Source organism: Liolophura sinensis, chromosome 6 (genome assembly GCF_032854445.1).
Source record: "Liolophura sinensis isolate JHLJ2023 chromosome 6, CUHK_Ljap_v2, whole genome shotgun sequence".
Lineage (NCBI taxonomy): Eukaryota > Metazoa > Mollusca > Polyplacophora > Chitonida > Chitonidae > Liolophura > Liolophura sinensis.
In genome coordinates, this window is record NC_088300.1 from 13662536 (window position 1) to 13723483 (window position 60948).

Sequence of the window (60948 nt, forward strand, 5' to 3'; positions counted from 1 at the left end):
TCCGATATCAGCCTTTCTTGAACTTAGGGACTTTCTGTCCACCATATAACTTTCAATATTTAGCACATCCCACAAAATTGAATGTAATAATTAATGTCTTGTCCATAATGACCAGGGAATTGTGACCTGTCTCACATTTTGTGTTACTTGAATTTTTTATTATACACGATGGTTTAATTTCGGACATGAGGTGGAATTACTCGTGGATGAAAAGCGGATATACATGAACTCTTTGCTGGGGCTTCAAAAACACCACGGCATAGCAAATCACTCACAAATGTGCAACAATCGTTCGTGGAGACTGTCGAAGACACCGTGCAAGTTTAAACGGACAACTTTCACTGATTGAATGTCTTCGAACAACTGTCAAATTTGCATAACAGGCCAAGAAATTGCGTCACCGGAAGTCAGCCCAGTGAGGCGAAGGGATCGTCTACTTCTTTAAATCTGAGCAAAGACCTTTCCCGCCGATCGCGTGCGTGTTCTGTGAGATCAGACCGAGAGCTAAATACGTATTGGTCCAATACCATTAACGTTATTTGATTCGTTTATCCCGACAAAGCCGTGTTCCGTTCCAAAGTCTGGCTTGTCTCTAACTCGAATGCAGCTTAGCCGAGTGTTCTTTTAAGTTGACAAGCGATAAAACTTGTCCCAAGTTGCTAATTTCCTGTGAATGTTTTAGTACACACTCATAATGTAATGGCTTAAAAACACGTCGACGCAGCTTAAGATCAGCGCGACCGTTGCGCCATTGGCGAATTTGTGATATCTAAACCATATGTGCCTCCTGCTAATACCTTAACTGCCCTCCATCTCCAAAAGAGTTCCCCAGAGACACTCTGACGACGACAATTAAATAACATCCAACGTCAGTGACTCGCGTGTTCCACGCAAAGCGTTTCCTCACTTTCCGATCGCTTGACAAATGAAGGGGTGGCTTTGTAATGACATCGTCGGGATATACTCCGCCACGGGAAGCCAACTGCACTTTGAAGGAATTTTGTTTTCAGCAGAAATAGTGCCTTATGATTGAGCAGCAAGTCTCGGGGGACTTCGGCCAAATGGCCCTGCCAATGAAATCAAAAGTCCTACCGAGCCAGAATGAATATATTTACATCAACAAAGTATCCTTACTGATAGGAATATGTTGGCTGATAAACGCCAATAAAATACCCCAAATCAGTCTATCATCACTGGGAAACGTCTTATATGTCTATGAATTTACTTCCAAATTGTGCAAATCGGATGAAGGCGTGGATAGGACTGACTTTCTGATAATCACACATCCTTTGGTTTTCACGTTTGGGACAACGAGTTTGGAGTTTTTGAACTGCTGTGATTATCATTAGCACTATATTTTTGATAGCATTTGCATGCCGGCGATAATATCGAAAGGGTGCTCTATAAATGACTTTAGAATAAATAATAAAAGTGACGCCTGATATGAATTCCGATTCCAAAACAAAAGTACATAGTATGTAATGAGTGTTGCAAGTTTTCTTTGATGTCATATAAAGATGCATTATGGGCCTTGAAACAATACATTTCCGGTCTCAAATATTTCGAAACAAATATATCCTGTTTGTCTTCTACGTTCGAATTTCCATATGAACATTTTGACGATCAAGGCAATGTATTGGATGATATATATATACACCAGGATAAAACATAACTTTGATGCAGTTAGTAAAACAGCGCTCATTCTATGATTTTTTAAACAGTAATATGGTATTAGTTTTACAATTTAACAGATGTAGGTAGAAGGATGGTTTAAAGCCATCACCTGTATCTTACAAAGAACTCGGATGTTTCAAAGCGCTGGCTCAGATGGTTACAGCTCTGTATGGCTAAGATGGTTTAAAGCTCTGTAAAACTCGGATGTCTCAGGTGGTTAAAACGCTGGCTCAGATGCTAAAAGCGCTGCATGGCTCAGATAGCTAAAGCGCTGGCCTTGAGTGTGAGTCTTCGTAAATTGCTGTTTCAGAAGGGAGGAAATATGATGGCAAGCTTAAAGGTGTGGTCTGCTCTCGAGACGTCCTAAATAAATGACCACATGACTTTTTAAGCCATATATGAGGAGCTCATCACTCCGTAGATGTGATATTTCGTTAGCTTCTTACTTCCGCTAGTCAGACGTGTTTTAATTTCTACCTCAAATTCGGCATAATTTTAATTTACATCAGTATTCTCTCAACTTATTCACAAATCGATATTCCTTGCCGTTATATATACTAGGTCCAATTAATTGTTGGAAATCCAAGTCCGAATGGAGGATGTCGTAATTTTGTGACTTAAATCAACAAGTCGATCTTCAACCACAACTGAGCAACTAAAATATAAAAATAAATAAGTCGTTTTAAGAAAATAGATAAGATGCTGACACTTCGTCGAAAACTGAAAATCTTGAGATATTTCTCACTGAAGAAAAATAAAACCACTAAACGCTTTACTCTATAGATAATGATTTGAGCTCAGTAAAATGGATCGATATCACTTCTCCTACAAGCTTACATTCAACTACCGCTTGAAGTACTTTTCACAGTTGTTGGTGGCCACATGTGGAGTAACTGTTCCAGGAAAGTTAAAGTCTGACAAGTGGAAACCCGCTATAGCTTGAGAAAACCGACGGGGCCTTTGGTATAGCGGAGAGGACCCAGGTCCATCCGTAATAGGTTTCGATCATCCCAGTCTGCTTTGTCCCATCGCCCCAAGGAGGCAATCCATTGAATAAACTCCGAGCGGCTCTTCTCTCTGGTAGTTCCCTAAAGAGGTTTAACAATTTCGGTAAAGATGTCCGTAAACCGTCCATTTCTCAGCATATTAATTATAGTCCCTACACTAAAACCCATGCCAGCTCATAAAAAAGAAAATCGCTCGAGGCTAAATGACCAATCAAGCGCCGGTTTTCGAAGCTTTGAATATGTGGTTAGCGAGTTGGCCGTAATGGGAGTTTTCCGTTGCCAATTTCGTAGCGGTAATATGGGTACACAGCGTTTCGTTGTTTTCGCCTCTTCAATTGACCGTTGAATGATGTCTGCAAATAGCGTTTAGGAGCGTTACGGACACAAACTCAATCCACCACAATTCTGAGATAAAGCCCTTTCCTGGACCGAGGTATTTCGCCTAACCTCTTGCCGCCAACAAAGTGGCTTCATTGACCGATGCTAGAGAAACGGCTTGGATTTGGAGGAAGTTTCCATGCACGCCTCTGTTCCTGCAAGTCCTTCAGCTGGTAGTCTTTGAACCATAGCTATTTTGTTAAGCAAACCATTCTGGTCACATCTTTTTCAGAAGATTAAACTTCAGGGTTTCAAAGATCTTCATAAAAGCTTCTTTGATGTAAGGACGTTGAACCAAATTAAAACCAATGTAATTAACCTGGGCGTTGATTGGTCAAAGACGAAGTTAAGGACACTGACTTCTTGACTACAAAGACAAGAGTTTTTCTTTTACAAATTTCTCTGAATTGCCTTGCATCCAAGCGTGCTTTTTGATTAATGATTTCTATTTTGCTCCTGTCGTTATTGAAAGTAGAATAATTATTGATTCCACACTTCTATTACCAAACATTATCCACAACCACAGCATGCTTTCTTCAAAACACTTCCACTATTATTGTCATTTGACAGCGAAGTAATCTGAGAATAAAAATTCTGTTAAGATCTTTTGATGTTCACGTCTTTTCCAATGTCTACATGCAGCTGCATAATTTTTGTGACGTAAAATATATATGATTCATTGCGAACATTTTCATGTATATACATATCGATTGTCTTTGGTAGGATCTTGGCTACATGAAATAGAGCGTATGCATAGGGGCGGACTATTGTGTAGATATTTCTGCATATGTAAAAGCGTGTTTAGCAGAAACATTGCAAAATAACAGACAGCATTCGACAAGAAAAGGATCATTCCAAAATAACTCCTTTCAATGTGGAATGCTGTCTTTTATTTTGCAACATTTCTGCTAAAATATTTTTACATATATGGAAATATCTACACTATAATTTAGACATCTCTAGCAATGCCGTGACACTGACCGAGCCGTATCAAAGTAGGACTGGCTTATAGCGTCTGTGATAGTGGGTTCGAATCTCGTTCCCGTCAGTGTGGATGGTGCTTGAGGTCAGACGCTTCTTGCCCCACACATAAACCTCACTATTGTTATGTAAGTGAAATATTCTGTGTGTTGAAAACTCAATCATTGGTTGGAATAGCCCTGCAAGTGTTGGCGAGGGGAGAGTAAAGGTATGTGAAGGCTTAACCCTGAATAATTCAGGTCTGGAATTAGAACAAATTGTTTCATTCGACGCGTTCACACGGTTTGTCTAATTCTACACAGTCTATTGAGTACTTTATTTTCTTATCATCGAATTCGACAAGTCGACACGACAAATCGCACCGTGTGATTCCCGGCTCAACCTACGTAACGCGTTTTAAATACCTCTCACTTCCAGCGTCATGTGACCGGACACCCGCTGATATATTTCACAGGTAATACTTCGCCATTTTAGTTAAAGAGAGGCTGACGAATTGCATACCTTTATTTAATACACAATTTTCTCTCCATAAATGTACGTTATTTTATCTTTTGCACTTTGACCATACAAATAAAAAGTTATACGTTATATTCAAGTTGTACATAAGCTTAGGCGTACAACTGCTTTGGCAGTTCTTCGCTCAGGAAGCGGCAGAAGTCTCGTGCATTTCAATAGCAAAATAAACCTATTACAAGTAGTGCATTTAAAGCAAAAAACAAGGTATATGTATTTTGTTAGTTTCAGTTTTCATAACATAATGTCCTTTTCATATTAAAAAAAAACGACGTCACATTAAGTAAGTTAGCAAGTGTAAGACATTTGAAACAAAAAGATAAAAAAGAAGATAATAAGACTTCCATTTTCGAATTAAAATCTTACGATGTTACGAAATCAAGTATAGGCCTAAGGTCCAGTGACGTCATCTCTTAACAGCACGGAGGAGAAAATGTCTTTTCAAGTGACGTCATCCTGAGTTTGCTAACTGGATGTGTAATTCTGTAGATTGGCGAGTGTGTGATATAGGTCATTTTATAAGAAGTCACAAATAAATATTAAAAACAAATGATTTAAAACGCGTTAATCCTTGTTCATGGGGTGTCATTTAGCAAAAGAGTGACATTATGAGCTGAAATGTGTTAAAAAGTGACAATTATACGAGACAAGTGTTGAACCTGACATTTCCGTTGGTAACCCGAGCCGCGTGATTACCGTGGTATGCGAGACCTTGTCTGCGTGGCGCACATGTCTGTCTCAACTCAGCTATCACAGGCGATCACCACTGACAGGCTTCAATGTCAGGCCGCTTCTCCAACTGTCAATTTACCGGCAGAAAACAAGCGCATCTGACCCACATGCAAACAGCAGTGATGCCAGTGAGTAAGAACGGTGAAGATTCGAAGGCAGACGTTCAGGCGAAAATTCTCCTAAAAGCCATTTAGCCCTTCTGACAGCTCGTCAAAACTGCAGTCTAATATTGAAGGCGAACATCCGATGAGAAGACAACGAAGTCCGTTTCACGACGTCAAGAGTCAAGAATTACGAAAACCTGTCGGAGTTAATAGGCTTCAGAAATTTTGGGGAAAAGCCTATAGGGGTGAGATGAATTGCCACGAGGTATATACGTGTACCAACATAATCATTCTCTGAGAACATACACTTAATTACCACTTCGTGTTCCGTTATACATAACCTACTGGCATTGGCGAATCCATTCCAGAAAACTTATCATCACCATCTGTCCGAAATGCGGCACATCCCTCCACTCATCCGAGGGCGCTGTAATATACATACGTCTGATCGACAACAGCTGAGATAATCATGACCACCTATACCGGATATCAAGGCATCCTGTGTAAGTGAACAAACTGAACGCAGAATTTCAAGTATTGATAGCTCACCTATATACAGACTTAATATTTGTAGTCTTTCACTATATAGTTTTAGCAACAATTTACCGAATATACAGTTTCTACTATACGTGGAAAGACTCCTATACAAAATCGATGAAGTCATGATTGGTTGGAACAGATTGGTTGAGTACGAAAATTATGCTTGTTGGTGCATGTATAAATTCCAATGTTTTCAATACCTGCTTCTGCTTGACTATAGATTTGGTAGTTATGTAGTAGGTATAAGCATGTAGAGTGCACTCATTCGGATCTCAAGAGGGGAAAGCTTCCTGCTTCACATATTTATCGCTGTGCTTCCTTTAAATCTGACTACATATGTGGCGAGAGAACAAGCCAAATTCAAAGCGAATTTCTAACAACAGATCCTCTATGTGTCTGTATGTTTAGATTTATACCAATCCATCAAATCCATTTGGAATTTGATGATTTGAACTTCAGAGAGCCATGATTTTCTGATAAAACTCTACATGGCGACTTTACCTATTAGGGGAAACAATTTAGCCATTGAAAATGTTACGATAACAGTCTCATCGAAAGCTTTGGAGTCGAAATTTAGCCTTACACGTCTTTTAGATTTGCAACAAGATGTAATTTGAACCAAAGCGGCTCCATGTTTGTATTAAGAAAGAATTTTTTGTAGTAAGGCTACCTCCTCCATGGGACAAATATAAAACATTTGCTCAGATTACTTTAATCGTGTTATGTACAGCCTTACTTGGTTACCGTAAACACGTACCGTGTATGAAGTATTCACATGTAATGGCACAGAAAACATGCGTGGTTTTAAAAGTCGGGTATTGTTGATGAAGACTGTACACATTTGTTTTTTTTGTGTGGACACGTATCAAAGAGGCACTTCTCAGTAAACATGTTATCATGCAGATACATGTAAGCCTACATATATAGTTAATGAAAAATGACATTTTTTTTGCTGTTTTTTCTGCTATGCCTATAAGACTACGACCTATACAAATTTCAAAGCATAGGCGCTTATATAACTTAGTATCTCCAAAGTACATCCAGTTTTCACCAACAAGCATAATTCGAGCAACAAAACCGTATAAATGTCAAACATGGAAATTGTAACTGAAATAATATGAAATGTTTAATAAAACAGACTAATAAGAATACATTATACATGTAGTTAACTGGCGACATAATATGAACACAGACATTATATTCGTCCAAAGTAATTAACCTTTGGCATATATATTATCCATTTGATGAACACAGTTTAATCGCTCGCACAATATTCAAAACAATCCCTTAGTGTTTCCATAACTAATGACCAAAGAAAAGTCCGGAAATTCGTCAAACGGTAGTTCACTTGAGAAAGTTTCCGGCAAAAGTCTTGATTGTTTTTCGTCGGATGGAAGGCGGCAGATAATCGTGTGAGGATTGGACACGGTATTCTCTGAACGAACGGCTCACAGTCCGCTCCGGAAATCAAGCTTGAATCATGTTTTTATCGCTACTTAGATAAGCGCCATTAAGATATTGACCGAGCCACGTTTTTAATAAACATTAACAGAGAGCGTGCTCCTTTTTGTTTGCCAATAATCGGTTTATTTGATGCTCACCAAAGGTAAAGTGTCGAGACCCGAACTTAAACAAGACGTCTTGTGCACGGAGCAACACGACAACAACTTTGTGGCTTGAAAAGCCCGGAGCCAAAGCTCAACGAAACAGATCCATGGTTGGCAGACAAGACACGGTGAGAGTGAGCTGGAATCCGACTGGTCACGCGACTGTGCATGTGTCACAGGATGGTTAGCCCTGGCGTCATCATCAACATTAAACCCTACATTCATAACTGTTAGGCTAATGAAACTCACATTGTTTCATGGGTGCGAAAGCCACATTTGTAACATATTATGAATGAGATTATAGCGCCAATAAAAGGTTTTACAATGTTTAGCCAAAGCCACTTTTACAGAATTTAGTACGGAGCTTTTCCGTCGTTCAAATGACGTCTTGTAATGCTATACAGACCATACGTGTATGTCGAAATCATACCTATAATACCATGAAGATTGGCCTTATATAGTTGATATGGGTTATATTTGGTTAGAGAGGTGTAGGGTTTTAGTCCATAAATCAAGAGATATATCCCATTCTTCTCTACCAATAAGACTTTTTAAAAAACCGTCTTGACCATATACGATATGGCTAGCAGGTGCAGTTTCCCATGGGTATGATATGTCTCACCCTTATAGCAGCGGAAACTCTTAAAAGCTGCCTCCTGTCCACTTTCAGAAGCACATCGAATTAATCCATGACATACTTAATGATTCTGTCCTGTGAACTACAGTTTTCTAATCCCCTATAAACTTTTTTTATTAATATTTTTTGTGTATGGCAAGACAGAGCCATAGAATTTCAGCAGAAGGCAATTCACTCATTAGAGTACAATTCCTCGAGGGCCCAGTTCAAGGGTGTGTTTTTTTACACGTCGGTCTCTAACGGAAACCTACAAAATGACCCATTGTCCAGTCGTATCCGCTTTCTATTTGGTTCGTAAAGTTTTTAGCATCTTCTTGTCGAGAGCCTAAGCTTGAGAATGAGGCTGCCCGAGGGTGCCGGAGAAGTGGCCTGGGCTAAAGATGTTAGCAATGAAGATCAGGTCAACTCTATTCTCCTCGCCTGACCCTTCCAGGTCCCATACGGTCGCTGATATTCACCAAAGACATGGAAACTTGAGAATTCATAACTAAGGTTTGCTCAAGAAGAAAATTCGATTCCAATTTACCGAGAGATTCCTGGTGGGATGAGATGATGTTGGTTTGGAATATAGCCGAACATGAGCCTTGTTGTAGCAAGGCACTATTTGTCCTCTCTGCTGGATAATTCAATCAACTAAATCGAACAGCGATCGACCTTTGCCCACTTCCACGCCAAACAGAAAGAAATGTAATATTTCGCCTTAAAAATTAGAACGATGATTTTCCAAAGAATTCTTTGCCGGTTGATAGCTGCCGGCAGCTGGCGTTAAACACATGATTGTTCAAAGTCCTGTCCACATTTGCTTCCGAATCAACCACAATCTTGCTAATGACATCAAGTCGACATATTATCTCCCGAGTTGCCCATGTAACAAGGTCCGATGCGGCTCGCTTTTGGCCGTGCTCATTGCCCGGTCTGTATTTACCGACACGGCCTCGGGCACCGATCGTCTGCAAATTGATAGTATAATATTTAACTTCAGAGCTTTTCTGTAGCCAAATATTGCAAATTAGTGCACGGGATGAAATAACGTTGGAGAGTCGCGAGACATGTGGATATCGTGCAGCAGCCGGCCTGTATACAAAGGCAGCAGAGCGTCTTCATGATGATTCTTGATTTGGACATTGTCTGGACGTTATATAAACCTGTACGTAAACAGAAAATAGCAACGTTTTGCGGCTGTTGAACTAGTGTACTTGTTCGTTTATCGTGTACAATATTTTCACGACATGAATTTCTCATGAAGTGACTGTGTCGAAAGGATACTGACACAGTTATTACCAAATTTATTAGTTGGATTGATACGCAGCAAGAATTTGAACAATTAAAGTACAAAACACTATTCGCATTTGGCCATTTTTTCATTCAGATTTTGATGAAAAGCTTGAGAGATTTGTCCAAGTTGGTGAAGGGGTGTAATTAATTCAAGCATTTTGGAGGTTGAGGCTGTCCATTCTGGTTAATTATGATGAAGCGTATATGGATGAGGTGATAGAGTATAAGCTTTTATCCTGGTCAATGCTACATCGGGGGATTACCTGCTTCCAGATTTACATACACATGGGTGTATATTCACTCACTCAAACAGATATTGGTTGAGCCTATTTTGGGGTAAAAAAGTATCTAGATTGCGGAAAATTAAGATCAACCTATAACGTTTACATATATACAAGCTGGAGATGGGAATATCACGTTGACAAAATGAGTCATCGTACAACACTATAAAAATATACATTTTCTGACTACAAATGAAGTTTAATCCGCTGAGAAACGGTTTTGTACCCTGCATGGAGCTTTCACGGCCTATACTATATAGCATAGTTCCGGGCCGGTCCCAGCGATTAGTCGAAGGCCTATATATCGTCAGTGTGGAGTAATATGTCGTAGAACAACATAAATCTTTCGGACAAGATCCGAAACATGTAGGCCTATAGGCATTCAACTGATTGTGGCTATATTTATGGTGAATTTCGTTAAGGTTAATCATACACCATTTTGCTGATGGGACACAGAGGGAATTACTAGTATTTGTTAATGCATGCCTTTTATATATGCTCAGTGTTAAAATGTTGCATGCATGGTTATATAGTCGCAATTTAAAGGTAGCCCATGCAGCCTGACAGGTCTCTTGCTTGTACGTACTAAGTGATTATCAGTATAGCACGACTCGAAGGATTGTTCAAAAGCCAACAATATTTGACTACTAGATTTTACTCGAAGACTAAAGTTCTTTAACTGCTGTGGTTTTGAATAGCCAGGGTTTGATAATTACCCGGAGAAATGTAGTGCTTCCGGCTCTAGGCGATTTTCCGTTCCAAAAACCATGAGTAAGTTGTTAAATGCGAATTTTTTTGTGTGTGTTATTTTTTGGGGGAAAATCATGAGAAATCGAAGAGAACAGTTGGATATGCAAACTTAATAGACAGTCCGATCCTCTTTCGATTAATTTAAGAGTACGGCGTAAATACGGCATAAATTAATTTTCGCCATGCGTTTCTCGGTGGCTTTATCCTCAACGCATATAGGGCTTACGTGTGGGAAATCAAGCGACCATAGTATTTCAAGCCGGCTAATACTAGATTTCAAACCGGTAATTTCCTCCATAGTTACACTGTCTCCTGGTTTACACGTTCTCGCCAAGTACATTTTGTTGGGAATAATATTTCCTAGAGGGGTCTCCGTGGCCAGGGTGATAAGCGGCGCAATAACCCATCAGGATCATCTCACCAATGCGGTCGCTGTGAGATCAAGTCCAACTCATGCTGGCTTCCTCTCCGGCCATACGTGGGGAGATCTCTCAGCAACCTGCGGATGATCGTGGTTTTCCCCGGGTTTCGCCCAGTTTCCTCCCACCATAATGCTGGCCAAGCATTAAGTTAAATACTCAAGTGAAATACTCTTGATTACGGCGTAAACACTAATCAAATAGAAAAATAAAACTTTCCTAGATGTTTTTTTTACAGTGGACGATGTCTTCCTCATTGCCTTGAAACATGAAACCTCCAATTTGGCAATACCTGTATAAAAAGACCCTTTTAAATAAACAAAGGCAAAAGATGTCAAAGTTTCAAATAAAAAATTACATAAACTAGCGCCCTTTGTATGAAGTCGGACTTCACAGTGTTGGCTAATCACTTGGCTTTTTAATATCATCATGTCAGATTAAGTAGTGTATTTGGTTATGCGTTACCATTATACTATTATTAGTAATTTACCATATTGAGGATTTTTATAATTATACATTTGAAACATTTGTCATTCTCTTTGTGGGATGTCTTCATAACCATATATAATAACTGAGTTTTTACCAGAACAGAGCGGAGAAATGTAAGACCAAGGGGAGATAACTCGATAAATGAAACGTGTAAAGATCGAGAAAAAGTTATGTCCCCTATTCAATACAAAGTATAAATGTACCTCTATTCGTGGATTTCAGTCATCGGTTTAAACGATTTCAAATGAATATCATATCCAATGTGCTGATGGTAGTTTAGTTTCTTTGGGCTGTTCCCTGTTTCATAAGGAAATAAATAAATAAAAAGAAACGAAACAAAGCACAAACTACATGTACATCCTTGCATAACATATTTTATGATTAACCATTCAAAGGTAAGATTGTTGAACGTTAAAGTTAGACAACTGTACAAAATATGCATGTAAGGAATGTGGTATATCCATGATATGATACATAGTCATCCAATACTGACAGAATCATTTCAAGGACTGTACACAAACAAACAAACAAAAAGGTCAAATTGCAATAACCCCATCAACAGATTAACAAAGTGTCAAAATATATGTGTATTTGTTTAGCAATGAAAATCACACAGCAGAAACTTGTAGGCTTATACCACACTAGCATATAGTTTAATGCATCATGTGGTAAATTTGAGGAAATACCTGAAAGGTGAAAAATTACTAATTAACTTTATTCTAAAGAATAATGTTATTCTGAAAGGCATCATCATTCTACAGTACAAAATAAACAACAAACATTTCCATACTGATACAAATAACATTATTAACAGTCTCCCAAAAAAAATTAAAAGGAGCCTAACACATATATGTTCACAAACATGACTAACCCATGAAACACAGCTTTAACACATATGATAAACTACATATATTAAATCTTTCACTTAAACTTGCTCAAGCTGGCCAGTCACAACAATATGGACATAATAGAATGCTATTAAATACAGGCTACCCCAGAGCTGTATTTTAAGGTCTTCTATTTTTATGTCATTTTTGGTACAATTCACAGCAATATCAAATCAGAAAATTAGTTTTGACAATATGATCAAAGGCCTCATTATGACTGTTGACTTCTGCAATTCTTCTGTACTGGCTGCATTACCATTATCTGTCATCCATAATCATATGTAATAATACAACATCAGGTAGACATTATCATATATTTAATAATTTGCTTTACTATGATAATATTTCTTATGCAAAGGCATCTAAAGTTATTCTTCCACTGCCCACAATGGGACTGAAAAGTCCTGTGCTGAACATGAGTCAATTGGTCTGTCGACTTCATCATAACCATCTGATAGAATGTCAGAGTCTAAATCAAAGAGGCAGGAGGGGAGAGAACTTATGCTCTCTGACCCCTCTGTTAATGTTGAGTGGGGAGAATTAGGTATTCGGTGACTATAAACTGGTATGTCTGACTGAGAAACAAGGCCAAACTCCTCCTCATCTGATGAGATGAGGTAGGAATGTGGACAACAAAAGCTTGCGTCTTCAGTAATGAACTGGTAGTTATCTGCTGAGTTCATGACAGTATTTGGGTGATCCCCATCGCTGTCACTGTAACCATCACATAATGGTACTACCTGCAGCAAATCATCATCAGATAATGGGCAGGTAGAGATGTATGGCACTACTTGATCCCAGCTTTCTGTTTCCACAGTAATGAACTGTGACGGTCTTGGAACATGCTTTGTTGGAATACCCAGCAGCAAGTTCTCCTCGTCAATGAAACCTTCTGCTTCATACTGTGAACTCAAGTCAAAGCAGTCACAAGCATAAGCTTTGTTTTCTGATCCCTCACCATCTTCTGGACTGTACCACACCGCATCTTGGATTAGTTTCGTCACGTTCTCAGTTTCACAAACAGAGGACTTGGGGGTACACAGACCTCCATATACAGCAGTTACGGGAACATTTACTGGTGCTTCTAAATCACTTTGATGCCAATCCTTCAGTTCACGGCTCAAAATCCAGGGTGAGAACTGCTTGTGCACATTACTATCCTTTGCATACATTCCGTGTGCGCAGTGATCATCACATGAGCTGTAATTCTCATCTATGTATAACATTTGATGTTCCAAATCTACATCTGGGTCGGTCTTTGTAATTGAATGACAAGACATAAATCCGTCGTACATGTGCTCAATTTGGGTATCCATTCTAAAGTCTTGTGTTCTTCAAAGGGTCTATGTTGGCACAGATATGCACAGAGCTTCACCAAAGGGCAAAAACAATCTTTTATCCCAAGCCAATAGCCACAATGAAAAAGTTTTGCTCATGATCAGAACTCACTTTAAGGACAGGAGCACCAGGGACTCTTTCAGATTTCAATGCTGAAAACACATTTGAACATGAGATATTATATTGAATTTTGTGTACATATATATTTGGTGAAATAAACTCATCCATGAATGACCTCCCCAGAAAATGCGAATCTTTAACCACTTCAAAAAATGTCTTGACTAGAAAAGTTAACAAGTAAAATCTCACTTAAAGACAATTTTCACCAAACAAAACTATACCAAAATGAAAGCACTTTCTTTCCACTTAAAGTGGCAATATTTAAGGCCTAATTAACATCTCAGGTGACTGACTCTTCACAATTAAATCACAACTTCTTAAGCTTTCACTTAAAAGTAAGATTCCAAAACTTTGAAAGACAGAATGAATTGCCCACATTCGAGGGTCTATGAAGAATATGGTAGTCTGAAAATATCATAGTTGCAGAATGTAACTCTGAAATCGAGCAACACAGTGTTGGGAGATTTATTGGGGATAATGTGTCGGATCCACGGTAAACCACATTTACTGCATCTCCACATGGGCATTAAATCTTCCCTAGCATAAATCTATGTCAACCAAGTGGTCCCCATTATCAACTAACCTGTTCTGAATCTCGCTGAAGCAAAAATGACCCATGACAACGGCACAAATACACAAAATAAATACATACACCCACTGTTGAAATAGGCCGTCTGTCACCATTTTAATCACTTGCAAGAATGAACGAGGCTATTGCAATTATGGCCATCTGACAACAGTGAGGAGTGAACCTGCCAAATGGACGACTAGACTTGCCTACTGTTACTTTGATTACCATAAGTATTATATCCCTGCAACAACCTTATTTTTTTCTGTGCTTACATTGATCAAGAGACTAGTATGTACAACTATCGGGATGAGATAGCGACCACAGTGGGTGTAGTGTGTAAAAATGTATTGTGAAGATGCGGTAAATGTGGCTTACCATTGAGCCAACACATTTGAAGCAGTTATTCCCCATAACTCTTCCGAAACTGCGTGTTAATCGATTTACATTCCGCAACTAAAAGTACCACTGTAGAACGAACTGTAGAACCAATTTACACAAACGGTCTCGTGCGGTATGTCAAATTATATTTCATCAATGGGTGGATGTATATTTACTTACTACACTTATTAAGATCTGAAAGCTACCTATGGTTAATACATGTACGTAAACTTGCATTTTGCATACTGTTAAACGTCTGTCCGATCATGTAGGTAGAGTACATCCATGATTAGGTGAACTGACATGGTTTGCATTATCGTGCGCAAAAACTTTTTGCAAGGTAGCGCAAACTATTTTTCCTCCATGACAGTGTTAATAATAAAGTGTTCCGAATTTAAAATACATATCAGAATATACATACCTTTATGTTAAGGCTGTTATGTCATAATTCATAACTTCTGACATCGATTTTTTGTAAGTCACCGCCAGACGCAGCTAGCAGAAGACAGGCACTGCCCTCCCAGCGTTCATCGCGAGATATTTGTCTAGGGACCAAACCAAAGTGTAAAAATATGTTAATGTTTTTTGTACTTAAACAAAACTTTCACTTTGATTCTTATATGTGTTAAATCATTTTAAAACTTTCAATAAAATAAAAACAGCAAACCGAAGAAAAAGGCAATGTATATTTGTTGGTATTTTTCAGGAAAGACGTAAAGTGAAGATTATCCCTTACAAACCGCCAGTGTCCATGTTCTCGAAACAGTGGTGTTCTGACAGCTCACGAAATACACAGAAGACCGCTGTGCGGAGAGTAAACTTGCTTTTGCAAATGGCGGAAAGGCCAACTCGGCAACGAAAGTAAGCACGTGAAAACTCCGATATGAGCGTGATGTCTGCGTTGTTTTTACTAAAACGCAGTAAATACACGCCATCCATTCCTATGAATTTATGTATAGGTAACAGACGTATATCAGTAACGAGACTACAAGTTTGTTGGTCAGTTGATTCTGTGAATTTGGTCGCATGTAGAAAGCAAGATTGCTCAATGACCAAATTTCGATACCGTCTGGCGGCCTTCGTTATTTCACCAAGAAACACTCATTTAAAAATAATGTTATTTTGGTGTGAGTAGTAGTTGTAAAGACTAGGATTATATTTTCTTCTAGATTAAAGTTCCATCACAAATTCACTTAAATGTCTAATGATGTTTACTCATTTCCCACTTTCAGCCCTCAGCATTAAACCTGTGTTTTGAAGACAGGGAAATCCTTCCTGCTGGAAAGATCATTTTTTTCTCAACTAGATTTTGTACTTGAAACATGGCGACTATGTGGCATGAAGCACGGAAGCAGGAGAGGCGTATCCGCGGGCTCATGGTTGACTACAAGAAAAGAGCAGAGAGGCGTCGAGAATTCTATGAAAAAATTGTAAGATATACATAGAAACATTGCATAGATGACAGATGAAATCAAGCTTCTGTGTTAACATTATTGTTGTTTTAATAGAGAACTGTTCACAAACAAAATATCACTAAAAGTACTTACTGTATCTCCTGTCACTGAGATTTTATGTCTTTCATGTAAATGGATATTTTTTATGTTTTCCTTGAATGGTTGAATAATTAAGCAGTGTAAGTGATCTGTTTTCTGTAAAGTTTCAGTGTTTTCATCTGAAGCAACAAGTGTATCCATTCATATCATCATAATTAAGTTTCATATGTAACTGCTACATATGCTCTAATTAAATAATTTTTGTATCTTTCTGATGACAGATGTTAATTTAAAATATTTGTTGGTATGGCCATGATTAAAATAATTTAATGTCTTCATCACAGAAACTTGATCCAACACAATTTTTACGTCTGCATGGAAGACCCCTGAAAATACATCTGGACCATGCTGTTGCCATGGCAGCAGAAAGCCCACAAAGCATGTATGTATTATGAGTTTCTCTCATATGACTGGTTGTACTGTCACGGCGAAATGTATACAGCTAGAGATTCATCGGCTGTCATAGCATTGTACATGGTTTAATTCCGTTACCTAGCCACGATACATCCACACATTACTGAGGCTCTTACCAATAAACTGAGTTATTATGTATTGAACATGGATAGTGTCTTAGCGTCCATTCATTTTCCTGCTATGATGCAGTGATTTACTTATTCAGTTAAAAACAAGGATTAAAACAGTATGTGGAAGTGACATCCTAGATGCCACTGTGTGTAGTTGTCCGCCCACATGTTTAGTCAGTTAGTGATAAGATCTAGTTGTGTTACATAGGCTTAATATTGTCAAAATGTAAAATTAGCAGAATTGTAAGAAATTCCATTCAGATCTGAATTTACAAGTTTATTCAGTTGGGAAGAAAAAAGTAAGGCAAGAAATCTATTGAAGGGAAGATCGTATTACACAGTTCTACTATTTTGTCTGTCAAATAAACAGCCCCACCTTGAAGGAAGCGTAAAAATAAATGTAATGTGACTGAATCTCAAAATTGGTAAAAAATAAATATGTAACTGAGAAGGTTAAGCTTAATGGAGCAGATAAAGTGTATTTAGGAGAAAACTGCAGTATGAAGTAAACCATATGAAAGATGAAAAAAAAATTCCCAAATACAAAATATTATTTGTATGCTATGTGTCTGCATAAATCAGAGAAAGTAAAGACATTATTTTCTTAAGAATAAGTTGCTATACTAATTGTATTTACATGTACTACATTTCAGGCTGTTAAAAGGATGTTACCAGAAATATATCGATAATGGCACAATAAGCCAAATCAGCGTTTCAGGGGTCTCACAAGCTCACAAAGAAATTTGAGAGTGTCTGGGGATGGTCGTGGATTTCCTCCAGGTTCTGCCTGGTTTCCTCCTACCATAGTACTGGCCGCCGTCGTAGAAGTGAAATATTCTTGAGTACGGCGTAAAACACCAATCAAATAATCAAATAAATAATATTGGATAAACAGGTGGGAGCTCTTGCAAACTACCGGAGATAAAAGGCATGATTTTACATTAGGTGCCAATAGCACCATCAGGTTGACAGATATGTATTCAATCTTGCAACTGCCGTTAAATAACGTCTTTTTATCTACGTTATTTTGCGAGAGCCCCCACCTGCCGATATCTGATGTGAACTCACGAGACCCATGAAATACCATTTGGGCTTATACAACATAAATTTTGCTTTTTGTATAATTGAACTTAATCACTTTGGTCAGTAAATGTGTTTTTTAACTCAGTTCATTTCATTTTTGCTTTGTAAATTTTGTGTCCCAGGCCTTGTTTAAATAAATATAATCTAGATAGAACTACAAACAGGTTTTTGAATAAATGTGTTCAGTGAAAACCACCTCTAAATATACACATTATCATTTATTTGATTCAAGATCTACTTTTAAGTTCTTTTTTTATTCTTGCCAAACCTGTAAATGTGCCTACTGTCATTTTTTATCAGAGAAAGTCATTTTTGTTCTTCTCTAAACCAGTTATCAAGTGAAAAATATAGAAGAATATTTATAGAAATTTACAGATAATGACACAATACAACATAAAATTTGCCTAGGGTTTGTAAGTAAGATTTTTATTAACGCAATTCAGATTCCACGTTGGTCGGTAAAAACTTTTTAACTGGATGTAGCCCCTGCCAAAAACTTAATTTCTGTTTGTAAAATGTTGACCTCTATGAATTCCTGACATCATGCAGTAAACAGTCACCATTGTTTTAAGGTTTTATCACAGGTATGTAAAAATCGAAACTTCATTATTTCATACCATACCATTATTTGACTTAAGTAACCAAGTTTCAGACTCTTGTTCATCTTTGAAATGAGATAGAAACCAAATAGTTTGACTGCTGCTATTCAAGGAGGCTTAGAAACATTCTCAGGGAAACAGTCACAATCCATCAACGTATTTTTTGCTGTCATATTGGAGTGACCGCTTCAGTGGTTAATGGTTAGAGCGTCTGCGTTGAAGCCGGCAGACCTGCAATCAAACTCGGGTCAGGTCATACCAAAGACTTTAAAAATTGTTCTTGTTGCTACCTCCTTGGCGCTCAGCAGTGAGAGGTTAGAGCAAGGACTCAGGACTGGTTGTCCCGGTGTCAGTGTAATATGACTGGGTGGGGTGTCATGTCTGGTTTCTTTGGCATGATACTTCAGTGGCAGGAGCACTTTAGCGGCATGGACTTGCCATGCCACAAGACGACACAGTAGATGTGACGTATAACCTCAAGCATTCATTTATGTTGGAGTGACATAGGTGGAAATTTGCCTCCTGGATTCATTAGATTTACTTCTTTTATTGCATGTCTTTTTGTTTTGTTTTGTTTGGGTTTTTTTGGCTGAAATGGGTAAGTTGTTTTGGAAATAAGGGATTGTCAATGCCACTAAGAGGTCAAGGAAACAAGACTGGTTTGACCGGTGTCACTATAAATGTGACTGGGTGGGGTGTCATGTCAGGTGTCTTTGGCATGATACTTCTACCAAAAGAAGATGCAGTATACATGTGTGTACACACTCTTTGTTGGTTGACTGAAAAATGTTTAAATATGACGTAAAACCCCAGCAAATATACATAACATACTAATTATCTCTCTTTTGTTTTTTACAGGATGCCATGGCGAGGGAACCCTAACAACATGATAGATAGGTTTGATGTGCGGGCAAACCTGGACATAATCCCAGAGACTGTGAAAAACTCCCCTATAATGTATGTGAAGTTTGACTCTATACTCCCCAACACAGACTTCTGTACCAGCCCCATATGCTGGCGGGGCGCTCCAGATAGTCAACCAAGCACAGGAAAGCAGAGTCATCAGCCAAAATTTTAAACCCATTCTACATATACTTAGATAGTTTAATGTTTAAATTTAAAATAATACACCTAGGTGCTATAGAAAGAAGTTCACCATTCCTACCCCCCCCCCCCCCCCCCAAGTTTTCTCATGCAGAAGGTAGGAGTGATTAGAACCATATATCTTAGACAGATTACATTATCTGTTTTAAGCAAAATTAGATCGTGTTTCAAAGATATGTGTATAATAATGCCAGCTGTGCCATACTAACCTTAAGACAATTCTATTGATTGTGATGTTTTATTAAGCATATCATGCAATACATTTTGTATCTGCAGATTAAAACATACTGAATGCAGCACTCAGAGACCTCCGTCTGTACACATTGTAACCTACATGAACACATGTTATTATCTTAAAATGTAACAACAAAAAATGTTTGTTTGTTTTTTGTACCACAGATTGTCTGAGGCTCAGGAGCGAGAAGAAAGGATGTGTTGCTATGAGAGTTACAGGACCTTGGTAGAGAATGAAGCCGCAGGCTGTAAGTCACGCGTAACGATCAACGCTCAGTGGACTAACATGTTCTGATCTGTCATTTTTCAAATCATGTTTCAGTGTTACATATACAGACAAGTTCAAATACATGTATAGAACAATGCTGGGTAGACTCTTCAAGTGCATGAGTCCATGGTTGGCAGGGATACTAACTAAAAAAAAAAAAATTGTGTACCGTATTTCACTTAGTTTTGTAAGTGAAACATTTTACTTGACACATCCACAGTATAGAGCCGTAGTGATTTTTGGTGAAGTTGGATTAATTTATGTACTTCTGAAGGTGCCTTTTTTCATACCAGACTTGTTAGGACTAGCCAAACCAGTTCAAACCAGTGCATTTGAATATTATTTGTCATGATCGATTTCACATGGAGTATGTTGGTCCTCTCAGCTCGAGAAGGACCATAAATGAACTTTTGTAGCATTTTACAAATCTACATGTATATAGTATACCAAAGGGTGTTCCTGTTTCCACTCATTTAAAAATCAAAGTGGAATATTCCAGAGTGTGGCAGCAAGCAAATAAATAAATGTAATGATCATAAGCTGGATGACACTTAATATAAGTTATGTTTCTAATATTGTAATGATTTTTTTTTTTTCAGTGTCAGAGGAACAATGCCTGTACCAGATTTATGTAGATGAACAATTTGGGCCAGTTACAAAACTTGGCTCAACAGAAGAGGAAAAGAAAAAGTATGTTGAAAGCAACAGAGTATATTATCTGGCACTCCACTGTAATCCATAGGATTGCAAAAAAAAATGTTGCCGCCTCATTGCATACATTGTATTTTAAGGAACTAATTCTGCTTTTTTGTGATGTATATTTTAAAAGATTACATGCTCTGTCCTAAAGATGCTGTATCAGTTGGTATTATGAAATGGTATCTGTCCCATAAAGGAGGGACATGTTTTGTTTTCCTGGATAGATGAAGATAGGTTAAGTTAATGGTAGAAAACAGAAAATTTTACACCAGCGTGTGACTAAAAACAGGGCCTGTAACGTTAAAAGAAAAGACAGCACCAGATCGAATGTGTCTACCTGTATATGCATCAATAAATTACACTGGTCCCTCGAATTTAAGCAGAATGTTTAAGCAAATATGCCTCTCTGCATCACAGTTTGCCAGGGAGATTTGAGGAACAAACGTGATTTTAACTGAATTGCTTCCCTTCATGTTTGTTGGATGCTATGAAAGCCTTCCACACATGATTCTCTTGTTGCCTCCAAGTTGTTTATTTTTATTTCTAAAGCATAAAGTTTGATGAAATTCAACAGTTGCACACTTGTTATCCGGTCCATGAACATTCTGCGCATAATTTTGAATTCTTCATATGGTGCATTTAGTTTACAGTACATTTACCAAAACACTGAATGGTGGAGAGTTAGTCAGCAGAGAAGAAAACTCCAAATCTTCTCACAGGTTTCGTTCAAATCACCATGGCTTACCTGCACAAGCGGTGGGAATTTGGTTGAAAAACATCTGTTCAGCTGATATGTACATATGAATGGAAATATATGTATTTTGGAGCTACCTTTGCTCCACCTATGATGACTTGACAAGAATCCTCCTATGTGTTTATTTTAAGCGATGTAACAATGTGTTGCCGCTATCTTTGTTTTCTTGCACATTGTCAAGTTGTTATGGATTAAGGTTTGTTCTCTTAAAAATACATTATTCTATTAAAAAATTTTTCAAAATTCATGATATACTTTTGTCATACAGGTCTAAAAGTCACCTTTCTCAAAGATAACAGATTCTCAACGCGCATTCTCAAGTCAGTCACGTTCAGATTTCTGCTTATTCCAGCCATTACATGTTGTCCGGATTCAATCTTCGGTAGATTCGATTATAACACGGTATAAATCTTTTTGCAAAATCATGCTCATTGAGAAAATCAAAAGCACCACCATATTATCAGTTGTAACTTATCAGGCACAAGTTATTTCTGTAACCCAAGAACACAACCATTTCTGGATTTTCCTGCTGTTACTCCTTACAGCACATTTGTTCTCTACATTCACTTTGCATCACAGCCGCTACTAGCAAATTTTGCACAGAAATCTTGAACAATGCCAAGGTCACTAGGGTCATGGTGATGAGGCAGGAGGTGATACCAGATACCACTAAAATTCTGTCTCCATCTTTGTTTCTGATAATACTTTATACATTTGCATTATTTTTGTATGCACAACATGATTCTAACCAACACCTGAAACAAGTTTATTGATGAATGCTGACTAAATAATTCTGCTTGAGAAGAGACTAAGCCTATACAAGACCACGTCCGTCTCTCGAGCTCTAAAGGTCAAGCTTGTCAAGTAGTAAGTGTGATGTAGAGCGAGCGTAGACTGTCACATGCGCTGTAAGGAGCATAGCTTACTGTGATGTAGAGCAAGCATAGAGTGTCACGTGCTGTAAGTAGTATGGCTTACTGTGATGTAAAACGAGTGTAGAGTGTCACGTGCTGTAAGTAGTATGGCTTACTGTTATGTAAAGCGAGCGTAGTGTGTCACGTGCTGTAAGTAGTATGGCTTACTGTAATGTAAAGCGAGCGTAGCGTGTCACGTGCTGTAAGTAGTATGGCTTGCTGTTATGTAAAGTGAGCGTAGTATGTCACGTGCTGTAAGTAGTATGGCTTACTGTTACGTAAAGCGAGCGTAGTGTGTCTCGTGCTGTAAGTAGTATGGCTTACTGTTATGTAAAGCGAGCGTAGTGTGTCTCATGCTGTAAGTAGTATGGCTTACTGTTATGTAAAGCGAGCGTAGTGTGTCTCGTGCTGTAAGTAGTATGGCTTACTGTTATGTAAAGCGAGCGTAGAGTGTCACGTGCTGTAAGTAGTATGGCTTACTGTGATGTAAAACGAGCGTAGAGTGTCACGTGCTGTAAGTAGTATGGCTTACTGTTATGTAAAGCGAGCGTAGTGTGTCACGTGCTGTAAGTAGTATGGCTTGCTGTAATGTAAAGCGAGCGTAGCGTGTCACGTGCTGTAAGTAGTATGGCTTGCTGTTATGTAAAGCGAGCGTAGTATGTCACGTGCTGTAAGTAGTATGGCTTACTGTTATGTAAAGCGAGCGTAGTGTGTCTCGTGCTGTAAGTAGTATGGCTTACTGTTATGTAAAGCGAGCGTAGTGTGTCTCGTGCTGTAAGTAGTATGGCTTACTGTTATGTAAAGCGAGCGTAGTGTGTCTCGTGCTGTAAGTAGTATGGCTTACTGTTATGTAAAGCGAGCGTAGAGTGTCACGTGCTGTAAGTAGTATGGCTTACTGTGATGTAAAGCGAGCGTAGTGTGTCACGTGCTGTAAGTAGTATGGCTTACTGTTATGTAAAGCGAGCGTAGTGTGTCACGTGCTGTAAGTAGTATGGCTTACTGTGATGTAAAGCGAGCGTAGCGTGTCTCGTGCTGTAAGTAGTATGGCTTACTGTTATGTAAAGCGAGCGTAGCGTGTCTCGTGCTGTAAGTAGTATGGCTTACTGTTATGTAAAGCGAGCGTAGCGTGTCTCGTGCTGTAAGTAGTATGGCTTACTGTTATGTAAAGCGAGCGTAGCGTGTCACGTGCTGTAAGTAGTATGGCTTACTGTGATGTAAAGCGAGCGTAGCGTGTCACGTGCTGTAAGTAGTATGGCTTACTGTTATGTAAAGCGAGCGTAGTGTGTCACGTGCTGTAAGTAGTATGGCTTACTGTTATGTAAAGCGAGCGTAGCGTGTCTCGTGCTGTAAGTAGTATGGCTTACTGTTATGTAAAGCGAGCGTAGCGTGTCTCGTGCTGTAAGTAGTATGGCTTACTGTTATGTAAAGCGAGCGTAGCGTGTCTCGTGCTGTAAGTAGTATGGCTTACTGTGATGTAGAGCGAGCGTAGTGTCACACTGCGCTGTAAGGAGTATGGCTTAAAAGCTGATTTATATATTTACCAAGCACAAAAATGTCATATATTATGTATTGTGTTTTGTGTCATAGGTCTTCTTCCTGCAGATGCACTACACATATTCATAAAGTACAATGTCATAATGCTAAAGCAAAAGTAAATAATACAAAATTTTTGTTGGCCAGATTATCGGAGAAGAAAGCAGCTATTGCTTTCTCGTATGACGAGAATACCCCTGGTGAGGAGAAGGAAGGAGACAGTGATGCGGAGAGCAGTGATACAGACGTGGAGACTGCAGACTTAGGTAGGCCATTCCCATGCCATTTGTCAGATTTGTATGTAGTTACCTTATTATCATATTATCTGTAATTGATGACGTACATGTGTGTCATTTGAGTAGTGCACTTGTAGTGGCACGTGTAAATGTTATTATCTCTATAGGTGTGTCGAATTGATATTATGAGTTATCTCATTCTCATTCTCATTCTGTTATCAGTTAGCTGTAGGTTTGTCATTTTGTTATTAGTTCAATTGAGTTCATTTCATGTGGTTATCAGTTAGCTGTAGATATGTCATTTTGTTATCAGCTCTAGGTTTGTCACTTGGTTATCAGCTGTAGGTTTTGTCATTTGGTTATCAGCTGTAGGTTTGTCATTTTGCTATCAGTTAGCTGTAGATGAGTCATTTTGTTATCAGTTAGCTGTAGGTTTGTCATTTTGTTATTAGTTAACTGAGTGCATGTCATTTGGTTATCATTTAGCTTTACCTTTTAGCTATTTAGATATGTGGCTTTGGTGTCATTTATTGGATAGATGGAAAGTCAGAATTTATTGCCGTAACCTTTACACATGAACTGTCTGGTGTTTCAGATGTAACACTAGATGTGGACACCTTAACACCAGAGCAGATCACACTGTTAAACCAGTGTGCCCATCAGTTCGGGATGAGTGAGGATGACTACATCAGGTGAGAAGGCGCAGGATTGCTTTGACTTACTTCCATGTACGATTATAATTTCCTCAGCAGAAATATACACACTTAGGCACGTGACTCTGAGCTGGCACACACATGTTCACAGTGTACACAAAGAAGGTCATGTGGCCCAGTGGTGAGTGTGCTGGAGCAGCGCATTGACCCAGAGGCTGAGTTCATGCCCAGCTCATGCTGGCTTCCTCCCCGATCTTATGTGACGCTCTTCCAGCAACCTGTTGATGGTCATGGGTTTCCCCGGCAACTATGCCCAACTTCCTGCCAACAGCATGCTGGCCACCAATCATATAAGTGAAATATTCATGCTGGACAGCGTAAAATACTAGTCCAAAAAATAAATCAATCTTTCAAGATGAGGAGTGGCAAAAAATGCAGAAATAACTTACATGTACAGATTCACATAATAAATTATAAATGTATCAGATTTAAAATTCATGATGTAGATTTTGCAGCATATTATGTGCAAAGTTTATAGAATAACTTTGTCTTCTTCAGCCTGTAATATGTACTATGTAAAATGTGTTGTTTTTTTCAAGGTTGCTGACAAAAGACAAAGAAGAGATGGAAACTCTGAGACAGGCCAAACTGCTGGAAGAGGAAAAGGCTCAGTTCTCAGTAAGTAGCAGCATGGTATTGGGCAACCTCAGATGTGCTGGGGACCATAACCATGGCAGAAATTGTAAATATGACATTGTAGCTCTGAATAAAAGGCATGTCGTTACAACTCTGATAAAAGGTATATATTGGTTGGGTGGTAACTTTTGATGACTAAATGTAAATTTATTCCTTGTTATTTAAGAGGTAGGAACAGCTGCTTCATAAGCATGTTACCCTAGTATAGTGAGGGTTGGGTCATTCTGAAGACTGCTGACAGTGTTGGTACTCCATACTTGGGTTTATCTCCTGCAAAACTTACTGAGGAGTCCTGTCTGATGTCCAGTGAGGCAGCACTATGTGTGACCAACTGTGGTATCCTGATGTTCAGTGAAGTAGCAATATGTGTGACCAACTGTGGTGTCATGTCTGATGTCTAATGAGGCAGCAATATGTGTGACAAACTGTGGTGTCATGTTTTATGTCCAGTGAAGCTGCAATATGTGTGGCCAACTGTTGTGTCATGTCAAGATCCATTGAGGCAGACTGTGTGTGACCAGCTGTGGTGTCATGTCTGAGGTCCATCAAGGCAGCACTATGTGTGACAAGCTGTGGTGTCATGTCTGAGGCCCATAGAAGTAGAACTTTGTGTGACCAGCTGTGGAGCCCTGTCTAGTATCCATTGAAGCAGCACAATTTGTGACCAGTTATGGTGTCATGTTTGATGTCCAGTGAGGCAGCACAATGTGTGACCAACTCTGGTGTCATGTCTGAAGTCCATTGAGCCAACACTATGTGACTGACTCTGATGTTGTATCTGATATCCATTGAGGCAGCACAATGTGTGACCAGCTATGGTATCATATCTGATATCCAGTCAGGCTGCATTTTATCATATGTGACCAACTGTGGCGTCATGTCTGATATCCAGTAAAACAGCACTATGTCATGTATGTGTGACCAGTTGTGTTTTCATGTCTGATGCCCGGTGAGGAAACACTGTGTAAGTCATGGGACCCTTTATGCTATATGCACATCAGGACGTTGTCAGGACAATGATAAAAATAATGTTCAAATTGACAAATATACTTCAGGTGCATTGTCGGTTGTTTTTATCAGATATGCATGTTTTGTATCTACCTTTGCATGTAAGCACCATTTAAAGGTAGATTTTTGTTATAGTGTTTATATTTTGGTTACCTTTTTTTTTTATTTGTTCCACACGAAAATACGTATCAACTAGGATGATGAACTACTACATTTACATTTCGCCTGAAATGGATTTTGCAAAATCTGCAAAAGTTCTTGTCAATCTTCTGTGGTGATTTTGTAGATAAACATGAGTGGGAAATTTCTATTCTGCTTCTGTTGGTCTGACATGTTAAACTTGCATGTCAATAGCCTGTGATCAGGTTGTTCAGCTCCCCATCTCATACCATCTGATTCTCCACAGGCTTCTTTCTGGTATCATAGTGTTGGTATTAAATATTAAATTTCTTCAGGGACGGAAATCCAGAAGGGAAAGAAGAGCCTTTAAGGAAAAGAAAATGGCTGGAAGGAAAATCAGTCCTCCAAGGTAGGTGACTAAAACAGAAATGGCTACAACATGCATTACAGATAATGAGTCTGTCTGAAAGGATATTGCATAATCATAACATCCATAGCTCATATTTTGAGATATGGATGTCTTGTTTAACCATCAAGCTATCTCTCAGAAATATTATTTTAAATGAATAAAGCCATATTCATGAAGGGAAATTGAATCTTTGAAACTGTGATCTCTTGTAATTTGTATGGTCGTGGGTTTTGCCAAGTTTCCTCCCTCCATAATGCTGACAGTTGTCGTATAAGTGAAATATTCGTGAGTAAGGCATAAAATGCCAATCAAAGAAATAAATAAATAAATTATGTATTAGTGTGAGGCTGTTTCTTCAACTTAATAATTAAGCTTAGTGCCCTTCTTAAGTATTAGTTATTTCATTTTCAGTTATGCAGCAAGAGAGAGTCCAAAATATACACCATATAAAAAGTAAGTTATTTAATTATTTTGTGCTTCAGACTGTACTCCAAGACTATTTTATGTAAGTTAAATGAACAAAAGTTTCACAGAGATTTACCTACTATATCCCAAGATCCTTACATATGATTGTCTATGGTCACTGTGAGAGAGCAGCAGGGGGTGATAAGGATAATGTGAATGGTTGACAAACTCAATAAACAAAATAATTTGGAACTTGACAGATATACGTCAACCAAAACCAGCACATCTTGAATTTATAGTCGCTGTTTATGAAAATGGGACTTAAAACTGTCTGGAGATCATTTGTCTTAACCTTGCCACAAGTGGAGTGGAATGTCAGATATTCGCTTTAAGTGCAGAGCATGTTTGTAAAGGCTGTAAAACAAAGTTTAAAATACACTTATAAAAGAATTCGAAACAAATTTACCAGTGTACAGACATGGCAATTGGCTGTATCAGACACCTTTTTCTACCGCTGTATTCCATTAACTCCGATCAAAGGAAAGAGTATTTTTTAATTTTTTTTTTAAGGCTCAATTACATGTACTGTTTAACGGTTAAACAGTTAAAATTAAAGTCACTTCATATTTCATATTAATTATATCCAACTTAACAGTGCATATGGTTGAAATTTTTTTTATCAAAAAAGTTATATGAAGTAAAAAAAATGAACATCTTGTTTTGTATTGGTTTTTACAGATCATCATCCTCATCAAGATCAAGGTCACGGTCACCTGAGCCAGCCACTAAAGTGCTGTTCATCACTAGTTTTGGTGGGGAGAGTGACGAGGAGGGTGGGGTGGTGCATGGACCAGCTCTACCCACACAGGCTAGCAAGGCCAAGTCAGAGGCCAACCACAACACATGGTCTGTTTTCTCTCTCTTCACATTTTTCTTAGCTTCAAGCAATGTGATTCTGTGTACAGAGTTGTCTCCCTTCGATGCGGCAGCCCATGGTCAATTTTTGGCCACTGATTACAGGCGGAATTTTTTACATTTACAAGCATGAAATTTTTCCTCCCTTGAAAGGAATTTGTGGATGTTAAATTCTAAAATTTCTTTTTTTCAAGTTAGTGAAGCTAAACATACTAAAACATCCATCCACTCAGGAATTCTAACAGAAGAAAAACATATATATCTTGTCATAACATCATAGTCTCCTCGTACCCTGAGTTAAAGTGAATTGTTAATGTTGTAGGAATAGCAGTCAAAAACAGCCTGAGCGTGGGAAGTCTCGGTCATCCCAAGGGGATAAATCCCGATCGAGATCACCAAATCGTAGGAGGCGAATTCGAAGCAGGTCGTCTTCAGGGTCACCTCGAGGTCGCCGTTACTCGGACAGACGTAGAACTAGATCCCGCTCCCCTCTTTACTCTGCTCGCTCACCCCTTCGCTCTGTTCGATCACCAGCCAAAGGGTATCGCAGGAATTCTGGGTATTCTGGAAGTGGGCGGAGAAGGTCCCGAACACGGTCACGTTCCCCGAGCAGGGACAAGGGCAGGTACAGTAGCCGACGATCTCGATCACGATCATCTAGGAGCAGATCAAGGAGCCGGTCACGCAGCCGATCCTCTTCTAGGTCAAGGTCATCTAGTTACAGTTCTTCATCAAGGTCAAGGACATCAAGGTCAAGATCCAAATCTAGGTGAGTATTGCATTATTTGTCTCATCATATATAAATCAATGTATTTGGATTATTTTGTCTTGTGCAGAAATATATATATGTCAGTTTTAAAAACTGTTCTTCCTAGAGGCCCACCAATAAGACAGTATAACACATATAAAGCATGTAGCTGTAAGTGAAATTAAGAGTGTATGTGCTTAACACTTTTTACATTGGCAGAAATCAAGAGTACTATCACGGGCCTTTGTGGCCTCATGGTTAATGTGCTAACACAGCATAACAACCTAGTAGCATTTCAATAATGCGATCACTATGAGTTAAATCCAGCTTATGCTGGCTTCCTCTCAGTTCATACATTGGAAAGCCTGCCAGCGACCTGTTTTCCTTGCACTATAATGTTGGCCACTGTCGTATAAGTGAAATGTTTTGCAGTATGCTGTGAAACTCCAAATAAATGAATAAATTAATTTCCAGTCAGTCAAGCAAATCCATTGTCAGAAACAGGTCACCATGAGAGACACCAAATACACTGTTGTATATTTCAACAGGTCTGATATTTTCTATGGTGTTTTGTGTATGGAGCCTTGGCAGTAATTGGGAACTTATGTCTATAATGTACTAAAACAAGACCAGACATTGAAAATTCATCACTGGACTGACATAGGTTTTAGTGAAGGTGCAGAATGAGAGATAATTGATCTGAAAATTCAGATCATTATTGCTTAGTTATTGGTGCTATTGGTGATTTCAGGCCGCGTTCCAAGTCAAAGAGCCCCAATGGCATGACAAAGCCAGTGATCAAGCGGTACCGACGCCCCAGTCTGTCTTCTAACCAAGACAGTGATTCGGATTCCAAGGAGATTGAAATAAAACCAAAGGGGTGAGGAAAACAAAAGTATTACAGTGTGTATGTTATGTTTTATGCCATCTCAATATGTTTTTTTTTTTGCCTACATGTATAGTGTCATAACTCAGTTGGGACCATTAATTACTTGACCAGTGATGTAGGCTGTAGCCTTAAGTCAGACAGTTTTTTGTATACTTGGCACCGTAAAATATAAACTCTTTCACACCGATTTGATGTAAAACTACCATTAGACTACCCTGACGCGAACATTATTTCTTAATTCATGCCTCTTTCATTCACACAAAAGTCTGAATGTAGAAACTAAAGAGAATATTACACCAGTCAGGAAGGTGAGACACATTAATTCTTCACCTCCTCCCAGTTAAGCAGTATTTGTGTTATTCCAGTTTCACTGTGTATTGTTATTAGAAATTGTTAATTTCCAGGTAGAAAAAATATTGTAGATAGAAACCATTTGAAATGCCATGGATACCAAAAGAACACATCTGATGAAAAGTAAAACAAGGAGAATGCGAAAATATTATTTTTGCTTTGAATTGGCCTCTTGGATTTATTTTGATCGCAAAATGCGACTTTGACCTGAGTAAATAATCGCCATTATGTTAGGCCTTGGTCTGTCCAACTTGTGACATTACAAGCAGTATGGTTGGATTGAAAACACAAATTGAGATTTATGGATTTAGACTTACCTAATTCTTTCAACCTTTTCAAGGACCTCTGCAGCCAGTGTTTTGAAACCTTTTGAAAGAATAATAGGGTGTAGAGAAAAAATGTGCACAGTTTTGAAAAGCTTGGACCATAGATAAGCCTATATATACACCTGCTTTCTACCAACTTACCTATTATATAAGTATAGTATAGTGATTTTCGAGTTGTAACTGTTTTGATTCGTTTTTATCTGGGGCTAAACATGTGCTACCATTTTTGTTTAATTTTGGATGTTTTCATGACCATATTGAAAGACATTCACGGCCTTGTGTTTTCAGCTTGTTCTTGCCATGATATGGGTTCAATATTACGGATGTGGCATTGAGCACTAATCATTCATTCATTCATTCATTCATGACCGAAACAAATCATTTTGGCATTATTGTCATGGTAATTATATGCCTAACTACCACTGAAAGAAGAGCTTTCATGGTTGAAAAGGTTGAAGATTTACAGTAACTATTAAGGACAAATGTAGTCTATGTCTATCTGTATTTTATGTGAGGCAAAGAGGTTAACAATAAAGCCACCCAAAATATCATAACTCATTAGAATACTTTACACACCATAGCAACTATTCATAGCACCTGTATGGTTATTGTAGGGTTAAGCTGAGTGTGGTTGAAGATGTATTTGCATACAGCTAATGCAATCCATATTAGGGCACCTGATGGCACCCAAAATCTTACCTGTGATTCTTTGTCATTGCAGGTTTGTGCCTTCCCTTCCTTCTGGTAAAGGTTTACCAGTTTTACAAGTCAGTAAGAACCTATTGTTTCTACCTTTAGTGTAATATTTCTCCTCAGATATTCAAATATTATATTTGTTTTTTTTGGTGGGGGGGGGGGGGAGGGGGTTGTGTTTTTTATCTCTTTTTTTTTTTGATGGATGGCTGGACGGTGGGACTTAAATCTTTAAGTAGCAAGAAATGATGTTCTAAACAGAAAATGCCACTTTTGTAAGGGCAGCTGGATCTGATCTGATAATTTGGAGTTAATCGCACATATTCTACACTGTTTCAAATAAAGCAGCATGCTTTTGAATTTTTTGAAGTACATGTGAATTGTAAAATTACACTTGCACCCACTTCCATGCATGCCAAAACATATGGTCTGAACTTTGCTAAGCAGGAAACTAATTGATAGTGCCATGGAACCTTTCACCTGTTAATATCAGTTTTCTGAGTGCCATCACTTCCACCCCCCTGAAGCCCGGAAAAGTGTTTGAATTTTTTGTTATAGTTGGATTACAAAAATACACAAAAATACATATACTGCAATGCCTGACTTCATTAGTCTTGTTGACTAATTGGGATTGTGGACTCCCACAGATTCTGGGTTCAATTCCACATTTCTGACTTAAGTCAAAATTTAAAACATTGTCACAATGCTTAGTTTTTGGTTTGAGAAGTAGAAATTTTCACATATTCATCTGAACATTGATGAAGTAGTCAACGTTTTAAAGGAGAAGAAAACTTAAATATTAAACAAATACCATTGAGTAAGAGTATACATTTCTGCTCAGGTGCTTGCCATAAAAAAAATTCCAATACGTACCTCAAGTTGATAAATTATGAATAAAGTCAGCGCCAAAATCCGCTGTTGGTGACTCCATTTTGCCTAAGAACTAGTCCTGAAGTCTTCTGTGTTGGGAGGAGAATTTCCGTCGGAAAAAAACGCCGAAGTGCAGTGCGTACATTTCTGGTAGAACTTTTCTTCCCAGAAGGTAGCAAACAGTACAGTTCGTTTTCTGTTTGACGATTGGGAAACCGGGATGTTGGACATAGGTTCTGAGTTCACACGAACAAGCGGGCAGTTTTAACGACTCTCATTGGCTGAGGCAACACACCCCCAGCATAAATCACAGGATTTTAAAGATGGAGGACATCATGGACTCAGCGATTTATACCATCTTTGATGTTTTCAGGCTTTACATGTATGACGAGGAAAAATCGCAAAATTATGCAGCAGGCACCACCAGATAGAAAAAAATGTGCTCTTTTCAGCCTATTTTTTTTATTTTTTTATTTTCTTCTCCTTTAATTTACAGGGCTTGATAATAAGCTCTGATATCACACTTGAGTATTTTGGCTGAAGTCAAAAGTGGCTTTGTGGAATCGGTCCGCGATTCTTTTTGACAGGAAGTGTTTAATGATAATAATATGCTGCACAGCTTCTTGTTCATTAAAGCCCACTTGTCTTCCACCAATATGATTTACACATGTGAGTCACCAACTGATGGCCATTATATAAGTGAGAAATTCTTTAGTACAGTGTTCATAAATAATCAGATAAATAAATCCTTACCACCAGAGTAGAAGCATATTGAAAACCTGTCACATTGCTTGAAATTAACATGTTAAATGTATGCGCCTTTTGTTTGGAATATTGTTTTTTCATTTCGTCACACTAATAAAAGAGCTGCATACATTTAAGAGTATCAAATAGGACGATGCTGTGTATTTGGATGAACAACTTGCCTGATGACAATGTCCGTTATCCATTCTGCTATGACTTGCACACTGTACATTAAAATTCTTAAACTACCACACAAGGTGTCATATACCTCAAGACTTGGTGATCGGTAAGCCAGCAATGATCTAATAATTTCTAAAGACTTAAGGAGGATAGAATGATATTCAAGAAAAAAAATCCCTGTTATTTATTTATTTATTTTTTTTGGATATGTGTAAAATAAATTCTTACTTTCGTTTGACAGAAAAGTTCTTTAACCAGACCACAGGAGCGTCTGAGGAAGAAGATGCAAGCTGCTCTGAACAGACAGTGTGAGTACCATTAGAACATACAGTGGAATTGGCATGGCTTGTTGCTGACATGAACTATGACAAGCTGTCATGGATTACTTCCCCTTTGGGATCTGCTCAACGGCTCAAAGGATACTACACATAACAGCACTTGCACAGCTCTCTGAACTTACATTACATCACAGCCACTACTAGCAATTTTTTTGACAGAAATATTTCATGCCAGGCCCATCGTCAGAAAAACACTAAAACTCTTCTTAACCTTTGTTTCCACTAACACTTGACACGTATGCTTTCACTTTTAACAGAAGTAGATGCAGGGCCGTATCTGAACCCAAACTTTATCGGTGAGATTATGACCTTGCAGATTTCATGAAATGCATCTCCAAATGTGCATTCTGGGAGGTTTTTAAACCTGTGAATGACGGACATTTTTATGAAAACTAAACAATGTTATTTTTGTTCAATGTACTTGTTAGTTTTAATACAGCTTTATTAGTTTGCACACCCAACAATTTGGGAGCTGAAATGTATTCCATGACTAAAATTGCTGTAGAAAATGGCCCTAAATCACGTGCATAGCATGATTTCAGCATACACAAAAGGCAGTTTTAAGATAGATGTTGAGTATAGGTCCTGTAAGATCATTAGTGGCGGGGTTACAAACATTTAACCTTAACAAACCTACATGCACGTGTACGGGGTGGAAGTGCTAAACTAGTTTAGTTGCGGCAGGGATGTAAAGCAAGCATTGCATGTGCTGTCGTGTTAAACATGAGCTTAAAGTGCAGTAGTGTAACCATAGATACCCACATCAGTACAATTCCTTCCTGCAGATACACATTTTCTGTCCTCAACAGTTGCAGCTGCCTGATGCGGTTTACGTATAAGAAAGTATATAATCTTCATGCATCTATTTCAAGACATTAATGCTCACACTTTATTTAGATTTCAACTTGATTTTCCATGATACAAGAATTGTACATATGAAGCCAGCATCATGCTATATGTCAGTCATCTTGGCTTTACACTGGTTAAATGTTGACAAATGTTGACATACTCATCAACAATCATGTCAACATTGGCATTCTGTTGTACTGTAAAGGGGACTTCCATGACCAGTGAGTCCAGCTCATGCTGGCTACCTCTCCAGTTGTACATGCTAAGGTCTTGCAGCAACCTGCAGATGGTCGTGGGTTTCCTGCAGGCGCTCCCGTTTTCCTCCCACAAAAAGCTGACCTCCATCATATAAGTGAAATGTTCTTAAGGACAGCATAAGGTTGTCTCAGTTTGATTTTACACTATTATAAGTATGCTGCTAGTGAGGCTACTTTCAGTTACATTTTATAACGGTGTGAAATAATCAAATAAACTAAGAAACGGCGTGCATGTAAGCATGCTCAGCAGTCTTTCTGATTCTAGCCAATTAAATGCCATTTACTTATTTAAGCAAAAACACCTAGACATGGCCAACACTTCCTGCTTCCCACTCTCCACTCATTGGTGCGCTACATAGCAGTACATCTAGTACCATTAGTAAGATTTTATGCAAATGAGTCAAACCAGTATTAGATTTAGTGACAGCTCCCTGTACTGACCTATCCTAGATCTGTAGAAACACAAATCCATGGTGCGTTCACTGACCATTCTTTGGGTGCAGTCCTCAGTGTTGAAGAGATCTTTTGTTTTGTTTTTCTACAAATCAAACTTGTTGTATCAATTCACAGATGAGTTGAAAAGCAGTATTCACTTCCCAGATTATGAAAGCAAGATTTTGACTGGACGACTGGACGATTTGATATTTCTTCACACCTACATGCTATTGGAGAGGAGGTAGCATTTCAAATGTTCACATGTTAAGAAATCTGAGGAGTTCACCTCCAGTGTGTGTTAGATGTTACGCAATAATGGATTTTATGTGATAATTATGAAATGTTTTTCCTCTGACCACAGACAAAGCAGACAAAAAGGCTGAACACGTGAGGACGGCAAAAATGGAACAGGAAAGAATGGTACGTAGAACTCATAGATTTGGTCAACACATTCTCAAGAATATTTCCTCACGCTTTGGTTTTTTGTTGACTTCAGAAAATATTTTCAAAATGGACTTACTTCACATCAAGGCATGAAAAAGTAGTTTGAGCTTTGACATAAAATCTTTCTAGACACGAGCCTTTTGCCTTCCAAAGGGAGAACACAGTAAGAGTAGCTTCACATAAGTTAGTAAGAGTTGTCTCCCCTCATTCATGTTCTTCTTGCGGTATGCTTCTTGTACAGTACAAATTCTGTGGTCCTGGAATATTCACCATGGCCCTGGAATAATGTTTCAGATTGTGAATTTTTTCCTTAAAATTGCAGATATATTTGGACAGTAGATATTTAGTTCATCAGCAACCCATATATTTTTCATCCAGACTGTGTCACACTAGCTCTTTGATGATTGAGCATTATAAATAGTACTAAATTGTTGTATTACATCTTTTGGTGAAAATTACCAATAAAAGTATATACAAGTATATGTGAGTGTTTGCGTGTTCACATTTCATAGAAGGTATGGTAAATTTTGGTTCATGACTAAATATTTCATTGCACTGTGAAGAGGTGTTTCAAGGTTTATTTGTAAGTTAGGATCATATCCTACCAGAGCAATGTCATTTACTGGTATTTATTTTGTTGATCGAAAAGCAATTTTAATGTCATTTGTTGTTTTGAACTGAGTGACTATGTCACATGACACTGTGTGGATCAGTTCGTCCATCAACTTCACGGACAGGGAATTTGTAAATTCACCCCTTCTCATTGCTTGTGGCGCTGTGGTGAGGTGCACAATTAAAACCTCAAAGCACATGAGCCGCAGGGTCAAGTCTGACATTTGAGAATTTTTAGATTTCTCTGAATTTCTTGTTTTTTTGGGTTTTATTCAAGTTTCTTGCTTTCATGAAACATTTATTTGGCCCGGTTTTGACAAATAGAGTGCTTAAAACTACCTGTGGGAAAGTTTTTTTCAGTTTTTGTGCAGATGGAGGATACATTTCTATTTTGTTGATTTTGTGATTTTTAAGGACAGAGAAGAAGAATTAAGAACACGCATGCTGGAGATCCGCAGGAAGGAGCGTGAGCGTCGACATCTTGAGAGAGAACGCGACCGTGCATCTGGAAACATGCGCCAGCGACACAGTAGTGACAGTGACAGCTCAGATAGCTCCTCCCAGGAGGATAGGAGGAAAGTTAAGGGTCGATCGCCATCACCCAAATACAAACGAAGGTAAACCGTATATGTTTCTTTTACGTGTACACTCTGCTTGATGGTTTCTCAGTCAGTATGCTACGTGTATGTCTAGGCGTGTATGTATGGCTTTTTTTTTCACAGTGCTTGGAAGGTTAAAAGAAAAAAAAAAAGGTTAAGTTTCAGGGTAAGGAGAAATTCATGTGTTACCGTACAAGGGTCAGCACAACTACTGTACTCAGACACTGCATCGCCAAAACTCATCCAAGACCAGTGAAATGTTCCTAAAATTTTGATAGTGCTACAGCTTTGATTTAATTTATTTGCCCAGTTTTCCAGAGTTTGATCACAGTGTCAGAGAACATGGGAGTGATTGTAAGGTGAACGTTTGTAGTCTTTAGGGCACCTGTTGATAATTAAGCATGTGCAAAATAAGACAGATGGCTGTTTCCAGAGGTGCCGCTGTACGCATATTCGTCACTTGTTATGTGGGATAACCAAAAGTACATGATCATGTACGCCTATGGTACAACATTACAGTCTTCGGCGATAGCGCAGAATTCAATTCCAATCCAATTTCTTAAAATGTATTTTTCTAAATTTTCCACTTGAATTTGTCGCTGAATCTCTAAGTCTCTAATGTCTCAACAAGTGAAATAAAATACACAGATTTTGCTGAACTATCTGTAACTGCCAAGGATCATAATACTTGCAAAGGGTCACATAGATTTGTTTGTCCTGCAGCGATGAAATTTTGATCATGCACACTGGACACAGCTATCCAGCTTATGAGGTTGCTATCTTTTGCTATAGCTTTTGTCGGGTTGTATCCACCGCTGTGTTTTGTAGTGGGAATTACTCCACTACCTCAAGGACTCTGATTGTGATATTTCATATGTGATGTATAAACCTGAGGAATTTGTTTCATGCTGGTCATACTGAGTTCAAAGATCAGGGTGACTCACATGCTAAAACTTTTGTGGCCATGTTTCCGAGTAAACCCATATCGAATTTCATGAACATGGTTTACATCATCAAGTACAAGTAAGTTTGCGACCTAATGTTATGGGTGTCTATATGGTGTGAACTTTCAGTGGACTTTCTTGATGTTAGGGTAAAGCCTTGTTGAAAGGTGTAGAGAGCTGAGGGGAGAATCCAGGAAATACTATCCAGTCATGGGTTTGTTGAAACTTGTAGAGAGCTGAAGGGAGAATCCAGGAAATATTATCCAGTCATGGGTTTGTTGAAACTTGTAGAGAGCTGAAGGGAGAATCCAGGAAATATTATCCAGTCATTGGTTTGTTGAAACTTGTAGAGAGCTGAAAGGAGAATCCAGGAAATATTATCTAGTCATGGCCTTGTTGAAACTTGTAGGGAGAATCCAGGAAATACTATCCAGTCATGGGTTTGTTGAAACTTGTAGAGAGCTGAAGGGAGAATCCAGGAAATATTATCCAGTCATGGGTTTGTTGAAACTTGTAGAGAGCTGAAGGGAGAATCCAGGAAATATTATCCAGTCATGGGTTTGTTGAAACTTGTAGAGAGCTGAAGGGAGAATCCAGGAAATATTATCCAGTCATGGCCTTGTTGAAACTTGTAGGGAGAATCCAGGAAATACTATCCAGTCATGGGTTTGTTGAAACTTGTAGAGAGCTGAAGGGAGAATCCAGGAAATATTATCCAGTTATGGGTTTGTTGAAACTTGTAGAGAGCTGAAAGGAGAATCCAGGAAATATTATCTAGTCGTGGGCTTGTTGAAACTTGTAGAGAGCTGAAAGGAGAATCGTCATGGGCTTGAATTTTTTATTGTGTGAACAAAAATAAATATTTATTAAAAGTAATTATAAAAAAGTAGGTGTACATGATTTGTATTGAAGCCTATGCTTAATTTCTCCACTATTCAGTATATGTGGAGAGTGTATCTGGTATTTTTTTTTTTCCATTGGTCAAGACTGTCGGAAGTTTCACGCCTTCATCCTACACTTAATATAACTTGTCGCCGTCATATAAGTGAAATATTCTTGAGTATGGCGTAAAACACCAATCAAATAAATAAATAAATAAATAATATAACTTGTAATAGTTAATGCGATTGTTATGGGATACCTTCCATCATGGTATATCTTAGCTCATGTTAAATTCTACATCCTCAGCACTCCATGTCATAAAGGAGCCATTTACATGTACACATTGCATGTTACAAGTACATGTAGATTTCATGCTTCAATGTTTTCTGGTATTATTGCAACATGCCAACCATGTTTTGCAGGGACCATTTGTTCACAGCACAGTCTACCAGCAGTAGTGTCTGTTTTCTGATACACATGTAAAACTTGAACCATATACACCCTGTACTAAGATTTTGCAAGGTACCTATGTTAGCAATGCATCCCATCATTTAACTTCATTTTTTCTTGTTCTAATTCTGTAACTCTTTAAAATGTAGCTGGCTTTTGCAGGGGACTGTTGTGTTAAATGGTGCATCAGACAACTTTCTTATGTCCAAGATTTGGAGTTTGGGATCCTTGAAGTCTATATTAACATTGTACCAGCCGACTGTATTATCATTGTATGAGTACAGGTAGCTGGTCTACATTTATTTATGTTCAAATCAGCCCATTAAGTGTGACCTCATATTCTGTGTTGCAATGTTCAGCGGCGAACCTGTGCCAAGCAGTCATTGAGAAGGTGTGAATTATACAGCAGCCTTTGAAAATGGGAGAATGACCAAGGCTGACCTGGCTATTTTTGTTCTTTATTTCTTCTGCAGTGCTATCATACTAACCTTGTAAAGGTGTGAGGACTCCCACATACTGGAAAAGTGCTGTCCACAAACATGTTGTAGTTTTGTAGGAAGAAAACTAGTACTAGTACTGACTTCTTACTGGCCTTCATTCACAGAGATTCCATTGTTTCTGTTACTAGTGACTTATAAAGTAACGAAATACAGGTACAGCATGAATGATACTCAGGAGAAAAGGAAATACCAGAGATCATGTTTTACACAGTTGTTATTGTCCACAAGGGGACATTAACTGGAAATTTATGTATGATAATGTCATTACTTTTCTTTTTTATCTTGCTAAATGTCATCACAATGAGGAAAAGTTTTTGCTGTTAACGAACTTCGCCTTTAATATGGCAGCTATCAGAACTGAGATGTGAGTATAACATTAAGTAAAACCACGTAAGTAGTGTGTTTTATTGCAGTTAGAATCGTCATTATCCACCCTATACATGTGACTGCTTACCATATCGCAGCAAGTTAAAGTGAAAATTATGTACACAAGCTCAGTCTAATTGTTATGCATTTTTCATTTTCAGTTAATTTCGCTGATAACATTATGATCATATTACATAGGTCACATCACATACATGTACATGTAATTCTATTAAATGTTAATACAACATTGTAATAACCAAAAAGCCTCACATCTGTGCGGTCGCTGTGAGTTCAAGTCCAGCTCAAGCTGGCTTCCTCCTCGGCGGACGCGAGATCTGCTCGCAACCTGCGGATGGTCGTGGGTTTCCCCTGGGCTATGCCCGGTTTCCTTCCTCCATAATGCTGGCTGCCGTCGTAAAAGCGAAATATCCCTGAGTACAGCGTAAAACAACAATCAAATAAATAAATAAATTAATCAAATCAGAAGGCTCTAAGGACTCCCTCGTCGTCATATGACTGAAAAATGTTTAAATAGGACGTTAAACCCTAAGCACTTACTGACTCACTCAGATCAGAAGGTTTGTCACATACCTGCCAAAGGGCCACGGTTTAGTCCTCTCGCGCCAGTTTGCCTCAACCATAAACCAGCAGTTACATGTAAGCATCAATTAAACAATTAAAATCAAAAATTCTAAATGTAGGCAAAGTTGTTGTTGCACATGTTTGAAGACAGATTCTAATTTAAAACAACTAAGTGAATAAAATTTTCGAATTAATATCTTGTTTGCTCTATACAGGTATAGCTATGCATTTACCTAAGCCACCTCACTTGGCGCTCAGCACTGAGAGGCTAGAGCTAAAAAGCAGGATTGCTTGGCTTGGTGTTAGTATAATGTGACTGGGTACGGTGTCATATCTAGTGTCTTTGGCATGATACTTCAGTGGTGGTAGCACTCGTCCTGCCACAAGAAAAGACAGTGTAATATGTGCACGCACACACACCTAATGATGACTCATCATCATGTGACTGAAAAAATTGTCAGAAAAAAAACTGGAAAAGTTAGTTCAAGTTCAGCTCATGCCGGCTTCCTCTCCGTTTGACGTGGGAAGGTCTGTCAGCAAAATGCGGATGGTCGTGGGTTTCCCCTGGGCTCTGCCCGGTTTCCTCCCACCATAATGTTGGCCGCCGTCATACAAGTGAAATATTCTTGAGGACGGTGTAAAACACCAATCAAATAAATAAATAAATAAATAAAATTAGACCTGTTCTTTAATAATACCTGGAAACACTAACAAATAGGAATGTTTTGGTTTGATTATCTTGCTTAGAGGTATGCTAGTTGTTTCTGCATCTTAGATCAACACTTTCTCCAGGAATGTGCACGCCATTGCTGAAGCATGGATTCAAACATATGTGGGCAGATTATGGTAACTGATTTGGACAGCTTTGCTTCCTTACAGGACTTTTGACAGATCAACTGTTTCTGTGCTGGCTAAAAGGGAATGACAGAATGGCCTTGAAATGATGCTAATTTGATGCTAACACTTAGGTTTTTTTCTGATTGGAAATTAGTTAACCAGAAAACTCTAAGTGGCCTATTTAGGTGGATGAATTTGTCAGAATCCAGCAAATTGTGTCACTTGGAAAGTGCTAAAAATAGAAAGAAAGTAACTCTGAATGTTATTGAAGTCATGTTATTAGTCCATATTTCGGTCACTATGTGGGTGCCATTATCAGGAAATTTATTTATTTATTTATTTATTTGATTGGTGTTTTACGCCGTACTCAAGAATATTTCACTTATACGACGACAGCCAGCATTATGGTGGGAGGAAAGCGGGCAGAGCCCCGGGGAAACGCACAATCATGCGCAGGTTGCTGAAAGACCTTACCACGTATGGCCAGAGAGGAAGTCAGCATAAGTTGGACTTGAACTCACAGCGACCGCATTGGTGAGAGGCTCCTGGTTTATTACGCATCTAGTGCGCTAACCAAGTGAGTCATGGAGGCCCCACACAGGAAATATGTACAGTAAAGAATACATAGGCTTATATACATGTAGCTGCAAAACAATGCAGGTGTCCAATGCATACAGCTATAAAGACTATAGTATTAGGCAAAACACAGCTGTGAGACCACTGCAGTTTAAAGTGCTAAACTTCAGGTGAAATACTCAACTTTGTATGCGAAAACATTTCTTTGTAGCCAATTTCATAAATTTTAACTAATTTTGCAGCATTACTTTGAAGTAAAACAGGTATCTCCATTATAAAATGATTGTCAGAATACCGTCTTTTCCCCAATAGCATTTCATTAATTGACAAATTAGACATATCAAAAACGTTATTAAAGTGTCCATATGTGTTAGTCTTAATACGAGGTATTTCACTGCATTTGCACAATAACTTTCTGACTCATAGAATATTTGTTTCAAGTAAACTTTTGATCATTGAAGATTTGGTCGTCACTCATGTATGATTTGTAAGTCTCTTACCTTCATTTGAAATGCATGCAGCTGTCATCTGGACTTTAATGTCTTGTGTGATGAATGCAGCTTCAGTGCTATTGACAGGATTTTTGTGTGTGTGTTGTGGTTTTTATATACCACTAGATTGACTGAAGAGTTAAAACCCCTCCATTTCATGTGGTTCATTTACGTCCAGACGATTTAACCGTAATTGTATTTACCACAATCAGTTAGTCAACCTCTCCATGAATTTATTATCAACATTTTGAAGAACATGTGAATTGTGAAGTTTAAAGAGCCAAGAGCTGTTTTTTAGGTAAAGATTTCATATGCGAATTCATGTACCGGGGGACTGTAAAGTAGACCTGGGGAGGCCAGGCTGGAAGAAGTGTAATGAAAAATGCATAAGCTGGCAGTGTTACGTAGAAGATTAGGCAAGTGGGGAAGATACAAAAAAAAAGACCAGGAGGGAAAAAAAACAGCAGCAACTGGTGATGTGCTTAGGCTGGGTTTGGCTGACCTGTAGCCAGAAGGGCTAGGCAGACAACTACAGGGCTGTACGCGCACAGACAGCCTGGCGAACTGTGGTGAAAATCACTCAGTGGAAATAGACATGTAATAGACGTGGCACTGATGACTTGCACTGGCTGGAGGAGGCCGGGTGTTTTTATCCTGTACATTTCACCTAGCTGCAGTATAGTGCAGCTGTGCTGTGTTGTTAGACTGCGTGGCTGGAGACGCATGGATACTCGGGGCTCTGATAGGGGATTAAATGATAGCATGTATATAGCACGTGGAACTGACCATTGTTAGGAATAGTCCTCACATTGTATTAGAAAGTGTCCACTCATTTGAATATTAAGTATGACCAGAAATGCCACTCAAATAAATAAATGCATTCACATGTATGATTGATAATGTTCTTTTTTTTTTCACCTCTGAATAACATGCTTCATTCGTGGGTTGAGCAGTAGGGAATTCATATGTGTTTCCCTATGGACAAAATAAAGCCTGATGGTGCAAGTTTAAATCCATCTTCTTCCCTATAGTTACATCTTGAAGTAGACCCCATGTTTATCCAGATCGCTGACATTTTCAAATGTACATCTCTTAATCACATGTTTCAAAGTGTTTCTGTACTTCTCATGAAATTTTGTAATAGGGGCCAAACAGCCCAAATTTCATAAAGTGGGTTCGCAGTGTGCTTGTAGTTTACATGAACAATCACTGTACTGTGAGTACCCCAAATGACCTAAAATTTCGCCCACAAAAGTGCATTTTTAGAGGCATATAAATGTCAAAAATATTATTTTTGGTGCTGAAACTTACAATTTCCATTAGAATATCATCCCATGTTCCCAGCAAACCTGAAAACACCTTTCTAAAATCAATAGAACTCTCACAATCAGGAAAAGTGGGAAAGTTAGTCATAGACGAAATTTAGGGTATGTCATAGTTCTGACATCTCTTCGCCCACAATATGTATGACATACTATGTTTAACATTGTGGCATTTAACTCTAATCATTCACGTTTTCATATTCACAGTCATGATGAATAATTATGTAGACAAAGCATTACCAGTGGGTAAAGGGTTATCTGTGATGCTGTGAGGGAGAAGTCACACCTAATGTTATTGTCGGGGAAGAAAGTCCCCCGCTTAAGCCCCTGACCCCAGTTGTGTAACTAGTTACGTCTGTGTACAATCTGCTGCAGTCCATCACTCTGTGACTACTGAAGCAGAGGCCATTTTAAGGGAGGGGTTGGGTTAATTCTGTTAAATCTACTTCCTCGTTTGGACACGTAACACAGTACTGACAAGACATCTGCACAGAAGAGGGAAGACAGGAAATACATTGTACCTAATTGTTTTACTGGGAATGAGTTTTTTTTTCCATTCGTCGTCTTGCATTTGGCAGCCGCAAAACTTGACCTTTACAGTAACAGACTCCCCTGTCCTTTGAGAATCTTGTGTCGTTTTCTTCCCACTCTTTTTCCTTGTGTTTGCGCAAGAGTGTGTGTGTGTGCGTGTTTTTTCTGTCTTGTTCTAATCACTATTTAAGGATGTCAAACAATAGGGTGGGAGGGAAAAGAACATGCGTCAAGATCCTCCTGAAATTTGGCTAATAATAACTATCATTAGAGAAAATTAATGCTTCAAGGGGCAGATTCCTATGTACATGGCAAGACTAGCAGCATACTTCCGTGCTTCAAAATATTTCTATCCACCCCGAGCAAACTCTCGTGTTGGTTAGAGGCCCTGCTAATAAAATCATATTTATGTATAGCAGCATTTCTCAGGATTGTGACCACTCTTCAGGTTTCAGGGGTTTTCTATCATTTTCATTCATCTTAGACAGATGGCTTCAGGGTTGTTTAGAAGATAGGATATTATCCTATTGGAAAATGTGAGTTTCAGCACCAAAACTGATGTTTTATTACCTTTGCTTTCCTTTAAAATGCACTTCTCAGGGGTGAGGTTTATAGGTCAAAATGCAGTAGATCAATGTAATGAGATGTGATAAGTATGTTTGACAGTATTAATCCTTCCTTCCTGCCACAAGTCCATACCAGTGCCCCTCTTCATCACTGTGCACCATGTGTTTGCTGCATAAAGCCTTTGTCATTGTCTAAATGCAGGGGGCTGTTCAAAGTGTTTGACACTTTCAGCTGATTAGCTCTTCGCTTAGGCGTATTAATTTAGCTGAATCACTTAGCATCTAGCACCGTTGGCATACCCTTGCTTCCCATGTCTCCTGATATGGCGTACACATGTTCATGTTTCTCCTCAGCCGTGTCCATTATGGCCTTTTGGTCCAATTTTGTGCTTCGTTTGAACACATTAATCATTTAGCAAACACCAAGGCTGTCACTATTGCAGTGGAAGTCATCTCTGATATAGTGTAAACAGAAATCCAACTACAAGTGAAAAAAAATTAAGGCAACGTATTTTCAGGAAAATTCAGGAAAAGTAGCCTTAGTTAAAGTGGCGGACATGTTGATTTTGAGGAGTATAGATTTAAAGATATTTAGCCACGATGTTTAATTCTGTGGTGGATTCTTGGAATTAATTTTTGTACCAATCTGTTGTAAGGAAATCCAGTTTGTGGTTGATTTGACCGATACAGGCTGAAACAATCATGCCTGAAGTTGGGTACTAAGAGGAAGTGTGGTTGCCCTAAATGACCATAAATGTTGTCCATGACTTGCCCATTTTTCCTGATTCTGAGAGTCCTATTGATTTTAATAAGGTGTTTGGAGGTTTGTTTGGAACATAGTATGATATTTTACCTGAAATTGTAAGTTTCAGCAGCAGAAATCAAATTTTGTGACATGTCATTTAGGGTATGTCGTCCATATTTAGGGACTCGCCACAATATGATTGAAATATTGCCGATGTGGTGCAAGGCCATAATCAGTCAGTCAGTCATTCATTCATTCCATATTTAGGAGCTGTGTCATGTGAGTTAAGGTTATTCTTGTCTCTGGCACTTTTTCTGCCCACAGTGACTATCTTGATGCTTCATTGCACACTTCATGCACAGTCGGATTCAAAAACATGTATATGACTACACATATGACAAAACAGGTTGGTAAGATCATTTGGAATGTAAATGAGAAAGTTATCTCCCTTTACCCATTTCAAGGTAAATTTTTAGCATTTAGCATTTTATATAGTGTGTGTAGGAATCCTGTGACACAGTGTTCAAAAGAGTGCCTCAAAAAAGGATAGCAGTTCCCTAGTTTGTATTTTTTTTTTTTTTTTGTTTCATAATTTACAGTGCTACATGTAAATGATGTACACCAGTCAAGTGAATGGTATTGTGGGTTGGATTTGATGGTGAACTAGTTTGTTGACCATGTATTTGTGATCTGGATCTATACATTTAGTACTGGCACAGAAAGTACGGACATGAACAGCCTCTGCTCTCATTCACCTCCTAAGCATATAAATTCCCTTGATGTGGGTCAGGGCGGTGTATCGACGTAAATCACTAGACTGTGACAGATGGGGGCTTTGGGAAGTTACATATTATCGCTCTGATGCCTGCAGTCCAGAATTTAAACATGCTCCAGTCCATAATGGACACATTGCATTATAAATTCTTTGTTGACTCATACTCTTTTTTGTAAACACAAAAGGCCTCTGTAAACATCAGCCTATATATAAGTTTATTCTTGTACCTGCTAGAAATTTTTACAAAATGTATAAAACATCACATAAAGGTTCAGTTGCTCCTGATAACATTAACCTATAACTAAGTAAATCATTGACTACATTTTTATGTACATTTTTAATGAGTGGTAAATTATGCGTGTATGCCAGAAATTATGGCTGTGTGAAAATCTGAAAAATGAATTGCCATTTGATATATCTTTGGTTTCAGTATTGTTGCCTCGGATGGTCAAGTTCTTTTGATTAGTTTACATGTAATTGGGTACAGAATAGCGGTAACTCATTCGGTTTACAATGAAACTGTTTTTCACAAATTTCGTGAATTTGAATAGTTAAATTTCAGGGCTGAACAGTTTTTCACAAATTTCGAGAATTTGAATATCAAATTTTACCAGTGACTCCTGGTTGAGATCAGGTGATGTTATATAGCCAATGGACTTGAAAAAAAGAAAACTTTCTCATTGAATTTTCAGGAGTGTCTGTGTCACTGATGTTCAAAAACCTGTGCAAAAAGTATGACGCTGTAAAGGCTCCAAACAAATGTACAGAACTTTCTCATGTAAGTCAAAGGAAAATTCTTTATGACTGGTTGAGCCATCCCATTTCTGTACATCAAAGTTTTATAGAAAGCTGTTCAGAATAAATTTAGTAAGAATCTGGTTACCAGTGTAAAAGTGTGGTAGTGTAATGTTTATACATGAGTAGTAAGGTGTGAAGTGCTTTACAAGTAGCATGTTCATTTGCTATCTTAGTGACCCTTATTAGATGTACATGTAGCTGAAGAGAACATTCAGCATACCTTGAATATTGATAGATTAGCAAGAACGAGTTGACAGATATGTTTTAAAAAGTGTATGTATGTGATCTGTATTAAATCACTAAATCTAGAAGTGGATGCCTCAGGGTAGTTGTTGCTGACCTACATATACAGCTTGTCACAAATTTTTGCATATGTTTATGCCCATCTTTTCTCCATGTGATGATATGTTAGTTAATTTGTGTCATAGCTTTCTAGGTTTTTCTGGTTTCTGGAACACCCTGTACCCTTACTAAAGCAGACATTTCTGGGTCTGTGCCCTCTGTACAACCTGACTAGCAGACATTTCTGGGTCTCTAGTCTTTGTACAACCTGTCTAGAGCAGACATTTCACTGCCTACTCTCTGTACAACCTGACCACAGCAGACATTTCTGGACCTGTCTTCCCTGTATAAGCTGACTACAGCAGACATGACTGACATGCCATCTGTACAAGCTGACTACAGAAGATATTTTTGGGTCTGTCCTCTCTGTACAAGCTGACTACAGCAGACATGACTGGGTATGCCTTCTGTACAAATTGACTACAGCAGACATTTCTGGATCTGTCCTGTCTGTACAAGCTGACCACAGCAGACATGACTGGGTCTGTGTTCTCTGTACAAGCTGACTACAGCAGACATGCCTGGGTCTGTCCTCTCTCTACAAGCTGACCACAGCAGACATGACTGGGTATGCCTTCTGTTCAAGCTGACTACAGCAGACATGACTGGGTCTGTGTTCTCTTTACAAGCTGACTACAGCAGACATGACTGGGTATGCCTTCTGTACAAGCTCACTGCAGAAGATATTTCTGGGTCTGTCCTCTCTCTACAAGCTGACTACAACAGACATTTCTGGGCCTGTCCTCTCTGTACAAGCTGACTACAGCAGACATGACTGGGTATTCCTTCTGTACAAGCTGACTACAGCAGACATGACTGGGTATGCCTTCTGTACAAGCTGACTACAGAAGGTATTTCTGGGTCTTTCCTCTCTCTATAAGCTGACTACAGCAGACATGACTGGTATGCCTTCTGTACAAATTGACTACAGCAGACATTTCTGGATCTGTCCCTGTCTGTACAAGCTGACTACAGCAGACATTTTCTGGGTCTGTCCTCTCTGTACAAGCTGACTACAGCAGACATGACTGGGTATTCCTTCTGTACAAGCTGACTACAGAAGGTATTTCTGGGTCTTTCCTCTCTCTATAAGCTGACTACAGCAGACATGACTGGGTATGCCTTCTGTACAAATTGGACTACAGCAGACATTTCTGGATCTGTCCTGTCTGTACAAGCTGACCACAGCAGACATGACTGGGTCTGTGTTCTCTGTACAAGCTGACTACAGCAGACATGACTGGGTATGTCCTTCTATACAAGCTGACAATAGAAGATATTTCAGGATCTGTCCTCCCTGTAAAAGCTGACTACAGCAGCAGTGACTGGGTATGCCTTCTGTACAAGCTGACTACAGCAGACATGCCTGGGTATACCTTCTCTGTCCTCTCTAAAAAAGCTGTCCACGGCAAGCATTTCTGGAGCCATTACAAATTGTTTTCTCTTCAGAAATGTCCTGTAATTAAGAAAGTGTTGTGACATGTAGTCACTTGTGATACTATCGTGACAAGTTCTCTCTTGTCACTCTGTGTCAGTACATGCCCTGTGCAAAAATCATTCCCCAGATGACTCATCTTGACCTGCCATATTGTACAATGTGATCAGCCTTAAATATGACATGAAAATGTCATGTATGTCTCGGTTTGATTATAATGTGAGAAAAGGGTCAGAAATATAACTAATCAAATAGACTGTCACTTAATGACTCTAATACAGGGTAGTGCTAGTGTATCCAGGACACAAACCACAAAGGAAGTAATATTCATTATATTCAAAGTACAGGATACAGACATTTAAATACATACCTTCTGAATCATAGCCTTATTCCTTTAGCTGATTACAAGTATAAAACAAAATTAGCTGTCTATAATAGTGTGAAAGTCGACAGTTTACTCTCTAATTTTGTGAGGCACATAGCAGTATTTTGTCCTCGTCTGTTACGACTCATTTTGTTTTACAACAAATTGACTTTGCTTGGGAGAATGTGTCTGTCAGTGTACTTTTGCAGAAGGAGAGAGCAATAAATCTGTCAAACAGGGGAAATAGTACCTAGTGGCCTGTGTAGTAGGAAAAGTGTGAACAGTCCGTAATAGCAGTGGTCGAAGGGGAATTTACATAAAGGCGGCTGCTTCGCGCAATAGCGTAATATGTCTGCCCGCCAGACATATTCACCTCGTATTGATCGGTAGGAGAGAAATTATGCATAATATTAAGGACTTTGTTGAGTTTGGACCAGGTCATTGAATGATAACAATACACCAACAGCCACATACACTGAAATGAAGGGCGTTGCTAAGGGCGGACGAGGAAGAAGGTCACTGAGTACTATCGACAAACTTGCTCCACTTCTAGACTGGCTAGACTGGACAAGGAAATCTCTATGGGTATCCACTTACATTTAACTTTTCTCTACAAACAAGCGAAAACCCTAGATGTTTTGTAGTTAATATGTCTGCCTGACACCTCCTCTGTGAGCTGCAGACAGTTTTTGTTCAGATCTTTCTGTGTCTATTCTGCTCTGTTTTGTGGAGAAGCATTGGCCAGGCAAGTCCTGTGTAATACCCTGAGGTTATTCAGTCCACTCAAGAATTGTAGTGTGAAATATTACCTAATCAATTAATTAATCTATGGCGGTCAGATTAATTCAGTTGGCTTGTGGGGTTTTTTTTTTTCTCTTTTCTGCCTCCTGTGAATGTTCTTTGAATAGCAACTCCTGGCTACATTGTATCTGGCCTTTCTGGGTTGGTAATCAATGCTCGGCTTGTGGATTAGTCTTGCTCATTTCTTGACTATACTGTGTCTACTGTAGCCTCTTACTTCCTACTTATATGTAGAGTACATGTAACTAGTACATTGTGTAATCGGTCATACTCTGTATCTTAGTCTTATCTAATGGAACAGTACAGTTGTTAACATTCTTACTACTAGTTGTGAGTTCGAATTACTCACAATTGAATTGAAAAGATTTTGCCAATGGGCAATTAATATTTTCCCAATGAACTTTTTTTATAAAAGTATTGGAAACCTCATACTTTGTATTGTTACTCAACTCATGTGGGTGTTACATGTAGTTTGTAACTATAACTCGGGTTACTAATTTGTGCATGTTCTTGAAAAAATGTATAAAAGACAAGCGGGTATTACATGTAATACAAAATCAGTGATCAAGTATGAAAGCCTAGCCAATAGTGAGTTGATCAAAATTTCAAATGTACCATATATGTATATACAGACCTGCAACTTTAGCTGTAATGGGATTTCAGCATACCCACATCAACTGATCAGAATAACATGTTTGCAGAAGTTAGTTACAAGTGTCTAGCCACAGATCATCAGTTGATCAAGAATACACATGTAACATCTTTGCTGCAGAAGTTAGTTACAAGTGTCTAGCCACAGATCATCAGTTGATCAAGAATACACATGTAACATCTTTTCCTCAGAAGTTAGTTACAAGTGTCTAGCCACAGATCATCAGTTGATCAAGAATACACATGTAACATCTTTGCTGCAGAAGTTAGTTACAAGTGTCTAGCCACAGATCATCAGTTGATCAAGAATACACATGTAACATCTTTGCTGCAGAAGTTAGTTACAAGTGTCTAGCCACAGATCATCAGTTGATCAAGAATACACATGTTACATCTTTGCTGCAGAAGTTAGTTACAAGTGTTTAGCCACAGAACAGTGTTAAGTTGTACTGAGTTACGACAGTCTAACCACAGGTCATCAGTTGGCCAGGAATATGCATGTAACATGTATGCTGCCCAAGATAGTTAAAAGCCACAGATCAGTTCAGTTAGAAGTTATACTGAGTTACATGTACAAGAATCTAACCAGAGATCATCAATTGATCAGGAAAACATACATGAATGTAACATGTTTGCTGCAGAAGTTAGTTACAAGCGTCTAACCACTGATCAGTACATGTCGGAAGTTGTATGAAGTTATGAGAGTCGATCCACAGATCATCTGTTGATCAGGAATACACACATAACATGTTTGCTGCAGTTCTTTATTCAGATTATAAGAAGTATATTGTATAAATGCACTAGAGCTATTCTGGGCCTCTGTGGCCCAGCGGTTAGCATGAGGTTCTCACCAATGCAGTGGCTGTGAGTTCAAGTCCAGCTCATGCTAGTTTCTTTCTGGTTGTTCAAGAAGAGGACTGCCAGCGAATGGAGGGTCTTGGTTTTCCCTAGGTTTCCTTGGGTCTGCCTGGTTTGCTCCCACCATAATGCTGGCTGATATTGTATAGTTGGAATATTTCTGAGTGCGGCATAAAACACAAATGAAATAATAAACAAATACATCTATTTATATGTAGTATTGTTGTTTAGAGTGAATTAAGCAGCTAATTCACCAAGTTTTCGTCGGAAGTTTATAACTGATGAATATATGGAAATATATGGAAACTGACTGACGAGTTTGAATGTGAAATTCAGATTTCACCCCAAGCATATTCCCATGTATGTCATGCAAAACATTTGCTTATTATTGGTCTCTGATGATGATTATGATGACAAGAAACTTATTACAATAACTGTATTTCTTGTTTATTCACATTTGTACAGTCCTATTTTTGAGAAATATCAACACATTTTGGAACATCCCTTACTTTCTTTGTATAGTATATATTGGTGGTCAGATTATCTTGAGTCCTTGAGCATGCATTCAGCAGTGACAGTGGCCAATGTCAGTGTGGGGTAGTATTACCACACCATTGTCCCATTTATTTTGCATCGTTCTCATAAATAGCATGTATCAGTTTCCTTCCTTTATATAAAACGATGGCACACCCATTTCTGCTTGGGTTGAAGTAGGTGAATGATGTGTATTGGGATCGGTTGCGCAGGGTTTTCCTCGAATCGCGTGTGCACCTGTGTCCGTGATTGTGTGTTGGTGTTGTGCCAGTTGGGTGTGATGTAAAGGCCAGCCCGCTAATCAATCAGTGAGCAGACCAGCATGTAATAGACAGTCAGCATGTCCACATAGCCTGACCTGATCGCTGCTAATAATGAGCAGTCATGAGAAGACCCCTGATTAAACCGCTGGGCCGCTGCCTGCTCCCTGAAAGGACTCATCAGGTCACTAGTGAAGTCACTAGCATTTGCACCATGCATGGTAACATCTGAAAGGACAATAAAATCCCATCGTCTCATCTGTAAGTTTTGTCGCACAATCATCCTGCTCTGGTGACCCAACAAGTAAACTGCTTTGTTCATGCAGTAACATGATAGCTCCTGTAAAGACAATGTATGTGCAGTAGTTAACTCCCTTGGGCTGAGTCTTTGAAGTCAGATATTAATACTTGCAGTGACATTTCATTTTTGTCCCTCACATCTTAAAGTAACTGAATTAGTGATATTCTCGGGTGATATACAGCTGTATATTGGACACATCGTAAGAAATAACTCATAGCTGATAAATTCTGGCCAAAAAAGCAGATTAAAGACACAACTGTGAGATTAAGGTAAGATCTTGATAAAAGTGCCCCAGTTATAGGTTATCATTTCTAGTTTTTAAATATTAAGTATAAATAATAATAATAGAGTTTGACCAAAAGATCAGATAGTATTAAATAGGCCTGGCCTTTATCCTACAGCCGTACTTCTCTATACGGCCCTTTTTTCACCCGAGTAGAATTACCAATCATTCTCCAAGGATTTGTACATTTAAATTCATGTGGATGTGATGTGTGTTTCATGTGATCAATCAAACATATCATCACTCATCCTGTAATTCAGAGCATGATGGCAAGGGTGTCTGTGGGCTTACTTTGTGGGTGATCAATGAGAGAGAAATAGATGAGGCCTTGATCTACCTTGTATCATCATATTGTACAGCAGAATTACTCATGTCCATTACTGGATTCCTTCATTCAGACCTGACGCTCATGGGAATGGGGATATATGTTAGGGGTCATGGGGTCCTGCCTGGGGCCTTTAGGGCCCTGAGTGTACAAAGCAGTTCAGCATAAACCCATGCGTAACTTGGGAATGAAGTGACCCCACACCTCCATCAATCACATAACCGATCAAATGAACCTTTTGGGTATAGAATCCTGTATGGTGTGAAGTGATTTCTGGTATCGTTTTTAGCAGCTTGGCCATTGTTCTCATTATTAGTCAGCTCATCAATTAATATCCGATCTCATTTTGCCGTATGCAGTTTTAATTCTCCCGTTAGAGCTTGTATTTGTCATGGCTGGAAGTGAAGGTACTGGTGGTTTTGTTGTGTAGACATTAGGTCACTGATCAGCTTGATCAGCCTGATCAATCAGGACCTGTACAGTGATCATGGCCCTTACATTATTTATGACAGGCAGAATTATTCTTATCCCTTTGCTGAATTATGCATCATTGTGCTAACCGTAGTTGATGCTCCTTACATGTATATCTAGGGGTTTCAGGTTTTCGAGTTTAGCAGGAAAAGGAGTCATTCTGAACTACTTTTACAGCTTGTCAGTTCAGGTACATACTATGATCTGTCAAGGGATGAAAGTGATAGGCCTGAAGATGTTTTTTCATGTTTTATGTTTTTTAGTACTGACATGGTTTCGTTTCATCGAGCCACCTGGGATATATGTACCTTTTTTAATATAACTAAAATATGTTAATCATCAGAGAAGGTGAAAAAAAGATGGCACAGCTGTGATATGAATATTAAGTTGAATAAGTACTCTTCTGTCTATAGTTTGTATACTGTGACAGGATGGGCAACAGATCTGCTGCTGTCAGCATGACATTTCAGTTAAGCAGCACAAGAAAGATGATGACATGGCAAACATCCTGCCACAAGCACTGATGATTATGATATGACCGAAATAGCATTGAAAGCTATTAAACACAAAAGCTAGGAGGCATTCAGAACATGTGGTTTCAGAAGGACTCAAATGCACATGAGTTGAAATGGGCAACAACATCATTATCATACCCATTCTAACATGTTTGTTTTTCATGCTACCTATTTGTTGGTTTTATTTTTTGGTCTTTTGACTTGAATTTTGACTTTGGAAACTACTGATTTCAGCGTTGTTCCCTGCACTATAAATCATCACAGAGATTTCTTATCTGAACGTTGGTCTCTTGCCTTGGACCTGATAATGCAGCTGTGTGCATGTGTTTTTTTTCTTTCGCCTTGTCTTTGGCAGAGCTGTGATGGATGGCTCTTCTCTTCTTGCCGACTGCTGGCTGATTAAGCAGACGTCTGGACTGCTGAGGAATGCAGGTCAGCTGCATGCAGCAGCTTGTTGCCTTTTACACCAGTCACAATACCGTCAGCGAGGATTTTTTTTTTTCACCATGGAAGCTGAATTTGTGGTCACCAACCCGGTGGCTTAATCAACCATTATGTAAAGCCGCTCTGAGCCAGGGTGTCAATTCCCCAACAAAGCCACCGTTGTCGTTTTTCTTTTTTTTGGTTTTTGGTTTTTTGGGAGTTTTTTTGGCATGCTTGATCATAGAATAAAATTCTGGCATTGTGTTCAGAGGCATGGCCATGTACTTTGTGAATCGGCGGTGTTTCTGCAGCGAGTCTGAAGTACAGCGATTGAGTGAGTGGTCCACAGGTCATCGTTAAGCAGCACATCTAGGATTTGAGCTAGGCATTACAACCTCTATTGTTTTTTTGGATGGTGACCTCCTCTGTGTTGCTTTCTGTTGAGAGTTGGGCTGACATGACGATTTCATTTGCTAAAGTAGTTTATCTCATGTATTTGTTTCCGTATTGAAGGGGTTATTCTGCCTGGTCGAGATAAAGATCTTCTCTCTGACCACAGGGGATGCTGGCCAAGTAGGGTCCGTGCTGTGATGTTGTCCCTATATTACACTTCAGCACAATGGAAAAAAATGTAAAGCTGGTTATAATGAAAATTGATTGTGGGCAGTGCGTCAGTCTTACAACCTTGGCCGGCTCCCAACTCGATTCAACTAATGCCTGTCCTAGGGGATTGCCTCAGATTCTATTAGCTACACTACGACTTGTCCAAACTACATTTCATAATGCGTTTTACGGGAAGGAAGTTTTTTTTTTTTTGTGCAGCAGGACTTTTAGATATCTGGTTATTCCCCTTCGTTATTTTCCTTGTTCCGATGGCTGTAACCCATTTAAGCCGCGGCTGTGATTTCTGACCCAGCATTGGGCCATGGGCAGAAAATCTCGCCACAATTGCCTGAAGAAAATTGGGTAAAAACGTGTTTGGAGAAAGAGTTGGTTACATCTGGTCCTCTCACTCACCATCACAAGGCCAAGTCACTATGTCTTCTCTCACCAGTTTGTTCTCTCCTTTCAAGAAAATACTTCAAGATAAAACCTAGAGCGAGAAAAGCAATCCATAAAATATTGAATAATTTATCTTGCGGCTTTAGTTAGCTCCTTACAATAGCTTAAGGTGCTTCACCAGCTGGAACAGTTGTCTCCAGGAGCTGTTAAAACTAATCTGGCCAAATCCTGTTCAACTGATCATACTTTTACAGGCATTATCAGATAAAGGATGTCAACAGAAGAACCTGTTAGAGCGGATAATCTGCAGAGTTATTTCCCCTGATGGTCAGCAGATCTTACCTGGATACAAAAAGCAGCATGTATCATGCTCAGATTTACAGGGTAGTCTTCAAAGAATGTACCTTGAAGTGAGTGACATGGTTGGATCCACAGAAATGCCTACAGTACAATCACGGTTCTCTGGGATAAATCTGCTGAAAGGCCATTCTGCCAATCTAGACACTCTGAAGACGACACCTGTATTAGTGTTTCTGTCAAGATATATTCATCAAGAAGCCACTGTCGCATTAGTTTCTGATATCACAGGTGAAAGAGTTAGCAGTTAGCTAATGGAAAGATTTGTTTATATCATTATTTCACTGAGTGTTCATTGGGCCATAACCCTTCTTAGGTTTCCCTCAAAGGAAACCTCTAACAGTTACAATTTAGTCCTGTGAAATAAATGTATTATTCTAACACATCTGCCAAATGCGTACTACACAGAGAATAGAGACATCGACTGCATATATCGGACTGTATATGCGGTTAATGTTTTTTCACTTGACCCAATACTGCTATGGAAGAGTAACATGATAGCATTCAGCAGGGTTGTTCCCACTACAGGGGTATAGGTCTGTGTACACTTTGCAACTATGAAGTATATACAACAAAAAGCAAAGGCAAAATTCTATTTACTCATGTTAATTTATTTATTTTAATTTTCCATCCAAATTTTTACAAAATTTTTAAATTTGTCTTGTCGAAAACATCCAGTCTTCATCATTTTATGTGAAAATAACAAAGTCTTTTCCAGCGCTCACATAAAGATCCTAAATATTTTGGCGATGTTTCCATTGCACATTAGGTGTGCTAATATCTGGTGACAGGGGCAAGCAAGTGTCAGAAATATCCAAGCCTGCAGACCTTCATCCAAGGGTGCATGTTGTCATTGACGACACAAAGCAATTGAGCTAGCCGAGAGTCCGTAGCTGGTAACCAGCCTACGTGTAGACAGTTTACCAAGTGCATTCATTACTGCTGATTGCCGTGGTTTCTTGCATAGCGCTTGTTACCTTGTTAACTAAATATCCCGTTCATGATTGCCATCTGTCGATTTTTTCTTAGTTTTCTTTCCACATCTCAGCACTCTTGACTGAAATCTTCGCGCGAAAACTTACTTTCGGAATGTCTGAAACTCATCCAACAACTAGCGTGGACATATCACATTCGAAATGCGGCATTCTCATTGGTTCTCAACAGAAGGACCCTGTAGATCTTTAAAGTGGACTCTTCCATGGAGTGATTGGCGCAAGAGAAGTGTAATCAAAACAGAGGGGTGAATTTATATCAAAAAGGAGTAAATACTGAAAATTAGTGTAAAATACATTTGAATGGATCATGTGTTAGAATAGAAAAAGGAAGGGTGATATGTTAGAATAGAAAAAGGAAGTATCCATGTGGCCTCATCCAAAACAATGGGCACTACCTTTTTAGTGCAATTATCACAGCGTGTACACGGTGAATGAAGCCAGTATTTCTTAAGTATAAAGTTAGAGCATATAGGTTTGCCCCCAAAGTGTTGAGATGTCACTGGTGTACAGTGTCTTGTGGAAACATGTCAGGGTCTGATACCATCAAGCCATTTCTGACTTAAGTCAAAATCGAAAAACCTTGTCAGAATGCATAATTTCTAGCATTGGGATTTGACACATTTGCCCTAATAATTATTAAAAAATTTAAATTCTCTAACCCCCAAAATAAGGTTTGAACTCAGATTTTGTGTTGAATCACAAATGGCTTTGTGGAATCGGCACCAGGTACTCTGAAAGGAGCAGGGCTTAATTCTGTGTCACCTAGAGTCCCGACACACACGAACATATTGAGAATACAGATACCAATAGAATAATTAGTTTGGTAATACAAGAAGAACTTTAACAGTTCTCCATTTTACCCGTGGTATGAATTCATACTTTCATGATATGTCATGTAACATGAAACCGAATGTTTCCTTATCTGGTTGTGTTTGCTGGCCAAGTTGTCTAATGGGATCTAACAGAAATCAAGGCGAATAAGGTTATGTGCGAATTCGTCTACCTGGTCTTACATCAGGATAAATGTATGTGGCAATTAAGGTGTAGTTGTTTCCACAAGTCAGCTGTGCCCATCTCCTCCACGAAGAATCCTGACCACATTGTTAAAGCAAAATAGTTTTAAGACCGCAAATAAAACATGTATTAAAAGCAAATTATTCGCATGACATTAAAGCATAAGTCACGTGACCTAGACTGCATGTACCATGCATATCAAATGAGGGTGAAGGATTATTTTGTTTGAAGTTGGTAAAGCTAAACATTGACACTACATGCATGGTTTCATTGTTTTTTGTTTGAATTTTGTAGGCCGAGGTCACGATCAAGGTCAAGAGGCAGGTCTGAGCGAGAAACCCGACGGGACAGAAAAAGTCATCTGATCAGCAATTGAGTCATGTGACAGCTGCAGGCCAATCAGATACCAGAATTTGTTTGTCCTGTGGATGAGTGGTATTCGTACCACATTGCACAGAGCACCCAAAGGGTTATTACTTCTCTCATCATAATATGTTTTTGTGGCATGGGACAGAGTATAGCAATTTCCTACAACTGGTAACATCCGTGCCAATGTCTACATGACCCACATGACAGTAAAGATTTTTCTAGTGCACCAGACAATCCACTTGCCAACCATATAAACACCATTTGAAATGTGCATCGCCTGCAAGTTAACTCCACAGTACAGGCGTGACAGCTTATACACTCAATATCAAGTAGTAATCTACTCAAGTGATGTTGTGGTTCACAGGTGTCTGCTGTGCAGACACATGGAAGCCTCTCGACATTGCGTTTGCTGTGAGTTCAAGTCCAGATCATTCTGGTGTCATCTCCACACGTACATGGGAAGGTCTGCCAACAACCTGCTGATGGCCATGGCTTCCCCCAGACTCTACCTGGTTTCCTCACACCATAATGCTGGCTGCTGGTATAAGTGAAGTACTTTTGAGTTTGACGTAGAACACCAATCAAACATAATTAAAGAAATCCAGGTGAGGTTATTGTATTGTGTAAAAGTTAACATGTGAAATGTGAACTGGTAGTTCATGCCGATGCTTCCTATGCAGATGAAATACAACCTCAAGGTTTTTCCAAAGTATAATTGGTAGATTATCAATTCCATGATAGAACACTGTATTTGAACAAGTGCAATTTACCAAATGAAAGATTTTGTGAAAGTCTCATTACATACCTGTACACATTTCTTGTTGATTATCTTAGTGAGAGTGAAATGTCTGTGTATTCCGTGATGGATAGAAGCCAGCAGTCTGTGAAATAGATGTTTGTTCTTGAATATAACTGTGGAATCACAATGCCCGAATCACAGCGCTGTTTAGTTTTGGTTGTTAAAAGACATTGCATATGCAATGTACTGTATAAAACCCCTGTAGTTTTTGTGAAATAATCGCCCTGTTGTATGATCGGTACTAGAAAAATGGCGATTGTGAAAATTGACATGAAGTTGTGCTGTAATTCTTCAACCTTTTCTCATGTTTGCTAGATGTTTATTCAAGCATATCCTGAAGCCAGTATTCTGTGTTGACTGCTAACATTATACTTTTTGTGAAACCCTGAAGTTGGCCAATCCAACTAATGTAGTTTTGTCTCCAAAATCCATAAGCGTGGATAAATTACGCTGAAAGTTGCTCTTTCACGTACCAAATGGTTGAATGCAAAACACTGCTAATCATGAAATTTCACTTGGTTCCTCTTAGTGTGACAGGGAGATTACTTGAAATATTCCATAAAATCATAGATGATCTACTGTAGGTCAGCATTCTACAGCAACTGGTCAAAATACTGTTGTGATTGTTAAATGGCAGTGTTTACAATTTCTGTTCTGTTCTGTTCTGTAAATCCTGTTCTGGTTACCCAAGCTTTGCACACAGATTTACTGTGCTCTGCACATGTCTGAGGAATTGGCTGAGCAAATAAAATGCACACATGTCCTCGTTGACATCCTGATTTGTGGTCAACCTATCAAATTTCACCGCATTTTCACTTTTAGAGGGGCTTAAAAAAAAACTTAAAGGTATTGAGCAGTTTAATAGAGTTATCTGTTTATGTGTGTACAAGAACTAAGGACCAGTTTTGAATGTTAAAATTTTGAAAATTTAAGAGATGAAAAATATTATGTGCACATGTTTAGGCCTATTATATCGATTACTTATTTCACATTAGTCACCTGCACATCATTTTACTCCAGAAATTGTCGCAATAGGTGACATCATAAATAATGAAAATTGTTCCAAATATTTTGACGGGGAATCAAGGAATCCAGTGCCACAATAAGAGACTGATGTGTTTGTGTGCATTTAGTAATGCACAACACTTTGATTCAACCTGAGATTAAAAGTCAACTGAGTATGTTAAGTTAAAGACTATTCTATTTAATTGGACCCAGGCTAGCAAAGGCATGATGGTAACAGGGAGTCAAAGGGTGTATCAGTTTCTGGTCAAACATCTGTCAGTTGGGTGGGAGGTGGGGGATGGTTGTTGAAAGAAAAAATTGACCAAGTACTGACCAATGGCTGCTGTTGAGGTTAAAAGCTATGATTCATACAGTGTATGGAGGAAATGTTTTCCCCATGGAAGAAAGTTTTTTTCTATCCAATCAACAGTGTAAGGAATTAGGCCAGGAATAAAAGCCCTGAGGACAGAAAACTGTGCTGGACCTTTTGAGGGCACGCTCATGGTGAGGACTTGTAAAGGCAGGTAGATGTGAAAATTTCATCACACTGAAAACAGGATTCATCTCGCATATCAGAGAATTTTTTATTTTTGTGATTAAGGAAGGATGTTGGTTTGTTTGAAGCATTTTCATATTTATTGATTTCATTCCGTGGGGCAACCTGCGGATGGTCGTGAGTTTCCCCCCGGATCTGTCCGGTTTCCTCCCACCATAATGCTGGTTGCTGTCGTATAAGTGAAATATTCTTGAGTTTGG

General features: G+C 38.7%; 2 protein-coding genes across 3 annotated transcripts; one reads left to right on the plus strand and one right to left on the minus strand.

Annotated features, from left to right (window-relative positions):
* Positions 1 to 11454: 11454 nt before the first annotated feature.
* On the minus strand, positions 11455 to 15210 carry LOC135468789 (uncharacterized). The gene is made up of 2 exons (XM_064747212.1): positions 15103 to 15210; positions 11455 to 13764 (listed from the first exon to the last, which is right to left on the minus strand). Exon 2 carries the CDS (start codon positions 13588 to 13590, stop codon positions 12643 to 12645), a length of 948 nt encoding a protein of 315 aa, XP_064603282.1. The 5' UTR covers positions 13591 to 13764; positions 15103 to 15210; the 3' UTR covers positions 11455 to 12642.
* A 285-nt stretch (positions 15211 to 15495) lies between these two features.
* On the plus strand, positions 15496 to 60470 carry LOC135467269 (CLK4-associating serine/arginine rich protein-like). Of its 2 annotated transcripts, XM_064745035.1 has the most exons (19): positions 15496 to 15542; positions 15914 to 16111; positions 16519 to 16616; positions 19299 to 19397; positions 19944 to 20026; positions 20646 to 20736; positions 24094 to 24212; positions 24778 to 24874; positions 25435 to 25513; positions 26995 to 27068; positions 27480 to 27521; positions 28212 to 28379; positions 28711 to 29157; positions 29888 to 30016; positions 31424 to 31469; positions 33431 to 33497; positions 35430 to 35488; positions 36539 to 36741; positions 58314 to 60470. In XM_064745035.1, the coding sequence occupies exons 2-19, from the start codon at positions 16004 to 16006 to the stop codon at positions 58393 to 58395; spliced, it is 2091 nt and encodes a 696-aa protein (XP_064601105.1). In that variant the 5' UTR covers positions 15496 to 15542; positions 15914 to 16003; the 3' UTR covers positions 58396 to 60470. The 2 variants fall into 2 exon arrangements, with proteins under 2 accessions (XP_064601105.1, XP_064601106.1); XM_064745036.1 differs by lacking the exon at positions 58314 to 60470 and having other exon boundaries at positions 31424 to 31473; positions 36539 to 36678.
* Positions 60471 to 60948: the final 478 nt, after the last annotated feature.

Coding starts and splice junctions, on each gene's coding strand:
- LOC135468789 (XM_064747212.1), bottom strand. CDS start 13,590: ATGGATACCCAAATTGAGCACATGTACGACGGATTTATGTCTTGTCAT.
- LOC135467269 (XM_064745035.1), top strand. CDS start 16,004: ATGGCGACTATGTGGCATGAAGCACGGAAGCAGGAGAGGCGTATCCGC. Junction 24,875..25,434: donor AGTGAGGATGACTACATCAG/GTGAGAAGGCGC, acceptor GTTTTTTTCAAG/GTTGCTGACAAAAGACAAAG. Junction 36,742..58,313: donor TCACCCAAATACAAACGAAG/GTAAACCGTATA, acceptor TGAATTTTGTAG/GCCGAGGTCACGATCAAGGT.